Raw genomic sequence first — 72089 nt, forward strand, 5'->3', positions numbered from 1 at the left:
TCCACACTTAAAAGAGCAGAGTGAATGTGCTGAAGATAATGGCAATTTTACAAAATATATTGAAAAAATCAGGTTATTGCAAGAGTCATTTGAAAGATGTTTTCATGACTTAGCTAAAGAAGTAGACTGCATACTTGCATTTATAAACCCATTTTCACTTGAACAAAGATCATGAAGATGCCTAGTAACACAAGTATAGAACTTATTGACTTGAAAACAAATTCATTATTGAACATGAAATTTGATGAGCTTCCCTCAGTCCCAAATGCTTCTGACATGATTAACTTCTGGCGATCATTACCCTGTGAACATTTTCCAGAACTAAGAAAATTTGCCCAGAATTATATCTGTTGTTTCGGAAAGACCTACAGATATGAACAAGCATTTTCAGCCAAGAAATTGATTAAAAGCAAAATGAGGTCACGATTGACTGATTCTAATTTGAAGAATTCTCTGCTGCTCTCAGTAATTAATTTATCTCCAAACATTGAAATCTTGGCAAAATCAAAACAGACTTAAAAGTCTCATTAAGGTAAATAAATTTTATCTCGTTCTTATATTAAATCAATATATCACATAAAAATGCTAAATATGTCTATATTAACATGTTGTTACAAGAAATTAATGGGGGTACAAGAGTTGTATGGCGCATCTGAACTCGTGCGTGAAAAAATTGACGCATGGAATGTAAAAGGTTGGCCACCCCTGATCTACATGGTAATATAGTTAACTGGATCAGCAAATTTGTAATTGACACCAAGATTGGGGGATGGAGCGGACAGCAAGGAAGACTATTGGAGCTTGCAGTGGGATCTAGACCAGATGGTAAAATAGCAGATGGAATTTAATGTAGGCAAGTGTGAAGTGTTACACTTTGGTTGTACCAACCAGGGTAGGTCTCACATTGTGAGCGATAGGACACTGAGGAGTGCAGTAGAACAAAGGGATCTGGGAATACAGGTCCATAATTCATTGAAAATGGAGACACAGGTAGATAGGATCATAAACAAAACTTTGGCACATTGGTCTGCATAAGTCAAAGTACTGAGTACAGGAGATGGGAAGTTATCTTAAAGTTGTATAAGACATTCGTGAGGCCTCATTTGGAGTACAGTGTGCAATCACTAACCTACAGGAAAGATGTAAATAAGCTTGAAAGAGTACAGAGAAAGTTTAAAAGGATTCTACCAGGACTGGAGAAACTGTGTTATAAGGAAAGATTACAAAGTTTAGGACTGTTTTCCCTGAAACGTAAAAGATTGAGGGGAGATTTGATGGTGGTGTACAGATTTATCGGGGGTATAGATAGGGTAAAAGCAAGCAGGCTTTTTCCACTGAGGTTTGGAGGAACGCCAACTAGAGATCATAGGTTAAGGGTGAAAGGTGAAATGTTGAAGGAGAACATGAGGTAAACTTCTTCGCTCAGAGATTTGTGAGAGTGTGGAATGAGCTGCCAGAACAAGTGATGCTTGCAAGCTTGATTTCAATGTTTAAGAGAAGTTTGGATGGTTAGATGGATGGGAAGGGTATGGAGGGCGATGGTCTGGGTGCAAGTCAGTGGGACTTAGCAGTTTAAATGACTTAGCACAGACTAGATGGGCTGAAAGGCCTGTCTCTGGGCTGTACTTTTCTAGAACTCAATGGGCAGAAAAATGGCAGATGGGACTTAAGTGCGATGTGTTGCAATTGGCCTTCACAGATCTAGGGATGGTGTACAGGAGATTGGATGTTATGTTGAAGTTGTATAAGACATTCCTGAGGCTAAATTTGGAGTGTAGGTACATGAATGGGTGGGGTATGAATGGCTATGATCTGGGTGGAAGTCAATGGGTTTGGGCAGTTTAAATACTGGATGGGCCGAAGGGCCTGTTTCTGTAACTGAAGTGACTGTCAGACAGTGACCGAGGCCAGACATTCCTTAGAGTTTAGAAGAATCCAGGATTTCTGGACTCAAACATATGAGATACAAAAGGGGCACAAGAGGGTTGATGTTGAGAGATTGTCACCTGTCAGAGAGGAACGAATAAGGGGACATAGATACGAAATAAGAAGCTGGATATTTGAAACTGAGGTGCAGAGAAGTTTCTTCTCTCAGAGGGAACAAATCCCCAGAAATCTCAGCCCAGAGCATGGAATCTGGTGGTCTACATTTTCTCCTGTTTTCTTTTCTTCTTGTGAGTTCAGTGGAGACTGAGACAGAGAGAATTGCAAGAAGAGACAAAGGATAAATTCAGAACTATGCAAATAAAGAAACTGTGTGAATGTTTGAAGAGGGAAGGCAGAGGACAATCTAAGTGGCTAAAGCAGAGACAGACAGACCCAGAGAGAGACACAGGGAGACCTTCAAAGGGATCATTGGCATCGGTGCCCTTTGAACAGGACCTCACCTTCAGTGTGTCTCAACAAAATCTCCCTTACTCTATGCAGGACACAGAACATGTTATGTGATCCACAATGTGCCTAACTTTCTGCAGAACTCCAAAAGACCATAAGACGTAGGAGCAGAATTAGGCCATCTGGCCCATCGATTCTGCTCCACTGTTCAATCATGGCTGGTCCTTTTTTAACTCCATTTCAACCCCAGTTCTCGGCCTTCTCCCCATAACCTTTGATGCCATGTCCAATCAAGAACTTATCAATTTCTGCCTTAGATATACCCAACCATCTGGCCTCCACAGCTGCATGTTGCAACAAATTCCACAAATTCACCACACTTTGGCTAAAGAAATTTTTCCACATCTCTGTTTTGAAAGGGCGCCTCTCTATCCTGAAGCTGTGCCCTCTTGTCCTAGACTTCCCCACCATGGGGAACACATCTATTCAGACTAGGCCTATCAACATTCGAAACGTTTCAATGAGATCCCCCCTCATCATTCTGAAATGCAGTGAGTACAGACCCAGAGCCAGCAAACGTTCCTCATATGATAACCCTTTCATTCCTGGAATCATCCTTGTGAACCGTCCCTGGACCCTCTCCAATGCTAGCACATATTTTCTAAGATGAGGGGCCCAAAACTGTTCACAGCAATCAAGGTGAGGCCTCACTGGTGCTTTATAAAGCCTCAGCATCACGTCCTTGCTCTTGTATTCTTGTACTCCTTATACACGTTTGTGCTCAAGCGACTGGAACTGTGACACCAGTTCTGATTCAATGTCGAGTGTTTTGTATTTCTCACTTGAGCCAAACACAGCAGCTTTATTGTTGGGTCAGAGATTAGCTGTTATTCCCGGATGGTGATTGAGAACAGATGTTCCTCCCAGGTCGACCCAATGAGAGGATTAGTGTTAGTGTTACCAAGCAAAGATGAATAGAGGAAATACAAAAAGGTATCATTGTGAGTATTCCACAATGCTGGTGTGTTTAGAGAGACAGTAATTCATAAGTACAGACGTGAGGTGTGGTTGGTGATTTTCAGTCCATGGTGACCAACCCCTTCTACCAGGATTAGCTTTAATATTACTGCCATTTGTCATAAAACTTGTTGTTTTGTTGCAGCAGTACATTTCAATACTTAATAATAAAAAGCAATAAATTCCTATATGAAGTAAATATAAAAAATAAATTAAATAAGTAGTGCAAAACAAGAAGAAAAAATAGTGAGATAATGTTCATGGATTCATTGTCTATTTAGGAGAGGAAGAAGCTGTTCCTCAAATGTGGAGTGTGTCTTCAGGCTCCTGTACCTCCTCCTTGAAAGTGGCAATGAGAAGAGGGCAGGTCCTTGGTGGTGGGAGACCTTAATGACGAATGGTGCCTTCTTGAGCCATCGCCTGTTGAAGGTGCCATTGATACTGGGGAAGTTAGTGTCCATGGTGGAGCTGGCTGAGTTTACAACTTTCTGCAGCTTTTTCTGATGGTAATGCAATCAGAATACTCTCCATGGTATATCTGTAGAAATCCGTGATAGTCTTTAGCAACATACCCAGACTACTCAAATTCCAATTAAAATATAGCCACTGTCACGCCTTCCTTGTTATTGCATCAGTATGTTGGAGCCAGGATAGATGTTCGGAAATATTGACACCCAGGAACTTGAAACTGCTCACCCTTTCCACTGCAGATCCCTCAATGAAAACTGATGTGTTGTCCCACAACCTCCCCTTCCTGAAGCCTGCAATCAATTGCTTTGTCTTACTGACATTGAATGCAAGGATGTTATTGAGATACCGTTTACCCAGCTGATCTATCCTGCTCTTGTTTGCCTCCTCAACACCCTGAAATTCTGCCCACAATAGTTCATCAGCAAATTTATAAACGCCACTTGAGCTGTACCTAGCCACACAGTCGTGGGTGCAGAGAGCGTAGAGTAGTGGATTAAGCACACATCCTTGAGGTGCTCCAGTGTTGATTGTCAGTGAGGAGGAGATGCTCTTTCAGATCCACACTGACTGTGGTCTCCCAGTGAGGATGTCAAGGATCCAGTTGTGGAGGGAGGTCCAGAGGCCCAGGTTTTGGAGCTTGTAGATTAGGACGGAGGGTATGATTGTGTTGAATGCTGAGCTGTAACAAGTAAACATCATTCTGACATACAGCAGGTATTGTTATTGTCCAGGTGATCCAAGGCTGAGTGGAGAGCAAGTGAGATTCCATCTGCTATAGACCTATTGTAACAATAGGGTAATTGCAGTGGGTCCAGGTCCTTGCTTAGGCAGGAGTTGAATCTGGCTACGACCAAACTCTCAAAGCATTTTATCACAGTAGATGTAGGTGCAACTGGATAACAGTCATTGAGACAGCTCAGCCTGCTCTTCTTGGGCACTCGTATGATTCTCACTCTTTTGAAACAGGTGGAACCTCTGACTGCAGCAGTGAGATATTGCAGATGTCCCCGAACTCTCCCACCAGTTAGTTGGCACAGGGTTTCAATTCCCTACCAGGTACACCATCAGGGCCTGATGCCTTGTGAGGGTTCACCCTCTTGAAAGCTGTTTGGACGTTGGTGTCCGACACAGAGATGACAGGGTCGTCAGACACTGCTAGGACTTTCACACATGTAGTTTTATTCTCCCCTTCAAAGTGTGCTTAAATGGCATTGAGTTCATCTGGGAATGAAGTATCACTGCCATTCATGTTGTTGGGTTTCATCTTGTAGGAAGTAATGGCCTGAAAAGTCTGCCAGAGCTGAAGGGGATCTGATTCCTTCTCTAAGTTCAATTGGAATTGTTCAAAGGTTCATTTATTATCAAAGCCTGTATCCACGTAAAAATTGAAATTTGTGTCCTCCAGATAGCCATGAAAACAAGAAAGAATATGAAGGTCATTCAGAGGGAAACATCAAACCCACCCCGTCCAACAACAAAAACGGCATCCCGACCATTAACCTCTCCCCCCCAATATCCTCCTTCCCCTTCACAGAATGGAACAGGAACATCAACCCCCAAAAAACAACCCCTCCCCCACACAAAAAACTAACAGAACAACGACCCCCAACACCCTCCCCTCACACAACAAAACGGAAAAAGGAACGGGTGATAAAAAACACAGAATATAAAATGATAAGTCTGAAAATGTCCACAGTCCATAAACACAACAGTCCAGTCCATAAACACAGAGCCACAACACCATCTCTGATATCACCGACATTCATTGAAAGAGCAGAGAGGGACACCACACGAGGCAGAGAGGCTGACCCGCCTGTCACAGCGAGCCACACAGCAACAGGCCGCTCACAGAATCCATCTCTAGCAGCGATCAGAAGACAGACAATTGGTGCTGAAACTCTTGCTCGCTTAATGGACGGTTTAAATGCTGAAATGGAGTCAATCATCATCTTGAAGTTTCATCACGTCGAGGCCGTCTGAGTACATGCTCGGAATCTTCACGAAGACAGCAAAGCGCTGAATCACTGAAACAATCTCCAATCAAAATCACAGTCTCTAACTCTGACAGTCCCAGAAACATATTTAAGGATAAAGACAGACGTAAAAGACCAAAAAAGGATATTTTCATGAGCTACCTGGAAGAGATTGACCGAGGGAGCATTGCACTCTGGCATCATCTTGACCCAGATGAGTTTATTCACTCTTCCGCAGGTCATACTTGGGCTTCTTGTCTAATGTTGGATCACCAGCCCAGACTGCCATAGATCAAGACCTCAGCAGACTACAAATCTCCTGGTCCATCCACAACTTTTGCTTTGGTTATGTCCAGTATGCTCTTGAAGGCACACACTCATCCACACAGGTCTTGATGAAGTTGGTGACAACTGTGGCGTATTCATTTCGATTTGAAGATAAGTCTCTGAATATTGTCTAGTTCACCAACTCAAAGTCCTGTAAGTGCAATTCTGCCTTCCTTGACCAAACCTTCTTGGTCCTCACTACCAGCAGTGTGGACTTTAGTCTCTGCCTGTATGCCGGGAGTTGAAGTACAGCCAGGTGATCAGCCTTACCAAAATTTGGCCATGGGCTGACACGGTAACCATTGTTGATGGTGGTATAACAGTGGTTAAGTGTTGGCTCCTCTGGTTCCACATGAGATATGTTAGTGGTTGTTGTTCAAAAATTTCCTCAAGATGCCCTGGTTCAAATCCTGGTGGGCTATTTCGTGTTTAGTGATCACGGTGCTCAGCTCCCCAGTGACTGCCCGATGTTCGCCTGAGGTGGCTGCCCCCACACCATGCCTGGATCTGCTGTAGACTAATGGACTGAAATTGTTTGCAATTATTCATCGACAACTCCATTATCACTGTGTCATGTGACAGGGTACTGAACCCAGCAGGATTTAATCATGAGCTGTGTCCTGCAATGATCTTTGTTGGTCCTGCAACTATTCGCTGATATTACTAATGATGTGAATGATGGGACACAAAGCCGTGTCTATGAGTGTCCAGCAAATGAAAAGCAGACTCCACGGTAAGTAGAACGGCAGGGAGGTTTGAAGTGTAGAGCTGGAAACAGATGAAGTGAACAGGACAATTGGAACAAAGTGAGATCATTGACTGCGGCAAACAAGTTACAGAGATGAAAGGAGAGATTTTTCATGGGAGATCCGAAAGTCAGCATCAGAATTTTCAATCTGGAGGAATCCAAGGCTCAGTCTGAACAGATATGAGGCAGCTCTTTGATTCAGGTCACTGTCAGAAATGGATCTACAGACTCTCACATGCTCCAAGACAAGAAGATTGCAGAAAGTGTTGTCTTTAATGAGAAACTGCATCTCTCATTGCAATTCGCAGCTCCAATAGCATATTTCATTGGCATTCCAGCAGCAAAATGTCACGTAGCTGGGCAACTGTCCTGCAGTCCCTGCTGTGACCCGACTGGGTCCCAAGGAAATCAGCTCCTTGATGTTTGATTTTGTTTTCTCAGTCAAAGGTTGTAAGCAGAGATGAGCAACCCACTCTGCAAACAAACCTGATTTCATTCCAATGTACAATTCTGTACAAATTGAGCTTCAGGATAAGTCTGAGCTGAAGTTGTCAAGCCAGCTGACAGCAGATATTGTCCAGTTTGTAAATTTTCTATTTCTCATCTACAGAGTTGTCTGTCTTTATCCAAAATCCCTCCATTGAAGAGATGTGGATCAACCAGACCGCTACTCTGGTGTGTATGATTGTGGGTGCTGATCTGAGCCAGGTCCAAATCCACTGGCAGGTGAACGAGGGGAAGAAAATCAAAGCAAATGTGACCAAAAAACCGAGAGAGGAAGGAACCCGAGACACAGTGATCAGCCAACTCCAGACCAGTGTGGAGGAGTGGGCCAGTGGGGTGGAGTACACTTGCTCTGCCCAACAACCTTCTTCAACCTCACCAGTATCAGCACGGACAAAAGATACCAAAGGTGGGCAAGAGGTCAGCGATTAAAATGGACAACGTTGTTACCTCAGTAAAAATGTTTGACATTTCCATTGTTTGCTCATCAGTTCCAGTGGAGACAAAAGCTCCCAAAGTCAGACTGCTGCCACCTCCCAGGGGAGAGACCAAGAGTGGGAACACGGTCACCCTCGAGTGTGTTGCCTCTGGATTCTACCCGAACCAAATAACCATCACCTGGAAGAAAGGAGACTCTCTGATCTCTTCCAACATCAGTGTGAGACCAACTGCTCTGGAACAGGCGGGGACTTTCATTGCCAGCTACGTCCTGACTGTGAGCACAGAGGAGTGGAAGGAAGGCTCAGTTTTCAGATGCACAGTGTCTCATCCCCCCTCCAACACCAGCGTCAGGCAGGATGTGAAAATCATTCAAGGTATGATTCTGAGATTCACTCCACTGTTGACATCCTCTGCCACAGCCACAACCCAGGGCCAAGCAAGGTCAATAGGTAATGGCAAGTGTGGCATTGTTGTGGTTGTGTGAGTGGATTAATAATGTAGAGGCAGAGAGTGGGAAAGAATCAGAGTTCATCCGATGCTTTCAAAACTTGACTCTCTTCCAAACTACCAACACAAGGTCTGTCTGTCCATCAGTAAGTGCCCATCTGGGCCCCTCTGTCACATCTCAGACAGATGTGTGAGAGTGCAGCACTCCCTCAGTACTAGTACCAGGATCACTGACCTACAGTCTGTTCCCAAGCCTCAGGACAATGGCGTGAACACACAACCCGAGGTGACTGTGCCGGATTCTAGTTTGAGATTACAAACTATTTCTCTGAAATTCTTTGGTGAAGGACACTGGCCTTCCTACCCTGTTTACCCATATCCATCAGTCCCACACCAAACTCTTCACTGCTCTGTGATCAGTCCGCTGGAGCAGAGCAAGGAATGCCGGCCTTGTCAGTGAGGGAATGATGAAATAATGACTGCAGGATCAATGTTTGCTCACCAGCGTCTCAGAAACATGAAGCAAGTCTATCTGTCAGCAGAACTGGAGGAACTGAGTTTCACTGGAGCAGGCATTGTGGAATGTAACTGGACACCAGACAGTTGTTGAGTTCCAGTAAACCAGAGAGATGCACAGTACTCAGCCAGGCACAGAACTAGTGCTGAAGCAATAGTAGAGAGTACACTTGTGATGCTATCTCAATGTTATCCCTTTCTCTGTCCATAAATGTTCTCTAACCTGCTGAATACTTTCCACAATTTCCCTTTCATTTCTAAATGTAAAAATCCTTCATATTTTAGATGCAGAGAGATCTCTAGTGGTGTAAGTATTGGCCTGGATGGTGTAAGAGTATAATATTCCCAGTAAACATCATATAAAAAAAAGTCCATTCCCAATAGGAACCTTCTAAAGTTACCCTTCCCCACCAGATGAGATGGAAAGAAGTTGGGTCACTGGCTTCTCTGCAGCAGAGATTCCCATGGACAGAGTGGCCGACAACTCCAATTGTCAACCTTCAATTGATAGTTGATCCTACAACAGTGTGATTCACATCACTAAAACACGCAAGACTACCTGCAAGTCCTTTCTCATTAACTCTAAGTGCAAATATATATTACTTTACTTTATTGTTACCAAACAATTGATACTAGAGCGTACAATCATCACAGTGATATTTGTTTCTGTGCTTCACGCTCCCTGAAGAACAAATCAAAATAAATATAATAAAAATTTAAATTATAAATCATAATTAGAAAATAGAAAAGGGAAAATAAGGTATTGCAAATCAGGTCCAGATATTTGGAAGGTACGGCCCAGATCCGGGTCAGGATCTGTTCAGCAGTCTTATCACAGTTGGAAAGAAGCTGTTCCCAAATCTGGCCGTACAAATCTTCATGCTCCTGTACCTTCTCCCAGAGGGAGGTGGGACAAAAAGTGTGTTGGCTGGGTGGGTCTTGTCCTTGATTATCCTGGCAGCACTGCTTCGACAGCGTCTGGTGTAAAGTGAGTCCCAGGATGGAAGATTTCTTTGTGTGATGTGCTGGCATCACTGTGATAGTGATGTTCACTATCTTCTGCAGCTTCTTCCGGTCTTGGACAGGACAACTTCCATACCAGGTTGTGATGCACCCTAGAAGAATGCTTTCTACCATGCAACTATAAAAATTAGTGAGGATTTTAGGGGACAGGCCAAATTTCTTCAGCTTTCTCAGGAAGTAAAGACACTGGTGGGCCTGCTTGGCAGTGGACTCTGCTTGGTTAGACCAAGTCAGGTCATTTGTGATATTCACCCCGAGGAACTTAAAGCTTTTGACCTGTTCCACCTGCACACCACCGATGTACATGGGGTTGTGCGGTCCGCTACTCCTTCTGAAGTCAACAACCAATTCCTTTGTCTTGCTGACATTGAGGGATAGGTTATTGTCTTCGCACCATGCCACCAGGTTCTTAATTTCCTCTCTGTACTCAGACTAATTTCATGATTAAATACATAAAAATAAATTACTAACACTTCTGAGATCCTGCAGTTCTTGTTAACACTTCCTTGTATCAAGTCTGATCTTGTTGGAAACTTGTGTAGACTACTTGAGAGGCTAAACATTCCGGATTGGTCTACAGTTTAAAATATACAAAGTTAATTGACAGGGAAAGGTACTTTATTTACTTTGTGAAGACATTTGGTGAACTCATTCAGAAAGTGGAGAGTTACAGAAAGAAGGGACAATATGTAGCCAGTGATGCCCTGGAACCTGCAGCAATGTGTTGAGTGCTGACACTATTCACTGGATTTATTCATGGTTTAGATATTGGGCAGAAACACACATGACCAACTTTGCCACTCACTCAAGGCTGGCAGATCCATCAGCATCTGGAAGGTTTTAACTACAGAGATAATAATCGATGAAATGAATAGGCAGCAACCAAGTCCTCAAGTTTACTCAAGTTTGTTGCCATGTTGATCTTCATGAAACATTGACAAGAAACTAACTCTCTCACTTTCTCAATTCTTTCAGAAATCTGCACAGACTTGACAGGAGAGGAGGGGAAGGAAGAACAGGGACACGTGGATGGAGATGACAATGTGCTTACAGTTGCTGCCTTTGCCATTCTGTTCATCATCAGTTTCCTCTACAGCACCTTTGTCACCGTTGTCAAGGTAACTAATTGACTAACGGAGGCATTCCATGAAACCCAAACTTTCACCTTCCTTATCTCACCACATTGCATTCTCTGACACTGCAACCCCAACGACAGCACAATCAACAGACAATGGAGTCTGAGGCCTTTCACAACCGCTCGGACTTTACAACTTTCCTCTTTACTCCGAGCCTCTGGGCCTTGATAAGCAGAAGTTATGAGGTGTACAAAAGGGACAGATTACACCTGAATCCACAGGGGACAAACAGATTTGCAGACAGGTTTGCTAGTGCTGTTCAGAGGGGTTTAACCAAATTTGGCAGGGGAATGGGAAATGAAGTGAAAGGGATGAGGATCAAATCATTGGTTTACAAACAGAGGCAGTGTGTAGTGAGACTGCTAGAGAGAAGCCGATGTTTGTGTAAAATTGCACTCTATAGGATGAGTTGCAATGTAAAAGGGGGACAAAATTTTAAACTGTGATGAATACAGAACTGAAGGTGTTATATTTGAATGCACAAAGTATATGGAGTAGGCTAGATGAACTTGATTGGCATGTATGAACTTGTGGGCATCACTGAATTCTGGATGAAAGAAGATTACAGCCGGGAGCTTGATGTCCAAGGATAGACATTGTATCAAAAGGACAGGAATATAGGCAGAAGGTGTGGTGTGGCTGTGTTGGTAAAACATTAAATCACAAGAAAGTAGGGACATAGGATCAGATGGTGTAGAATTTGCGAGAGTGAAAGACGCTGATGGGAATTATAAACAGACCTGCAAACAGTATAGCAAATATGTGGTCTACAAATTACAACAGGAGACGGAAAAAGCACGTCAAATGTTAAGATAATCATCGGGAATTTCAATATGCAGGTTGATTGAGTCGGATTGCACCAGAACCGCAGGGGAATCATTATCCTGGCTTCAAAATTTGTTGATGCTGCATGGGAGAGTTTAAGGGATTCCAATAGGGCTGAATTTGTTAAGTGTATCCAGGAAGGTTTCTCAAATCAGTATGTGTACGGTCCAATGAAAGTACGGGCCACCCTGCTCCTGGTACTGGAGAATGAGCCTGGACACGTGACTGACCTGTCAGTGGGTGAACGGTAACGAAAGCGTGACAACTCATTAACTTTTAGGATAACTATCCACAAAGATAGGTATTATCCTTGTGGAACAATTTTAAATTGGCATAGGGCAATTTACAAGGGCATTCGGCAGGAACTAAGAAGTGTTAATTGGAAATACCTTTTCTCTGGCAAGTCCACATCAGATATGTGGAGGGTGTTTAAAGAGCAATTGCACAGAGTACAGGAAAAGTATGATTCTGTCAGAAGGAAGGATGGGGATGAAAAGATAAGAGAACCCTGGATGTTCAGAGACGTGATGAATTATTCAAGCAGAAAAAGATAAAGTATGTAAATCTTCAGAGGGTAAAATCAAACAAAGCACATGAGAGGTATAAAGAAGCTAGAAGGGAACCAAAGGGAATTAGGAAAGCCAGGATGGGCCATGAAAAGTCCTTGGCAAGTTGGAGTAAGGTGAATCCCAAGGCATTATATACATGTGTCAAGGGTAAGAGGATAACTCGGGAGAGGGTGGGACCACTCAATGATAAAGGGAGAAATATCTGCTTGGATGCAGAGAATGGGAGTGAGGTACTTAATGAGTACTTTGCTTCAGTCTTTACAAAGGAAAAGGATGTGGAGGATCAAGAGATCAGTGCTGAGTGTATAAATAAATTCAGGCATTTTGAGGTAAAATTGGAGGGAGTATTGGACCTCCAAAAAGCAATTAAGATGCATAAGTCCTCAGTATTAATGTTGTACCTCTATTTATGAAGGGAACAAGGGTACACCTTTAAGGGCAAGGTCCTTAACCGTGTTGCTGAGCAGAGAGATCTTGGGATCCAAGTTCAAATTCCTTGAAAGTGGCTTCACAGGTCAATAAGGGGCTAACAAGGTTTATGGAAGGATTGCTTTTATTAGTTGTGGCATTGAGTTCAAAGGTCAGGAGATTATGTTGCAACTTTACAAAACTCTGGTTCAATCACATCTGGAGTATTGCGTAGAGTTCTGGTTGCCCCACTATAGGAAATATTTTGAGGCTTTGGAGAGGGCGCAGAAGAGGTTTATGAGGACGCTGCCTGGTTTAGAGAGCATGTGCTATCATGAGAGGCTGGATAAAGTTGGTTTGTTTTCTTTGGAGCATCAGAGCTAAAGCAGGATCTATAGAGGTTTTCAAGATTATGAGAGGCATAGATAGAGTGGACAGAGAGTATCTCTTTCCCAGTTGTTTTAAGGAAGTAGGAGGGCTATGGACAAGGTGTAAGTAGGAGGGACTGATGTCTGGATGGTTTTGATTTGCTTTACAGCTTGTTCAGCACATCATTGTGGGCTGAATGGCCTGTGCAGTACTAAATCATTTTGGTGCCGGATCCCAAGGGAATGAATTTGTAGAATGACTACTAGCTTGCTTTTTTAGAGCAGCTGGTGTTAGAGCCCACTAGGCAATTAGCTATCCTGGATTTGGGGTTGTGCAATGAATTGGAGTTAAAATAAAAGGAAATCTTAGGAGCCAGTGGTCATAATATGATAGAATCCACCCTGTAATTATTTTGAGAAGGTGAGCTAAAGTCATACTTATCAGTATTACTGTGGAGTAAAGGGAATTTCAGAGGCATTGAGAGGAGCTGGCCAAAATTGATTGGAAGGGGAAACTAGCAGGGATGATGGCAGAGAAGCAATGGCTGGAGATTCTGGGAGAAAATTGGAATGCACAAAATAGATGCATCCTAAAGAAGAAATATTCTACAGGCCAGATGATGCCAGACAGTATCTATGGAAAAGAGTAAACAAAAGATGTTTCAGGCCAAGTCCCTTCATCAGTCTGAAACATGGACTGTTGACTCTTTTACACAGATGCTGCCAGGCCTGCTAAGCTCAACCAGCACTTTGTGGTGTTGCCTTAGAACCCATGGTACTACAGGAAAGATACTGGGGTGGTTAGAACCCCGGCTGATTGTCAGGAGGCAAAGATTAGGAATAAAGGGAGCCTTTTCTGGTTAGCTGCCGCTAACCGGTGACTATATGCGACAACATCTCTTCATGTAAAATATCAATAATTTGGATAATGGAATTGATGGCTTTTATGGCAGGGTTGCAAATGATACAAAGATAGGTGGAAGGGCAGGCAGAGTTGAGGAAGCTTCTTATGGTGGAAGAGTCTATGACCAGAGAGCACAGCATCAAAACTGAGGGGCCTTTTTTAGAAAGGAGATCAGGACAAACTTTTTTCAGCAGAGAGTGATGAACCTGTGGAATTCACTGTCACATGCAGCTGTGGAAGCCAATTCTTTAGGTATATTCAAGGCAGAGGTTGATAGATTCTTGATTAGTCAGGGCATGAAGGTGTACAGGGAGAAGGCAGGAGATTGGGATTGAGAGGGAAAATGGATCAGCCATGATGAAATGGTGAAGCAGACTTGATGGGCCAAAATGGCCTAATTCTACTGCTATAACTTATGGTCTTAATGGAGAAGTTCTGAGGGTTAAGAGCTATTTCAAAAAAACTGGGGTTGATTAGGATTAGTCAGCAAGGCTCTGTGTGTGGGAGATTATGTCTCATGAATTTCCTCCATTTCATCCCTGCACCACCTTCCATAAGACCATAAGGTTTCTCTCTTTCTGTTCCCATTTGTTCATTCCTCATCTATTATGGCAAAGTAATTTAGTGAGAATGGCTCCAGGGACAGTGTTTTGCTCTCTGTGTGGGATGTGGGAAGTTTGGGAGACTCCAGTCTCTCAGGTGAACAAATCTGTACCAGGTGCACCGAGTTGCAGCAACTGAGAGAATGTATTAAGGAACTGGAGCTGCAACTCGATGAACTTTGACTCATACGGGAGACTGAGGAGGTGATAGACAGGAGCTACAGGGAGGTAGTTACACCAAGGCTGCAGGAGACAGGTAACTGAGTGACTTTCAGGAAAAGGAGGGCAAATGCACAACCAGTGCAGAGAACACCTGTGGCTGTTCCACTCAATAATAAGTATTTAACTTTAGATACAATGGAGAGGAATTGACCTACCGGGGGAATCCAGAATGACTGGGTCTCTGGCACTGAGTCTGATGATGTGGCTCAGAAGAGGAGAGAGGTTAAGGGGAATGCAGTGATGATAGGAGATTCCTTTGTCAGACGAACAGGGACGAGGTTCTGTGGGCTTGATAGAGACACACAGATGGTATGTTTCATCTCAGCTGCCAGGAACAGGGATGTCACAGATCATGTCCATGGCATTCTCAATGGCAAGTGTGAACAGCCAGAAGTTTTTGTTACAAGACACTCCAAACTGCACCAGTTTCTGAGAGAACGGATATCTGTCACGGCCCCTTTAAGGGTTCATGATGGTCCTGCTAATTGATAATCGTGTATGAGCACCAAAAACTGAGTACTTAAGGAATAGCTGAACAGAAGTTTGGTGCTCAATAGTGAGCCAGCTGGTGATATCATCCAGCATTTCTTTTGTGCTCAGATCTAGTTTGATACCGCGTTTAGAACCTTGCTTCATTTACCCCAGCAACTTGGTCCAAATCATCCTCATCAAGGACTCTTGTAACATTACAATTGAACCAACATGGACCCAGTGGGATATCAAAATCTTTTGTCCTCTGTGTGACGAGGATTACCAGACAAGGCTCAGAGATTCATGAACTCCAGGTAGCCATTCAACAACTTTCGCAAGGAGGAAGCCAAGGTCGCTCGGGAGAACCAGCACATCATTCAACCCCAGAGAGATTTGACAGTGACTTGGGTTCTTGCTGTGGCCCTTCACCCGATGCTCATTCATGTTTGAACAACAGCTGTTCCAGTTCCCTTCAGATCAAGGAAAGGTGGCCTTCATTATCTCTCTCCGGACTGGAAGAGCTCTACCTTGGGCCACAGCGCATTGGGAACATAGGTCAGAGATCTGCTCGGATTTTGAGGAATTTATGACTGCGAGGAGGAAGATGTTTAATCACCTCACCAGAGCCAGCGAGCCTCGGATCACTTGATGAAGATTCAACACGAGCTATGGTCCATGGCCAACAACGCAGTTGAATTTTGGATCTTAGCCCAGGAGAGTGGTTGGAATAGGGAGGCTGTGGCCATGTTCTACTGCCACGAATGAACTGAAGGACACCTCACCTTGGGAGAGACAGCTGAGATCTTAGAAGCTTTCAGTGATCTGTGCATCCATCACAATAATCGTGTGGCAGAGTGAAGGTGGGACCACTTCAGGAAATCAAAGTGAGTCAGTCCAATTCTAGTCCCTATGCATCAGTTTCACTCCCCCAACCTTGGACCATAAGCAGCCCATCACTACTCAAGATCCAGTCGAACTCATGCAGCTTGGTTGTACTGGACTCTCTGCCGATGATAGGTCCCGGTGTCAGAGTCAAGATCGCTGCTTTTGCTGTGGGGAAGTATGTCTGGTGGGCCGAATGTCCCAGGTTGTGGACTGGAGGGAGGGGAGAATCATTGCTTGCTCCAGTCATCATAAGAGGGTTTATTTGTGCCATGGTGTTCTGAGACTCAGACTCTCCCGTGACCAACAACCAATAAGAGGGCAGCCTTCAGTGTGAGGTAACCTGAGACCTTCTAGAGACTGTCCTCAAGGATGAACAAGCCATCTTCAGTCAATGCTCTGCAAGTCCCAACACTATCTAGTCAAGTCCCCTAGTTCAGCAGAGGACCAAGGAAATATCTGAACAGTCTGGGGAACTTGCAGCCAAGCTTATGAAATCCAGCCACCAGATCTAAAGGAAGGAAGAAGACTCCTTTACGCTGAATCTCAAAGTCGATTTCCAAGAGGGAAATAACCCTCCGTAAAGCCTCACTGATGATTCAGACGGGGATTTGAGGAGGAAGAAATGTTCAAAAGGCAAGATGATGCAACCATGGTGAACAAGGGAAGTCAAAAGCAACATAACAGCCAAAGAGAGGGCATATAATTGAGCTCGCATTGGTGGGAAGTTAGAGGATTGAGAAGCATTTAAAACCAACAGAAGGCAACTAAAAAGGTCAGTAAGAGGAGTAAGATGGAACGCTAAAGGAAGCTACTCAACAATATTAAAGAGAACACCAAATGTTGCTTCAGATACATAAAGTGTAAAAGAGAGGCAAGAGTGAGTATCGGACCAGTGGAAAACAATGCTGGAGAGGTAATAATGGGGGACAAGAAAATGGTGGACACACTAAATAAGTATCTTGCATCAGTGAGGAAGACACTAGCAGTCTGGTAGAAGTTCCAGGCATCAGGGTCATGAAGTGTGTGAAGCTATCATTACTACAGAGAAGATTCTTGAGAAATTGAAAGGTCTGAAGGTAGATAAGTCACGTGGACTAGATGGTGTACACCACCACATTCAGAAAGATTATATCTTTTTATATGTCAGTGATTTGGATGTTGGACTTTATGGATCTGTTGGAAAGTTTGCAGACGATATGAAGGTAGGTCGAGGGGCAGGTAGTTTTGAGGAAGTAGAGACGATACAGAAACAGTTAAATAGATTAGGAGAATGGGAAAGATGAGGTAGATGGAATACAATGTTGGAAAGTGTATGGTTATGCACTTTGGTAGAAGAAATGAAACGGTTGACTCTTTTCTAAATGGACAAAAAATACAAAATTCTGAGGAGCAAAGGGATTTGCGAATCCTTGTGCAGGATTCCCTCATGGTTAATTTGCAGGATGACTCTGTGCTGAGGAACTGAACCTTTCTGAAAAATTTTCATGTGATTCAACCCCCAACTTTAAAAAAACCATGAACACTGGTAAGGCAAGCCATATGTTGGATCTGCGTGCAAATCAATGGAGATAAAAAGAGAGAGTGGGAACCTGCAGACCTTCAACCAATAGAGGTAGATAGTCTGCATTTCTCTAGCCAGATGTAAGATGGGCCTTTTAACCGATGGCAGCAAGGACAGAAACAGATAGGTGGGAGGTCTGGTTTACTGTGTCTGCCTGACTTTTTCTCTGGTGTTTCCCTTCTCTGTCTTCCCTCTGCAAACAGCCTATTGCGGGAATGGCCTGTGTATACTTACATCCTGACACTCTCACAAACATCCTCTCCACATCAACCCCATCTGGGCTTTTCACTAGTTGATAATGTTCTGAGGTTTTTATGGCAGTTGGCAAAAAGCTTTAAGGTGCATTATCGGCACTACAGAACCAGAGTGTGGGTCATCATATCATGGCACACATTTTTAAATTTGACCCCCTATTTATATTTGTATCAAATTTATAAAAAGACCTGTTCTTAAGGAACTGCACTATTTATTTAATGCAATAATCCTGCAGTCCTTTCTGCAAAATGCTGTTAACTTTAAATTTAATTTTATTCAGTGATAACTCTAAGATCAATCAACCCCTCTCTTGATTATGTCTTGTTGATTACAATATTCACAACTCCCTGTATTGTGTTTCTTCATGAAAAACAGTGTACTTTAACTCTGTGCCCAAAACTCAATCTTGATGTTATCACCTCCTGCTCTTTCCTGCATTCCTCAACTATCCCATTTCTTTCTGGACATTATTATGTGGTCGAAATAAGGTTTATATTACCTTACTTACAATGTCTTGTCTTGCCTCAAAATGTAAATCTTTTTGAGTCCTGATTGTTGTCCTTGAATCAGACAATATTACAAATCTCATTGGTCTTACCTCCTCCACCCACTGCAAAGTGAATAGTCCAGCTGTCATTTCCCCTGTATACACTGAGAAATCATCATTTTTCCTCACCTGCTTTTTCATGTTCAAATCAGGCACTACCAATCCTACCCCTAATCTACCATTGCCATTTTTGAAGCATTTGTTTGCATTTGTAAATATACAATACATAATGATCATTATTTACATGAGCTTCAACTATATCTTGATTTAAAATCACTTCTCTATTTTTCTGTCTCTTTCTGAATAATTTAGGATCCACTTCTGGTGCTTCACACAGTCATGGAGACAGCCCAGGAAAAGGCTCTGTATCACTCACTGCCTTAGTATTAATTATTGTCCTTTCTGCTTTTCCGTCAATAGTCCATGCAAAACTTCTGAATTTCCTTCTTTCCTTTTCCCAGCATGGATCTAAAAGCTGTTTACTTGGATGATGTTCTCCAGGCCCTTGTAGGTTTACCCAATATGTTAACACAAGCTGAATTCTTCTCAGTTCCAGAGGTGTCTCTCCCAACTCCACCTGCATTGCCACCACTGGTGTTGTCCTTATGCCCCACTGATTAACCTTAATGCGTGACTTTGAATTATATCCAGTTTATTGAGCACACAGTGTGATGCTGATCCATACACCATACTTCCATACTCCAGTATTGATCTTATTAATCCTATATATATTGCTTTCAAGGGATTCCTACCAGCTCCCCATTCCTTTCCTGTTGAACACCTCATAACATTTAGCACTTCCTTACTTCTGGTTATTATTTCTTTAATATGTGTTGACCATGTGAGTCTTTCATCAAACCAAATTCCTAAAAATGTAAATGTATCCACACTTTCTAATTCTGTACCATAAAGTTTTAGTTTCAAGTGTTGTTCTGTATTCTTCCAAGTGAAAAACATTATTTTGGATTTCTCTGCTGAAAATCTGAATTCCCATTTTCATGCCCAATCTTCCACCTTAACCTAAGTTTAACCTTAACCTTAACCTTGAAGTTTCCGTGTTATAAATTCTACATTCCCACCCCTTTTGCACATAGCTCCATCATCTAGAAATAATGATATTCCAATACTACTATTTCTATTGGAAAATATATCATTTATTATGATAGTAAATAATATTCTGTTGTTGGTTTACAAACAGAGACAGTGTGCAGTGAGACTGCTCTCCACGGTGACACACCAAATCTCCTCAAGCTCCTAAAGAAATATAGCAGCTGTTGTGCCTTCTCTGAAGCTGCATCAATATGTTGGGTCGTCTGGGTCTTGATAAGGAAAAGGTGGAAGAATATTCACGGGTTGCACGTGAATCCAAGGAAGATAAATATCTTTGTGGGCAGCTTTGCTGGAGCTGTTCAGAAGGGTTTGAACTAATTTGACAGGGGATGGGAAATGGAGTGATAGGGCTGAGCTTCCAGACGTTGGTTTAACAACAGAGGCAGTGTGTAGTGAGTCTGCTAGCAAGCAAAGGCTGATGATAGGGCAAAATTGCAGTCAATGGGATGAGTTGAAATGTAAAAGGGGGACAAAATTGAGAAGGATAATGAACATTGGGGTGATGTCAAGGATACACATTGTATTGAAAGGACAGGGAGATAAGCAGAGGGCTTGGTGCAGCTGTGTTGGGAAAAAATTAAATCAAATCATTAGAAAGAAGTGACAAAGGATTGGAAAGTGTAGAATTGTTGTGGGTAGAGCTAAGAAACAGTAAGGGTAAAGTCCTTGATGGGAGTTATATACAAACCTCCGAACAGTAGCAAAGATGTGGTCTACAAATTACAATGAGAAATAGAAAATGCATGGCAACAGTGCAGTGTTAGAAGAGTCATCGGGAATTTCAATATGCAGATAGATTGGGATGGTTTGCACTTGAACTGGAGAGGAGCCAATATCCTGGCTGTGAGATTTACTGATGCTACCTGGGAGAGTTTAAACTAGTTTTGTAGGGGGCTGAGAACAAGAGTCCCTGGTCAGTAGGGAATGGATCTGATCAGAAATTAGACGTCAGAGAAGGTATTGAAAGGCAAAATTGAAATGACGGGTAGGATGAGTCGGATAGTTTGAGGTGTGTATATTTTAATGCTGGGAGTATTATGGGTAAGGGTGATGGATCAGTACATGAAACTACGGTGTTGTAGCCATTACTGAAACTTAGTTGACAGAGCGGCAGGCAGGAATGGGTGATTAATGTGCCAGGTTTTTGGAGTTCTAGAAAAGATAGAGGAGTAGGTAAGGGGGCGGGGGGGGGGGGGGGGGGGGGGTTGCACTCCTTATCAGGGACAATATCACAGCTGCACTCAGAGGAGACATAATGGAGGGGTCAGAAACTGAGTCCATTTGGGTGAAACTCAGGAATAGGCAGGGGGCAATCCCACTGATGGGATTGTACTACGGAACCCCTAATAGCCACTGGGACATTGAGGAGCAGATATGTAATCAGATGAAGGAGAAGTGTAATAATAATAGGGTTGGTGTCATGGGGGAATTTCAGCTTCCCTGATATAAACTGGGAGCTTCTGAGTGTAAAGGGTCAGATGGGTTTGAATCTGTTAATTAGGTTTCTTAAATCAATGTGTGAGTCTAGTAAAAGGAGGGACCATACTGTACCTGGTTTTGGGGAATGAGCCTGGCCAGGTGACTGACCTTTCAATGGGTGAACAGTTCGGGAATCATGACCACAACTGGTTAACTTTCAGGACAGCTATCGACAAGGATAGGTATGGTCCCTTGTGGAAGAAATTTAAATTGACACAGGACAATTTACAAGAGCATTAGACAGGAACAAGCATTAATTTGGGAACACCTTTTCTCTGGCAAGTCCACATCAGATGTAAGACCGTGAGACAGGAGCAGTATAGGCCATTCAGCCCATCAATGCTGTCCTGCCATTCCGCCATGGCTGAACCCGGACTCCACTCAACCCCATACACCTGCCTTCTCACCATATTCTTTGATGCCCTGACCGATTAGGAAACTATTAACTTCCACCTTAAATATATCCACGATTTAGCCTCCACTGTAGTTTGTGGCAGAGCATTCCATAGATTCAGCATTCTCAGGCTAAAAAAATCGTTCCTTACCTTTGTTCTAAAAGATTGCCCCTCAATTTCGAGGCTGTGCTCTCTTGTTCCAGATACCCCCACCAGAGGAAACATCGACTCCACAACCATCCTATCTATTCTTTTCAACATTCGGTAGGTTTGAATAAGATTGCCCCACATTCTTCTAAACTCCAGTGAGTGCAGGCCCAAAGCTGCCATATGCTTCTCATACATTAACCCCTTCATTCCTGGACTCATCCTCATGAACCTCCTCTGGACTCTCTCCAATGAAAACACATCCTTTCTGAGATATTGGGCTCAAAACTGATGACAGTACTCCAAGTGTGGCCTGATTAGTGTCTTATGAAGCCTCAACATTATCTCCTTGCTTTTATACTCTATTCCCCTTGAAATAAATGCCAACATTCCATTTGCTTTCTTCACCACAGACTTGACCTGTAAATTAACCTTCTGGGAGTCTGACACAAGGACTCCTAAGTCACGTTGCACCTCTGATGTTTGAACCTTCTTCCCATTTCGATAATAGTCTGCACTATTGCTCCTTTTGCTAAAATGAATTATCATACATTTCCCAAGATTGTAATTCATCTGCCACTTTTTGCCCATTCTTCCAATTTGTCTAAGTGGTACAGCAATTGCATTGCCCAAATAGCATAATTCTGCTCCTATATCTTATCTTATGCTTTTACTCAGAAACTGAAACATTAGCCCAACGGTGGATCACCCTAAAGGTCTGAACTGGTATTCATATTTTTGTTTTGGAGTGACCTCAGAGAATAATGATGGACGTCTCTTCATGGGATTCCATATCCTGCAATGAGGACAAACCGTCTGTTATTTTGTTCACCTGTCCTCACAGGTTAAGGTCTGTGCTGCAACTTGTCACACACAATATCATACTCTCCTGTCTATATTTCAGGCTCAGCAGTGACCAGCAGATACACGCCCCACACTCAGACAAGAGATCCCCGTGTGGCTGCGATGTTTGGAAATGGAGTCTCCATCTCACTCACTCGGCAATCTGAGGCTACTGCACTGCAACTGCTCATTTCAGAATATAAACCGCTAAATGCACCGGGGATGCCAGATGGAAAATGGGGGCACAGAGCCGGTTAGGAGGGCGGAGGGACAGCAGTGGATGATACATTGGGAAAATGGCAGGATATGTGACACTGGAGGGGGTATACAAGAGGGGAGAGGAAGGCAGCATTAAGCCTTGGGAATGGGGAACAGGGGTTGGGAGTTTTGTTAGTGAAGGAGAAGAGGGAGGTGAGGAAATGGATATTATTGTTAAGGAGCAAGAATTTGATGTGGGGGGTGATTGTGGTGGAGGGTGGGCTCAGTGTATTGTTCTGTCATATTTTGTAAATCAGACATTACGGAAATCATTGCCTGTAGCATTTCTTTCATTATTCCGCTGGAGTTTATTTCATGATTTGAAATTGTATTAATTAAAAACAAAGACAATGAGAAAATCAAGTGTCTGGAGTTGATAAAACTGAGAGAAGCCATTCATCCCATCTTATTTCCCTCATCACTGCAGTGACTTCACCTGCCTACAAGTACAACAAGTGGGTATTGCATCCCATAAGACCATAAGACAAAGGAGCAAAGTCGGCCATTTGGCCCATCGAGTCTGCTCCGCCATTTCATTATGAGCTGATCTAATCTCCGCTTTAGTCCCATTCCCCCCCACCTTCTCACCATAACCTTTGATGCCCTGACTACTCAGATACCTATCAATCTCTGCCTTAAATACACCCAATGACCCGGCCTCCACTGCCACCCGTGGCAACAAATTCCACAGATTCACCACCCTCTGGCTAAAAAATTTTTTTCGCATCTCCGTTCTGAGTGGACGCCCTGCAATCCTCAAGTCATTTCCTCTCGTACTAGACTCCCCCACCATGGGAAACAACTTTGCCACATCCACTCTGTTTGCCTTTCAACATTCAAAATATTTCTATGAGGTCCCCCCTCATTCTTCTAAACTCCAAGGAGTACAGTCGAAGAGCGGTGAAACCTTCCTCATATGTTAACCCTCTCATTCTCAGAATCATTCTAGTGAATCTTCTCTGAACCCTCTCCAATGTCAGCACATCCTTTCTTAAATAAGGAGCCCAAAACTGCACACAGTATTCCAAGTGAGGTCTTACCAGTGCCTTATAGAGCCTCAACATCACATCCCTGCTCCTGTACTCTATTCCTCTAGAAATGAATGCCAACATTGCATTCGCCTTCTTCACCACTGACTCAACCTGGAGGTTAACCTTAAGGGTATCCTGCATGAGAACTCCTAAGTCCCGTTGCATCTCAAACTTTGAATTCTCTCCCCATTTAAATAATAGTCTGCCCATTTATTTCTTCTACCAATGTGCATGACCGTACACTTTCCGTCATTGTAATTCATTTGCCACTTCTTTGCCCATTCCCTCAATCTATCTAAGGCTCTCTGCAGACTCTCTGTTTCCTCAGCAATATTTGTATCATCAGCAAACTTAACACAAAGCCATCTATTCCATAATCCAAATCGTTGATATACAATGGAAAAAGAAGCGGCCCCAACACGGACCCCTGCGGAACACCGCTGGTAACCGGCAGCCAACCAGAATGGGATCCCTTCATTCCCACTCTCTGTCTCCTGCCAATCAACCAACAGTTTATCCACGTATGTAACTTTCCTGTAATTCCATGGGCCCTTTTTTTTGTTTAGCAGCCTCATGTGCGGCATCTTGTCAAAGGGCTTCTGAAAATCCAAATACACAACATCCACTACATCTCCCTTGTCCAGCCTACTTGTAATTTCCTCAAAAAATTGCACTAGGTTTGTCAGGCAGGATTTTCCTTTAAGGAAACCATGCTGAGTTCTACCTATCTTGTCATTTGCCTCCAGCTACTCCGTAACCTCATCCTTGACAATCGACTCCAACAACTTCCCAACCACCGATGTCAAGCTAACAGGTCTATAATTTCCTTTTTGCTTCTTTGCCCCATTCTTAAATAGCGGAGTTACATTTGCAATCTTCCAGTCCTCTGGAACCAGGCCAGAATCTATCGACTTTTGAAAGATCATTGCTAATGCCTCTGCAATCTCCACTGCTACTTCCTTCAGAACACGAGGGTGCATTCCATCTGGTCCAGGAGATTTATCTACACTTAGACTATTCAGCTTCCTGAGTACTTTCTCTGTTGTAATTGTGACTGCGCATATTTCTCTTCCCTGACACCTTTTTTTAATTTTTTAAAATTTTATATATATTTTTATTAAATTTTTAAGAGAATTACATAAAATGAATAGAATAATAGAGTAATGAAAATTAATATTAGCCCTCCCCCTCCCCTTAACCCTTCCCCCCTTAACATCCTTGTCTAAAAAAAAAAGAAAAAAGAAAAAAAAGAAAGAAGAAAAAAAGGTTTGCCTGGATATCTGAGGATCCCCACATGCTCGATGGAGTTCAAAATAACTTTAGTATATATCTTTTTTTCCTCCAAATAACTAATAATTTTATCTTCAAATGACCTATATATTTAGTCCTATCTTTTGTAGATAGGGGTGCCAAATTTTCAAAAATATATCATATTCATTTCTTAAATTATAAGTAATTTTTTCAAGTGGAATGCAGCTATATATTTCATTATTCAAATGGTCTATAGTTAAGTATGAATCTGATTTCCAAGTAACTGCAATAGCTTTTTTGGCTACTGCCAATGCAATTTTTATAAATTTTTTCTGATATTTATTCAATTTAGGTTTCGGTATTATCCCTTCAATGTCGCCTAATAAAAATAATATTGGGCTATGTGGAAGTTGTATTCCAATAAGTTGTTCCAGTAAAAGTCTTAGCTGACACCCTTGAATGTCTGGTATATTGCTGAAGTCTTCCTCAGTGAAGACTGATGCAAAATACTTGTTCAGTTCCTCCGCCATCTCCTTATCTCCCATTACAATTTCTCCAGCATCATTTTCTATCAGTCCTACATCTACTCTCACCTGTCTTTTACTCTTTATATACCTGAAAAAGCTCTTAGCATCCTCTTTGATATTATTTGCTAGCTTCCTTTCATAGTTCATCTTTTCCCTCTTAATGACCTTCTTAGTTTCCTTTTGTAAGCTTTTAAAAACTTCCCAATCCTCTGTCTTCCCACTAAGTTTTGCTTCCTTGTATGCCCTCTGCTTTGCTTTTACTTTGGCTTTGACTTCTCTTGTCAGCCACAGTTGCATCCTTTTTCCATTCGAAAATTTCTTTTTCTTTGGAATACATCTGTCTTGCACCTTTCTCACTTCTTGCATAAACTCCAGCCACTGCTGCTCTGCCGTCCTTCCCGCTAGTGTCCCTTTCCAGTCAACTTTGGCCAGTTCCTCTCTCATGCCATTGTAATTTCCTTTACTCCACTGAAATACCGACACATCGGATTTCGGCTTCTCTTTCTCAAATTTCACAGTGAACTCAATCATGCTGTGATCACTGCCTCCTAAGGTTTCTTTCACTTCCATCTCTCTAATTACCTCTGGTTCATTACACAATACCCAATCCAGTACAGACAATCCCCTAGTGGGCTCAACAACAAGCTGTTCTGAAAAGCCATCTCGTAGACATTCTACAAATACTCTCTCTTGAGATCCAGTGCTGACCTGATTTTCCCAATCCACTCGCATGTTAAAATCCCCTACAATTATCATAACACTGCCCTTCTGGCAAGTGTTTTCTATTTCCTGTTGTAATTTGTAGTCCACATCACTGCAGCTATTTGGAGGCCTGTAGATAACTGCCATCAGAGTCCTTTTACCCCTGCGATTTCTTAGCTCAACCCATAAAGATTCTGTACCTTCCAATCCTATGTCAACTCTTTCTTTTTTTTTGTAATTTTTTTTATATTGAAGTTCATCATCAAACAAACATTTCCATAAGATGTGTTTCAGACATTGTACATATATATCATATAATCAAATATATCACAATCTCCAGAAAGTATTTATCTGAGGTATACACTTATAGAAAAGAGCAGAAAGAGAAAGCAAGCAAAAGGAAAAAACTATGTACAAGTAGGGAGTGATTTTTTTTTACAACATATTCATTGAATTATGAGAATAAAATCAGGCCTATGAGGCATTATATAGTTAAATCATTTTTCCCAGTATGAATCAAATTGTTCCAGTTTATGATTAACAGATGCTGTTATCTTCTCCATTTTGTAAATGTTCATTGTAATTTCCATCCATGCATTTAAAGTTGGGCTCTCCTGTGATAACCATTTCCTAGTAAGTGTCTTTTTCCCAGCCACCAACAGTATATTCATTAAATATTTATCTCTTTTCAACCATTCTTGAGGTATATATCCAAAATATATGGTCTTACTCTCTAAGGGTATTTCACATTTAAAGATGTATTGTAGGGCATTGTGTGTCCCCCTCCAATAGTTTTTGATAACAGGGCAGTCCCAAAAAATATGATAATTATTTGCATTTTGATTTCCACAATTTCTCCAGCAAACAGAGAGGTTACTATCATAATGGGATTTCTGAGAGGTGTAATAAAATATCTTATCAAGTTTTTCCATCCAAACACCCTCCATTTCTGGGAACTGGTACACTTCCATTGATAACTCCATATTATTGTCCATTCTTCCTCAGATATAATTATCCTTCCTTCCTTCTACCATTTTGTTTTAATGTATGAAGTCGAATGTGTTTTAAAATTTGATAACCCCTTATACATGCTTGAAATGATTCTACTACCATTATCTGAATTATATGCTTTTCAAAATAGCTCTATCAAGCATGTACTTGCCTTGGTTACATTTTTAAGTGTCTTATTAACATATTGTCGCATCTGTAAATATCAATAAAAATCTTGTTTTTCTAATGTGTTTCTCTTTAAGCATTTCAAAACTGAACAGTGTTCCTTCTTTCATTAAGTTGCAAAGAACTGTTATTCCTTTAGCTGTCCAGTCCTTAAATCTAGCATCCAATTTATTTGGTGTAAAATCTGAGTCATATGCACACTATTTAAGAATTACAATATCTCCCTCTAGATTATATTCTTTTATAGTAGTTTTCCCTATTTTAAGAGTATATTTCACCCATGGATATCTATAGTACTTATGTACCTTTGCAGGTTGTTATCAGCCAAAATTGCTTGTATGGGGATGGGAAGTACCCGCTCCTCAATGTTTTTCCATTGAGCGTCATATGATAGGTTGCACCAACATATCACAGCAAAATAATAATCTCTAAGAGAAGGTAGGCCCCATGTCCCTTTTTCCTTGGCTAATTGCAAAGTTTTGAGACAAACTCTAGGCCTTTTACCCTGCCAAATATACCTTGATAACATCTTGTTCCACTCATTGGATTGATTTTGATTAATCTCTATTGGTAGGGTCTGAAAGAGATATAACAGACTGGGCAGTATATTCATTTTAATAGACTCAATCCTTGAACTGAGACTGAAAAAAGCAATCAGGTTCCACCTTGCCATATCTTCCTTAATTTTTTATATAAAGGCTGATAATTACCGGTACATTCTGATAATTTTGTCAAATCTTTTGGCATAATGATGCCCAAATATTTGAAAGACTCTGTCTGCCTTGCCCAGGGTTATCTACTTTCAATTTCTCTTGGTGGGCTATAGTAATATGCAAGGATTGCATCAATTTAGGTAAAGAGTATGTTGATTGCCATAGATAGATCAAAATGTCATCTGCGTAACAAGCCAATTTATGCTCTGTCCCTTTAATAGAAATTCCCCTGATATCTTCATTTTGTCTGATGTATTGAGCTAATGGTTCCAGATATAATGCAAAGAGTAGCAGTGACCATGCACAACCCGGTCTCATGCCCCTTTCTAGGGTAAGACTATTTGATAAATATCCATTGATTTTAATCCTAGCAGTAGGGTTGTCATATAGTTTCTGTATAGTTTTAGTAATTGTGTCTTGGAAACCAAATCTATGTAAAATTCTGTAAAGGAAATTCCAATTAACCAAATCAAATGCCTTTTCATCAGCCACGCTTATCACTATTGCTTCGATTTTATTTTTTTGTATATGATCCATAATGTGAAATATCCTTTGTATATTGTCTTGTGTTTGGCGTTGTCGTATAAAATCTGTCTGATCGTTACATATCAGCATGGGTAGAAACTCCTCTAAGCGTTTGGCCATGATAGAGGTAAATAATCTATAATCTACATTAAGAACAGATATTGGTCTAAATGACCCGCATTCCATTTTATCCTTGACTTCTTTCAGTATAGCTGAGATTATCGCTTCCGTCCAACTGGGTGGCATTTGTGCCTGTTTTAGAGTGCAGTTCAGTGTGGGGAGTAAAACAGGAATTAACTCATTTTTAAACTCTTTGTATCACTCTACCATATACCCATCTGATCATGGTGATTTGCATAATTTAAGCCTACTAATCACAGCTTTTAATTCAACTTCAGTTATGTCAGTTTTGTTCTTCGCTTAAAGTGGATAACTCTAGAGAATTCAATAAGGTGTCAATTTGGGTTATGCTTCCCCCTGGAACTTTGGAATATAGAGTTTTTTAAAACACTTCAAAAGATTCTTGAATTTCACTTACCTTATTTTTTTATCATTTTCGTTCTTATGTCCCTAATTCTATGAATTGTATTTTCTGATATCTTTTTTTCAATTTCCACACCAGTATTTTTATAGACTTTGATCCACTTTTATAATGTCTCTGTTTCAGAAACATTACGTTTTTCCTGATTTCTTGCGTAGCCAAACTAATAATTTCATTCCTAACTTTTTTTTAATTTCCCCTAATGTATCCTGTCCCAAATTCATTTTTTGCTCTATTTTCTTTAGCCTATTTTGTAACTCCTCTAATAGATAGATAGATAGATAGATAGATAGATAGATAGATAGATAGATAGATAGATACTTTATTCATCCCCATGGGGAAATTCAACTTTTTTCCAATGTCCCATACACTTGTTGTAGCAAAACTAATTACATACAATACTTAACTCAGTAAAAAATATGATATGCATCTAAATCACTATCTCAAAAAGCATTAATAATAGCTTTTAAAAAGTTCTTAAGTCCTGGCAGTAGAATTGTAAAGCCTAATGGCATTGGGGAGTATTGACCTCTTCATCCTGTCTGGTTTTATTCCTTATTTTTTTCTTATATGAAGATATCGCTATAATTTTCCCTTCTAAGACAGACTTCAGAGTATCCCATAGAATGGGAAGTGAAACCTCTCCATTATCAATAGATTCTAAGTAGAGACCAATTTCTTTTTTAATTTGTTCTTTAAAGTACGGATCATTGAGTAGACTTGAATTTAGTTTCCAAATAGTATTCTTTGGTTGTAGGTCAAAATCAACAGATAAATATATAGGTGCATGGTCACTTACATCTGTTATCCCAATTCCACAGGTGTTTATTTTGTCTTTTTCTTTTCCAAATGTTATGAAATAGTCTATTCTTGTATATACAGAATGAGGAGCAGAATAATGAGTGTAATCCCTTCTGTCAGGGAAAAGGTCCCTCCATATATCAATGAAACAAACATCCTCAAAATGTGTATTAACTTTCTTATGTAAGGATTTTGTTTCATAGGTTTTTCTTTTGGAAGAGTCTAAGTTTGGTTGTAATTGTAAATTTAAGTCTCCCCCACATATCAGGAGACCTTCTGTTTCCGCTACCATAATATCAGTAATTTTCTGAAAGGAAACAACAATATCACTTCCCGGGGGTGCATATATATTCAATAGAGTAACTGAATTTCCATCTATATTCCCGCTTACCAGAATATATCTGCCTTTTTTATCTCCCATTTCGAATACTTTTTCAAAATTTAGCTTACTTGAGATAAGAATAGCTACTCCTCTCCTATGTCCTGATTTTTATGAGGAGAAAAACAAATAGTGAAGCCCATTCTCTTTACTTTTCTATGCTCATTATCACTTAAATGAGTTTCCTGTAAACGTACTACATGGGCTTGTTCTTTTCTCATTTTGGATAAAATTCTATTTCATTTGATTGGATTTAATAGCCCATTGAAATTAAAAGAAATGAATTTTACTTTGTCCTTAGCCATCTGTATTTATCTGTCAATGTATCCTTGAAATTAGCAGAATAAAACTTAATTGATCTACTCCCTGAACAAATAAGAACCAAGAAAGGCAAATAATAACAAAAATGGCAAACGAACGTGTGATTCCAAGGCTGAGGTATCTAGTAGATGACCCTGCGTTGAGCTAGAGGAAATGTCTAGCTGTGGGGGATAACCCCTCCTACTTGTGAGTTGAGGGCCCCCATTGCAGTATTCATAAAATTCAGTGAACAAATCCATTACACAGAAAATAATTCCCTGTGTACTCCTCCTATATATATGTATATATATACATACACACACACACACACACACACACACACATATATTACAAACATACATATATATGCACACATATATATATTCTCATTTTGGTGGGGAAAAGGAGTAAGTGAGCAAACAAAGAATAACAACTAAGTAATATAAAATCCACATTATAATAAGTATTTCTTGAGATAGGTATATCACCGTCTACTTTTGCTTTCATTTAGTTTCTCAACACTTTTAAAGTTAGCCAAACATTATGGCTCTTCTGGAGGGGATGAGGGCTGTCTTTGGAAAACTCTGGGTCTCTTCCTGATATACTTCTCTCGGCCTCCTCCCGTCTCCTGCCTTCTCGATTCTCGCACTATTTCCCAAGCGGAGCGGGATAATTCCTCTGCCAGGCTTTCCCTCGGTTTGATTCGCTTTACTTCAGAGTATTCCTTACATTTCTGCAGGACTGTGGGGGGGGGGTGGATCTTGGTCGAAATATATTAATTTATCATCTAAAAGCTCCCTCTTCTTACCCCAGGCCCTTCGTAGAATCTCCACCTTGGTATTGTACCGAAGGAATTTAATTATTATTGAGCGTGGCTTATCTGCTCTATCTTGGGTAGGCTTTGGGATAAGCGCACGATGGGCTCTCTCGATTTCCAGCTCCATAGTTGAGGGAAGCTCCAGCAACTTTCCGACGAACTCTGTCATAGACAATCCCTCTGCTCCTTCGGGAACGTTGAATATTATGATGTTTCTCCGCCATGATCTTCCCTTCAGGTCAAGCAGTTTACCTTCTTGGTGATTTAATATTTTTATCATCTTACTCAGTATCCGTTCTACGTTTTGAAAGCGATCTTCCACCTTCTCAATTCGATTCTCTGCCACTGCTATTTTTTGATTGACGTTGGCGAGCTCTCACTTAATATCATTTAGCTGCTGCTTTATATCTTTCTGGAACTCCCTTATCTCCTTCAAAATTTCCATCATATTTGCCGCTTCGCCTGAATGAGGCTCAGCGTCCGCCTCGCTAGCACACGGTTGGGTAGGAGAGCCACTCGCTGCACTCCTCTCGGACGCAGGCTCCACAGGGTCGCTTTTTTTATTTCCATTCTTTTTCCCCATTCTTGCCCCTCTTTTCAGTTCAAATATTTTTCAAAAAGTACTATATTTGATGGGTTAACAGGGCTTAATACGCATTTTTCCGGAGGAGCTAGTGACTTAAGCTGCCATTCTCGACGATGAATTCACCGGAAAACATGTCAACTCTTTCTAATGATTTAATATCATTTCTGACCATTAAAGCCACGCCACCCCTCTACCTAACTGTCTATCCTTCCGATACACCGTGTATCCTTGGACATTCAGCTCCCAGAGACATGCATCTTTTAGCCACGTCTCAGTGATGGCCACAATATCATACCTGCCAATCTGTAACTGTACAACAAGATCATCCACCTTATTCCTTATGCTGCGTGCATTTAAGTATAACACCTTAAGTCCTGTATTTGGTACGTTTTGCATTGATTGCACTGCAACTTTATTGCACTGCAACTCATCCCAATGGCAGCAAATTTGCTCCATCATCTGCCTGTCCTTCCTGACATCCTTACTGCTCACTACCTTAGATCTATTTCTGTTTTCTCTCTCCTCCGCTCCATCATTCTGCTTCCGATCCCCCTGCCAAATTAGTTTAAACCCTCCCTTACAGCTCTATTAAACCTACCCGCAAGGATATTGGTCCCCCTAGGATTCAAGTGTAACCCATCCTTTTTGTACAGTTCACACCTGTCCCAAAAGAGGTCCCAATGATCCAGAAACTTGAATCCTTGCCCCCGCTCCAATCCCTCAGCCATGCATTTATCCTCCACCTCATTTCATTCCTACTCTCACTGTCGCGTGGCATAGGCAGTAATCCCGAGATTGCTACCTTTGCGGTCCTTCTTCTCAACTGCCTTCCAAACTCCCTATACTCTCCTTTCAGGACCTCTTCCCTTTTCCTACCCATGTCATTGGTACCTACATGTACCACGACCTCTGGCTCCTCACCCGCCCACTTCAGGGTATCTTGGATGCGAGCAGAAACATCCCGGACCCTGGTACCAGGGAGGCAAACGACCATCCGGGTCTCCTGATTGCGTCCACAGAAATGCCTATCTGACCCCCTAACTATCGAGTTTCCTATTACTTGGCCAGTTATTCTGATGTTAGTGGTTGGGAAGATTTTGGAGTCGATTGTTAAGGTTATAGTTTCCGGGTACTTGGAGGCACATCGTGAAGTAGGCCACAGTCAGCATGGTTTTCTCAAGGAAAACTTTGCCTGAGAAATTTGTTGGAATTCTTTGAAGACTTACCAAGCAGAATTGAATCAGTGGATATTGTGTACTTGGATTTTCAAAAAGCATTTGACAAGGCGCTGCACACGAGGTTACATCACAAGTTAAGAGCCCATGGTATTACAAGGAAAACACTAGCATGGATACAGTAGCTGATTGCCACGAGGCAAGGAATGGGAAAAATGGGAGCCTTTTCTGGTTGGCTGCTGATGACTAGCGGTGGGACTGCTTCTTTTAACGAAAAATGTCAATGACTTGGATGATGGTAATGTTGACTTTGTTGCAATGTTTGTGTATGAATCAAGATGGATGAAGGGGCAGGTAGCTTTGGGGAAGTACAGAGGCTACAGAAGGACTAAGACAGTTTGGGAGAGTGTGCAATGAAGCAGCAGAAGGAATACAATGTTCAGAATTGTATGGCCATGCACTTTGGTAGAAGAAATAAAAGGGCAGGCTGTTCCCTAAATGGACAGAAAATTCAAAAATCTGAAGTGCAAAGGAACTTGGGAGTCCTTGTGCGAGATTTCCTAAAGGTTAGTTTGCAGGTTGAGTCGGTGGTGAGGGAGGCAAATGTGATGTCAGCATTCATTCCAAGAGGACTACAAGATAAAAGCAAGGTTGTAATGTTGAGGCTTTAGAAAGAATTGGTGAGGCCCAACTTGGAGTACTGTGAGCACTTTTGGGCTCCTTATCTAAGAAAGAATGTGCTGAAATTGGGGAGAGTTCAAAGGAGATTCACAAAAATGGTTCTGGGATTGAAAGGCTTGTCATATAGAGAGCATTTCATGTACTCACTGAAATTCAGAAGAATGAGCAGTGACCCTATTGAAACCAATCAAATGTTGAAAAGCCTTGATAAGAGTGGAAATGGAGAGGACGGTGGGAGAGTCTAAGACTGAAGGACAGAATAGAGGGGACTCCTTTTCGAATGGAGATGAGGATGATTTTTTTCAGCAGAGCGTAGAGAGTCTGTGGAATTTGCTACCACAGGCAGCTGTGGAGGCCAAGTCTGGACATATTCAAGGCAGAGGCTAATTTTTCTTGATTAATCAATGCATGAAGGGATATAGGTAGCGGACAGGAGTTTGGGGCTGAGAGGGAAAATGGATTAGTCATGATGAAATGGCGGAACAGACTTGAGGGGCCAAATGACTTAATTCTGCTCCTATATGTTATGGTCTTAATGGAGGAGTTCTGAGGGTCAAGAGCTATTTCAAAAAACTGGGGTTGATTAGGATTAGTCAACAAGGCTCTGTTTCTGGGAGAACAGGTCTCATGAATTTCCTCTGTTTAGCCCCTGCTCCACCTTCCATAAGACCACAAGGTTTCTCTCTTTCTGTTCCCATTCGTTCATTCCTCATCTATTAGGTCATGGTAGTTCAGTGAGAATGGCTCCTGGGGCAGTGTCTTGCACTCTGTGTGGGATGTGGGAAGTCTGGGAGATCTCCAGTCTCCTAGATGAACATATCTATACCAGGTGCACCGAGTTGCAGCAACTGAGAGAATGTATTAAGGAACTGGAGCTACAGCTCGATGACCTTCAACTCATACAGGAGAATGAGGAGGTGACAAACAGGAGCTACAGGGAAGTAGATACCCCATGGTTGCAGGAGACTGGTAACTGGGTGACTGTCAGGAGAAGGAGGGGAAATGCACAGCCAGTCCAGAGAACACCTGTGGCTGGTCCGCTCAATAATACGTATTTAACTTTAGATACTATTGAGGGGCTGACCTAACAGTGGGGAGAAAGAGTGACTGGGTCTCTTGCACTGAGTCTGGTGATGTTGCTCAGAAGAGGAGAGAGGTGAAATGGAATGCAGTGTTGGTAGGAGATTCCTTAGTCAGAGGAACAGATACAGATAGTCAGAGGGCACGATTGAATGTCCCAGGATGCAACAGTTGGGATGCTAAGTCTGTTCAGTATCAGGAGGACTGTGACTGAAGCAGTCACTACTCCAATCCCATTGATTGATTGGTCTGTTCAAAATCCAGAATCAGAATCAGAATAAGGTTTATTATCACCAGCATGTGTCATGAAATTTGTTAACTTGGCAGCAGCATTTCAATGTAATATATAATATAGAACCATAGAACATTACAGCACAGAAGCAGGCCTTTTAGCCCTTCTTGGCTGTGCTAAACCATTTTTCTGCCTAGTCCCACTGACCTGCACCTGGACCATTTCCCTCCATACACCTCTCGTCCATGTACCTGTCCAAGTTTTTCTTAAATGTTAAAAATGACCATGCATTTACCACTTCATCTGGCAGCTAATTCCACACACTCACCACTCTCTGTGTGAAGAAGCCACACCCCCCCATGTTCCCTTTAAACTTTTCCCCCTTCACCCTTAACCCATGTCCTCTCGTTTTTTTCTCCCCTAACCTCTGTGGAAAAAGCCTGCTTGCATTCACTCTATCTATACCCATCATAATTTTATATACCTGTCAAGTCTCCCCTCATTCTTCTATACTCCAGGGAATAATGTCCTTACCTATTCAAACTTGCTCTGTAACTCAGTTTCTCAGGTCCCGGCAATATCCTTGTAAACCTTCTCTGCACTCTTTCAACCTTATTAGTATCCTTCCTGTAATTTGGTGACAAAAATTGCATACAATGCTCCAAATTCGGCCTCACCAATGCTTTATACAACCTCACCATAACATTCCAACTCTTATACTCAATACTTTGATTTATACAGGCTAATGTACCAAAAGCTCTCTTTACTACCCTATCTACCTGTGATGCCTCTTTTAGGGAATTTTGTATCTGTATTCCCAGATCCCTCTGTTCTACTGCACTCCTCAGTGCCCTACCATTTACCTTGTATGTTCTACCTTGGTTTTTCCTAACAAAGTGCAATACCTCACACTTGTCTGTATTAAACCCCATCTGCCGTTTTTCACCCCATTTTTCCAGCTGGTCCAAATCCCTCTGCAAGCTTTAAAATGCCTTCCTCACTAATTCACTACACCTCCAGTCTTTGTATCATCCGCAAATTTGCTGATCCCATTTACCACATTATCATCCAGATCATTGATACAGATGACAAATAACAATGGACCCAGCACTGATCCCTGTGGCACACCACTAGTCATTGGCCTCCACTCAGAGAAGCAATCCTCCACTAACACTCTCTGACTTCTCCCATTGAGCCAATGTCTAATCCAACTTACTACCTCACCATGTATACCTAGTGACTGGATCTTCCTAACTAAACTCCCATGCGGGACCCTGCCAAATGCCTTACTGAAATCCATGTAGACAACATCCACTGCCTTCCCTTCATCCACTTTCCTGGTAACCTCCTCAAAAAATGCTAATAAAATTGTTAAACATGACCTACCATGCACAAAGCCATGTTGACTCTCCTTAATAAGTCCCTGTCTATCCAAATACTTGTCGATCCTATCTCTTAGTACTCCTTTCAATAATTTACCTACTACTGACATCAAACTTAATGGCTTATCATTTCCCAGATTACTTTTAGAGCAGTTTTTAAACAATGGAAGAACATGAGCTATCCTCCAATCCTCCGGCACCTCACCCGTAGATACCGACATATTAAATATATCTGCCAGGGCCCCTGCAATTTCAACACTTGTCTCCTTCAAGGTCTGAGGGAATACCCTGTCAGGTCCTGTGGATTTATCTACTCTGATTTGCCTCAAAATAGCAAGCACCTCCTCCTCTTCAATCTGTGTAGGTTCCATGACCTCACTACCTGTTTGCCTTATTTCCATTGTCTCCATGCTAGTTTACTTAGTAAATACAGATGCAAAACCTATTTAAGATCTCCCCCATTTCTTTTGGTTCCATACATAGCCGACCACTCTGATCTTCTGAGGACCAAATTTATCCCCTACTATCCTTTTGCTCTTAATATACCTGTAGAAGATCTTTGGTTTATCCTTCACCTTGACTGCCAAAGCAACCCCATGCCTTCTTTTAGCCCTCCTAATTTCTATTTTTTAAGTTTATTTGCACTTGTTGTACTCCTCAAGCATTTTATTTTCACCCTGTTCCCTATACATGTCATACATCTTTCTCTTCTTCTTTATCAGATTTCCAATATCCCTTGAGAACCAAGGTTCCTTATCCTTATTCACTTTGCCTTTAATCCTGACAGGAACATACAAACTGCACTCTCTAAATTTCTCCTTTGAAGGCCTCCCACTTGCCAATCACATCTTTGCCAGAGAACAACCAGTCCCAATCCACACTTTCTATCTGTTTCCATGATCAAATTGAAACTAATGGTGTTATGATCACTGGAACCACAGTGTTCCCCTACACACACCTCCGTCACCTGTCCTAAATCTTTTCCTAATAGGAGATCTAATATTGCATCCTCTCTAGTTGGTACCTCTATATATTGATTTAGAAAACTTTCCTGAACACATTTTACAAACTGTAACTTGTCCAGACCTTTAACAGTGTGGGAGTCCCAATCAATATGTGGAAAATTAAAATCCCCTGCTATCACAACTTTGTTTCCTGCGGTCGTCTGCTATCTCTCTGCAGATTTGCTCCTCCAATTCTCGCTGACTATTGGATGGTCTATAATACAACTCCATTAATGTGGTCATACCTTTCCTGTTTCTCAGCTGCACGCATATGGCCTCTGTAGACAAGCCCTCTAATCTGTCCTGCCTGAGCACTGCTGTAACATTTTCCCTGACTAGCAATGCCACCCCACTCCACCCTTCATTCCTCTGCCTCTATCATGTCTGAAACATCGGAACCCTGGAACATTAAGCTGCCAGTCCTGCCCCTCCTGTAGCCAAGTTTCACTAATGGCTATAATGTTGTAATTCCATCTGTCAATCCACGCCCTCAGCTCGTCAGCCTTCCCCACAATACTCCTCGCATTGAAATAGACACACCTCAGAAGATTATAACCACCACACACAATCCTTCTATTTGTCACTTTGCATGAACTTTTAACATCATTTATTTTCACCCCCACTCCACCATCTACTCTGGCACTCTGGTTCCCATCCCCCTACAAATCTACAAAGTAGTTTAAACCTCCCCAATAGCACTAACAAACCTCCCTGCAAGGATATTAGTCCCCTTGTAGTTCAGGTATAACCTGTCTCTCTTGTACAGGTCCCACCTGTCCCAGAATAGGTCCCAATGATCCTGAAATCTGAAACCCTGCACCCTACACCAGTTCCTCAGCCACGTGTTCATCCACCAGAGCATCCTATACTTACCCTCACTGGCACGTGGCACAGGTAGCAATCCTGAGATTACCACCCTCGAGGTCCTGCTTTTTAACTTCCTACCGAGCTCTCTATACTCACTCTTCAGGACCTCCTCACTCTTTCTTCCTATGTCATTTGTACCAATGTGTACCATGACATCTGGCTGCTCACCACCCAGTTCAGAATGCTGTGCACGCGATCAGAGACATCCCTGACCCTGGCACCCGGGAGGCAACAAACCATCCAGCAGTCTGTCACGACCACAGAACCTCCTGTCTGTACCTCTAACTATCGAGTCCCCTATCACTACCACTCTCCTCTTCTTCCACCCTCCCTTCTGCACTGCAGAACTAGACTCAGTGCCAGAGATCCGGCTGCTGCAGCTTGTCCCAGGTAGGTCATTCCCCCAACAGTTTCCAAATCAGTATACTTGTTGTTGAGGGGAATGGCCACAGGGGATCCCTGCTCTGCCTTCCCTTTCCCCTTCCCTCACCTGACTGTAACCCAATTACCTGTGCATTGCTCCTTTTGCGTAACTACCTCTCTGAAACTACTATCTATAACCTCCTCATTCTCGTGAATGATCCAGAGGTCATCCAGCTCCTGCTCTAGTTCCCTAATCCCTAAAGAAGTCTCCCTGACTTCCCACATCCTGCAAGGGGAGCATTCCAACATCCTGCCTGGCATTCTCTCTACTCTAAATAAACAAAACAAAACTTACCGGAACCTCTGCCTGTTCACACTGAAGCCTGTTGAGTCAAAGCCATCCCACTCTGCTCCCTCTCACTCCGCTATCCACTGTATATGGTGGTCTTTTTTTAAACCTTTGGCACTCTACATCATGCACCTACGCACTCTCGCCTCTTTTCCCCGAGCAGTGTAAAAAAAATGACTTCTCTCCAAGATTCCTTTACTCCTTCACTCTCAGCCTCTTGCTTCCATTTAAATAAAAGAAAAATAAATAAATAAATAAATTACATTATAAGTATATTGAACAAGATTAAAAATTATGCAAAAACGGAAATAATATATATTTAAAAAGTGAGGGGGTATTCATGGGTTCAATGTCCATTTAGGAATCGAATGGCAGAGGGGCAGAAGCTGTTCCTGAATCACTGAGTGTGTGCCTTCAGGTTTCTATACCTCCTATCTGATGGTAATGGGTGCTGGGGGTCCTTAATAATGGACGCTGCCTTTCTGAGATACCTCTCTTTGAAGATGTCCTGGGTACTATGTAGGCTAGTACCCAATAATATGGAGCCGACAAAATTTACGACCCTCTGCAGCTTCTTTCGGTCCTGTGGATTAGCCACCCACCATCGCCCCACCCCCCCCCCCCACGTCAGACAGTGTGGCAGCCTGTCAGAGTGCTCTCCATGGTACAACTATTGAAGTTTTTGAGTGTTTATGTTGATGTTTCAAACTCCTGATGAGTTTGCATCGATATGTTGGGAGCAGGTTAGGTGCTCAGAGATCTTGACACCCAGGAACTTGAAATGGCTCACTGTCTCCAATTCTGATTCCTCTGTGAGGATTGGTATGTTTTCCTTGATCTTACCCTTCCGGAAATCCACAATCAGCTCTTTCATCTTCCTGATATTGAGTGCCAGGTTGTTGCTGTGACACCACTCCACAAGTTAGTATATCTCGCTCCTGTACACCCTCTCATCTCCATCTGAGATTCTACCAACAATGGTTGGATCATCAGCAAATTTAATTAATGGTATTTGAGCTATGCCCAGCCACACAGTCATGGGTATAGCGAGAGAGAAGCAGTGAGCTAAGCACACACCCCTGACGTGCACCAGTGTTGATTGACAGCAAGTAGAGTTATTATCACCAATTGTGGTCTTCTTGACTGGAGCATCCAATTGCAGAGTGAGGTACAAAGGACCAGGTACTGTAACTAATCTGTGAGTTACTGCCCACTGCGAGAGTTGAGCCAACCCATGCTGGCCACTGTCTTGGACGGTCGTCCACTAGGTTCCGGGCAGATCCAGTGGATTTGCAGATGAGGATAGCGGATCATGTGGAAGACATTAGCTTCCACATTATTGATTCTCCATTTGTACCCCTGATCCTCGAGTACCCCTGGCTATCCCAGCATAATCCTCCATGGACTGGAGGGAGGGGAGAATCATTGAAACAGAACGCTGGTTTCACATTCCTCACACTAACATTATCTGTTCCTTTTACTACCCTAATTCGAGTACCAAATCCCCTCCCGGCACGGCCTCTCAATTGCTTGGTCCAGTCTTTGTAAGAGGGTTTGTTTGTGGCATGGTGTTCCAAGACCCAGACCGTCCCATGAAAAATGACCAAAAAGGGGACAGATGTCAGTGAGAAATAACCCAAGACCTTTTGGTGACCCAGTCCTGCCCTCCTGGATGGACAAACTGATTCCAGACAATGGGACTGTATGAGCCCCGACACTATCGAGTCTGGATCCCACAGGAATTAGAGAGAGGGAATCTCTCATTGAAGAGAGGACCGAAGAGATGCCCAAACTTCCTGGGGAACTTGCAGCCAACCTTAAGGAACACAGCTACCAGGTCTCGAGTAACAGAATGACTCCATTATTCCCAGCCTTGAAGCCAAATTCCAGGAGGGAAAGAACCCTCTGTAATGCCTCGCTGCCATTGCCTGAGCATTGAGACGGGGATTTGGACTCTCATTCGGCTCGTTTCCATGAATGAGCTTTGTGAGCCTAGGGAGCCGACTCTGAGGTCGGTTGAATCATCCCGCTGACTAAAAAGCCTCAGGGGTCATCTTCCAAAAAAAGTCCAAGGAGTCAGCGCACCCAAACCTGTTGAAAGCACTTCCATCTGCAAGGACATGGAGCCTCGAGCAAGTGAAAGGCCTTTAATCTTCCGAAACACCGATATATGCAATATCTGCTGCCTGGTACTTGTCCCTTGCAGGGTTGATTAAACACTCTCTTGGGCCCAGAGGGAAGTGTAGTGGAAGAGTATATCAAGGAGACCCTTGCCACAGGCCTCATTCGGCCCTCCACCTCACTCGCTGGCACAGGCTTCTGCTTTGTACAAAATGATGGCCAAAAATCGCTACGCGCTGCCATTCATGGACTTCAAGATGCTCCAAGAGTGAGAGTATTCACAAACCTGGAATGACGAAGTGCGTACCATCTGGTCAATCTAAGAGAATGTGATGAGTGAAAGACTGCATTCAATACACCGATGGGGCTCTACGAGTACCTGGTTATGCCCTCAGCCTTGTGAATGCTCCAGCCATTATGGATATTCTTGGTAAGTATTTCTTCATCTACATTGATGATATCCTAATCTTTTCAAAGTCCATGGGGAAAAATGACGTTATCGTCAGGGACATTTTAAAGAGGATTCTAGAGTATGGAGTTGATGTTCTGTTGGAGAAGTCTAAGTTTCACGTGACGACTGTTTCATTTTTGGTGTTCATCATCTTCAATGGCAATCTCAAGGTGGAGCCTACCAAGACGTACCAAGACCCAGGCAGTCAGAGTTGGCCGCCACCATCTAGCATCAATCAAATCCAATGTATCTTGGGGTTAGCAAATTTCTTCCAGAAGTTCATAAGCAACTCCAGTTGGTGCAAGTCTGCTGATGTTGCTAATTAAGAATTCTACACACCCTTACGTCTGGACGACTGAAGCAGAGTCTGCTTTTGTTGAGCTCAAACACTGGTTCACAACAGCTTCTATCTTGGTTTCTCCTAACCCGGAACTCCCATTCATCATGGATGTGGACACCTCAAACAATGGAGTAGGTGCCGTCTCGTCTCAACGATCACCTTCGGATGGTAAACTACACCCTTGTGCATTCTTCTCCAGGTGGCTATCCCTGGCAGAGAGGAACTATGACAACGGGAATTGGGAGCCCCTTGCAGTTCTTAGCTTTGGAGTAATGGCATCACTGGTTTGAGAGGACCAGGAGCCCTTTTATCGTTTGGACTGACCAGAAGAACCTGGCTTATATTCAGGAGGCCAAGAGGCTGAATTCCAGGCAGGTCAGGTTGTCTTGTTCTTTGAATTTATCCTGATATGTTGACTGGGGTCAAAGAACCAGAAGCCAGATGCCCTGTCCCATGAGTTGAATGAACCAGAATGAGAGGAGCAACCTACCCCCATTTTTGCCACAAGTCACGGTGGTCACAGCAATTTGATGAGCAATCGATGCTCCCGTTCACAAGGCCCAAGCGCAGGTGGGGAGGTTCTAAGAACAGCCCTCTGGGTCAGCTCTTTGTCCCAAGTTCAGTCCGGTCGCAGGTACTCCAATGGGGTCATTCATCGACAATGACCACACTGCCAGGACCCTCAGGTTTATCAAGAGGAGGTATTGGTGGCCTGGAATGACGAAGAGGTTCGGTACTTCCTGGAAGCATGTAAGATGTGTGACTGGAACAAGGAGACTCATGCCTGATCTCAAGGGCTCCGCCACCCCCGTCCTGTTCTGGAAAAACATTGGACACACACCTCCATGGACTTTGTCACGGGTCTCCTGACATCCAAGGGGAAGTCAGTCATCATGTTAATTGTCGACTGGTTTTCGAAAGCCTGCAAGTTCATTGCCCTGAAGAAGCAACCATCTGCAGCTGGGACAGCCAAAATTGTTCTGGTCCTGGTCTTCAGGATCCACAGATTCCTGGTGGACATTGTCTCAGATTGTGGTCCTCTATAAACATTACATTTCTGGAGAGTGTTCTGTAAATTGATAGGGGCAACAGTAAGCTTTTCCTCTGGGTTTCACCCACAATCCAAAGGTCAGATGGAGTGAACTAAACAAGATTTAGAATGTACCCTGAGATGCCTGGCCTTGGAAAGTCCTTATGAGTGGTGTGACCATTTGATGTGGGTTGCCAACAACACCTTACAGTATTCAGTATAGGGATGTCACTGTTCAAGTGACAGTTTGGTTATCCACTGCCTCTCTTTCCATGCCAGGAGACAGAGGTTGGGGTCCCTGAGGCTGAAGCTTTCCTCCAATGCTGAAGGCAGAAATGGATTAGGGCATGAGAAACTTCTCTGGCCTCAATCCAGAGGTCAGAGACTAAGGCGAACTTAAGGAGAAGACAGGGACCCAATTTATACCCTGAGCAACAGGTCTGGCAGTCCACTTATAATTTGCATCTCCATGTGGAATCTAGAAAGTTGGCGAGCAAGTTCATTGGACCCATCGAAATCCCAAGGAAAGTAAACCCCATGGCTTAGACCTTGCAGCTCCCCAAGACTCTAAAGATCAACCCCACCTTCCACATCTCTAAATTAAAACCTGTCTGCATCAGCCCCTTAGCCCCAACACCATCAGCCCTGCTGCTACTCTGGGTTATTGAAGGGGAACAGGTCTTCACGGTGAGAAGACTTTTATACTTGCATACTGCTCCGGGTGTTCGACAATAGCTCGTGAATTGGGAAGAATTTGGACCCCAGCAGAGGTGCTGGGTGCCTGATAGAAACATCTTAGATCCAGCCCTCTTCGATAACTATCATCACCACCTCTACAAACAGACAGTGTTGCCAGCAGTCAGCCATAGGTGATGGGTCCTGTTACAAAATGCTTCTGGAATTTAGACGCTCTAACTCTTCGCAGTGTGGATAGCTGGTGCAGCCCATTTAAGGATTCAGGACGGTCCTGCAAATTGGTAATTATGTTAGATATATCAATATTCCAGTGGAGTAAAGGAAGTTACAGAGGAATGAGAGAGGAGTTGATTGCCAGAATTGATTGGAAAAGAACATTGGCAGGGATGATGGCAGAGCAGCAATAGCTGGAAGCCATTCACAAGGTATATATTCACAGAATATATACATCCCTGAAAAGAAAAAGTATTCTAAAGGCAAGATGACACAGCCATGGTGAACAAGGGAAGTCAAGGCCAACATAAAGCTAAAGAGAGGGCATATACCTGAGCAGAAATTGGGTCGAGGATGAGGAAGCTTTTAAAGAACAATAGAAGGTAACTAAAAAAGTCAGTAAGGAGGTAAAGATGGAATATGAAAGTAAGCTAGCCAATAATATTAATGAGGATACCAGCAGTTTCTTCAGATACATGAAATATTAAAGAGAGGTGAGAGGGCATATCAGACCACTGGAAAAGGATGCTGGAAAGGTAGTAATGAGGGCCAATAAAATGGCAGACAAACTGAATAAATATATTTCATCAGTCTTCACTGTGGAAGACACATGCAGTGTGGTAGAAGTTCCAGGTGTCAAGGGTCATGAAGTGTGTGAAGCTACCATTACTAGAGAGAAGGTTCTTGAGAAACTAAAAGGTCTGAAGGTAGGTAAGTCACCTGGACCAGATGGTGTACACCCCATGCTTCTAAAAGAGGTGGTTGAATTGATATAGAGGCATTAATAATGATCTTTCAAGGATCATTAGATTCTGGAATGGTTCCAGAAGAGTGGTAAATTGCATATGTCACTTCACTCTTCAAGAAGGGAGAGAAGCTAAAGAAATTGTTACCCAGTTTGTCATAGGTGGAGGGGCAGATGGTTCTCAGGAAGTAGAGAGGCAACAAAAAACTTGGACAGATTAGGAAAATGGGCAAATAACTGGTAGATGGAATACAATGTCAGGAAGTCATGCTCAATGGTAGAAGAAGTGATTTAATAGGAACAGAAGGAACAACTTTTTCACCCAGAGGATGGTCTGCACAGCTGCCAGATGAAGTGGGTTAGGCAGATGCAAGAACAATATTTGAACAAACAAAACACTTGGACAGGTATATAGATAGGCAGGACTTAGAGCAGGGACTCCTAACCTGGGGTCCGTGGACCCCTTGCTTAATAGCATTGGTCAATGGCATTAAAGGGTTGGAAACAACTGTTTTCGAGGGATGTTGGGTATGCACTGGCAAATGGGCAGCTTTGATGAGAAATTTGGTCCAATTTGACCATTTGGGCCAAGAGTCCTATTTCCATGCTCTATGACTCTGCATGAAGTGCTCCAATTTGGGAGGACAATCCAAGCAAAGTCTTTCACAGTAAATCGTAGGGTGCTGAGTGTGCTGATATTCTCCAGGGGAGCCTAAACATCGACAGCATTAAAATGAAGTTCTTCAGTATCCAGTAACTGCTCCCCCTCTACCCCTTACCTTCTGCCTCCTGATCTACCTGACCTCCAGCACTGTCTCTTTCTCCTCCTCCACCCTCTGTATCAGCACATCACCAAAAGTACAAAGTTCAAAGTAAATTTATTATCAAAGTACATTGATGTCACTATATACTACACTGAGATTCATTTTCTTGCAGGTATTGACAGTAAACGCAAATAGAATCACAATAGAATCAATGAAAAACTGCACACAACGAAGATGGGCAAAGAACCAATGTGTAAAATAGAAGGAAGTGTGTAAATATGAAAAAGATATCAAAATAATAATAATAATAAATAAATACATAAATAATATTGCGAGCATCAGCTGTAGAGCCCTTGACAGTGAGTCCATAGGTTGTGAAGCAGACTCGATGGACTACATGGCCTAATTCTACTCCTATATCTTATGGTCTTACGGAATCAGTTCAGTGTTGGGGTGAGTGAAGTTATTGACCCTGGTCCTGAGCATAATGGTTGTGTGGTGATAACTGTTCCTGAACCTGGTGGTCTGGGACACAAGGCTTCTGTAACTTCTTCCTGATGGCAGCAGTGAGAAGAGAGCATGTCCTGGATGGTGGATGTGCTCGATGATGGATGTTGCTTTCCTGTAACAAACTCCTTGTAGATGTGCTCAATTGTTTGGAGAGCTGTTAGAACATATTCTGGAGTTATGTTATATAGCAAATACTAATTTCAACAACAGCCAATCTTCATGCCTGAATGTGGATTGTACATTCAGTTTAAAATGCACCCATAATGATAAGTGTTCTTGGAGCTGCAGAATGGAGTTGATTGCAAACAAAGAAACTCACCACTTGACCCCAGATACCTGCATTTGCATGATGCGACCCAGAGTCAGTGGGGATTAACATTCTGTAACATCCTGGGAAAGGTTTCACTGCTAATGTAATGGTCATTATTGTAGCAGTAGTGTTTGGGTTATGACTAGAGATAAAGGTGGCTTTGGAATTTGCGCAGTCCAATGAAGGGAGTGTTATTTTCTTGTTGTGTACCTGAGAGTGAGCAGTTCAAGGTCTTTTGTTCAGTGGAAGATGGAGAGAGAAGATGCCAGAATGAAGAGGTTCTAGACTGCAAGACTGAGAGGACTTGGGATGGGGCCGGGAGTTGATGACGCCTGGGGGGAAATTGATGGAGGACTAAAGGACAGGAAACCGTGAGCTCCAACGTGCACATTAGACTGTTTCATTAAAATGGGCACTTTTCTTTTTGTTTTTCTTACTAACCCTCTAGTCAAATTAAGAATTGTAAAGCTAAATCATTTAATTGCATATGGTGTACTGTCTGTTATTTTGTGGTACTGATTTGTAATGGGGAACACATCAGGCAGTATCCACACAAACAAGAGGTTTTGCACCTCAGATGCTGTGGTAGAGATTGAGGCAAAGTTGAGAACAGCAGAAGCCCTCGGTTGTACAGGTGAACAGGATGGCAGTGATTGTCAGGAACACTACGAAGAGGGAGGTCACCTTCAAGTGGGGGATGCCCTGGTGATTCTTTTCCCGGTGACGGTAATGTCCAGAATCCCTGTGTGACAAGCCGGGAAGAAACTATTGGAAAAAGGGGAAGTTGACAGCTGAGTCATTCAACTTCGGGGTCTCCCTGCTACCTGTGGGTTGGTAGAGAAGATGTTGAAGCTGGAAGCTGTCTTTTCCACTGACGAGTTTGATGTGGGTTGTTCCACGAATACTCATCACAGCATCTGGGTGACCGAGGACACCCCGTTCAGAGAAAGGTCACGGCAACTGGCCCCTGCAGAGGTGGAAGATGTTCAGCAACATCTGTGGAATTTGAAGGAAGCTGGGATCATCACTGAGTCCAGAAGCCCCGATGTGTTCCCAATAGTAGTGGCCAGAAAGCAGGATGGGAAGGTATGGCTGTGTGTGGACTATAGGACCCTGAACAGGTGTACCGTCCCTGACCAGTATACGGTCCCAAGGATCAAAGATGCACTGGCCTGTCTGAGTGGTGCTAAGTGGTTCAGTGTGCTGGACTTGAGGAGTGGATATTACCGGATCCCCATGAGTGAGGCTGACAAAGAGAAGACGGCATTTATATGTCCAATGGGACTCTTCCAGTTCAAAAAGGTGCCAGCAGAAAGGGCTTAGGGGGTATCCTGCACAAAATCAGGGTACCAGTTGAGATTGGTTGCGTTAGTCAGCCGGAGTCTGTCACCCCCAGAGAAAAACTCTCCCACGCACAAGTTGGAGTTTCTGGTGTTGAAATGGGCTGTGGTGGATAAGTTGAGTGACTACCTCTTTGGTGCCAAGTTTGAGGTGAGGACGGACAACAATCCCCTAACTTATTGCTGACCTTGGCAACATTGGATGCCACAGGCCATCGTTGGTAGGTGGCGTTGTCTGCCTTTGATTTCAGTCTGAAGTACCGGCTGGGAAGTAGGAATATTGATGCTGATGCTTTGTCCTGACGTGCACATGAAGGGCTGGACAGGGACGAGGAGTGGGAGAGCGTTCCTGCCCTGGGAGTGAAAGCCGTGTGCCAGTTTGTCATCGCGGTGAAGGCAGATGGAAGGCAAGGGCAGGATCAAGCGGTAGATCAATTGGGAGCTTCTGATGATGCCATTCCACAAGTTTACTGCAACCTGACCACTCTGAAGACAAACCGGTTACTGGAATTGAGTCGCGGGGGAAGAGGCAGCTGCTCAGCGAGATGACCTGGGCATCGGTACCATTTGGTGAGCGGTCGAAAAGGGAGACCCGGCCCAAGTGGAGAAGATGAAACACACTGCGGTACCTCCAGTAGACAATAGACAATAGACAGTAGGTGCAGGAGTAGGCCATTCGGTCCTTCTAGCCAGCACTGCCATTCACTGTGATCATACACAATCAGTACCCCGTTCCTGCCCTCTCCCCATATCCCTTGACCCCGCTATCTATAAGAGCTCTATCTAACTCTCTCTTGAATGCATCCAGAGACTTGTCCTCCACTGCCTTCTGGGGCAGAGCATTCCACATATCCACCACACTCTGGGTGAAAAAGTTTTTCCGCATCTCTGTTCTAAATGGCCTACCCCTTATTCTTAAACTGTGGCCTCTAGTTCTGGACTCACCCATCAGCGGGAACATGCTTCCTGCCTCCAGTGTGTCCAATCCCTTAATAATCTTATATGTTTCAATCAGATCCCCTCTCATCCTTCTAAATTCCAGTGTATACAAGCCCAGTCGCTCCAATCTTTCAACATATGACAGTCCCGCCATTCCAGCAATTAACCTTGTGAACCTACGCTGCACTCCCTCAATAGCAAGAATGTCCTTCCTCAAAACTGCACACAATACTCCAGGTGTGGTCTCACCAGGGCCCTGTACAGCTGCAGAAGGACCTCTTTACTCCTATACTCAATTTCTCTTGTTATAACAGCCAGCATGCCATTAGCTTTCTTCACTGCCTGCTGTACCTGCATGCTTGCTTTCATTGACTGATGTACAAGAACACCTAGATCTCATTGTACTTCCCCTTTTCCTAACTTGACTCCATTTAGATAGTAATCTGCCTTCCTGTTCTTGCCACCAAAGTGGATAACCTCACATTTATCCACATTAAACTGCACCTGCTATACATTTGCCCACTCACCCAACCTGTCCAAGTCACCCTGCATTCTCATAACATCCTCCTGACATTTCACACTGCCACCCAGCTTTGTGTCATCAGCAAATTTGCTAATGTTACTTTTAATCCCTTCATCTAAATCGTTAATGTATTACTGAGAGAATGTCCCAGATTGGAGTTGGGGAACTGGATCCTATACCAGGTCATGTCACCTCCGGAATGACCTCAGCATTCCCAGCTGGTTCTGCCTGAGAAATATCGGAGTCACTTCATGATGATTCTGGACATTTAGGGGTTGAAAAGACCTATGGATTGCTCAGAGATCAGTTTTACTGGCCCCGGATGAAGCCAGAGGTTGAAGAAAACTGCAATTCATGCATTTGACGCATACAGAGGAAGACACTGCCTACGAGGGCAGCTCCTTTGTCCCAATTGCAGATTGCGGGGCCCCTTGACCTGGTGTGTATGGATTTCCTGTCAATACAGCCAGATGCCAGCAACATGGTGAATGTCTTAGTCATCACAGATCACTACATCAGATATGCGCAGGCTTTCCCTACCAAGGATCAGAGGGTGTCCACGGTGGCCAAAGTGTTTTGGAAAGGTTTTTCATTTATTATGGCCTCCCCAGGCAGATACAATGATCAGGGATGGAATTTCAAGAGTAAGCTCATTCATGAGTTACTGAGCATGCTCGGAGTCATAAATTCGAGGACTACTCCTTATCACCCGCATGGTGATCCCCAGCCTGAGAGGTTTAATCCGACCTTGCTAGACATGCTCAGAACCTTGGAGGTCAGCAAGAAGAGCAGGTGGAGTCAACATATTGGACATCTGGCCCACTACTACAACTGTACCCGAAATGAAGCTACTGGGTACTTGCTACACTATCTGATGTTTGGGCGCGAGGCGAGGCGAGGCGACCTTTGTTTTGGGACGAACGAGAACGACCTACCACCGAAGACTTATCTGAAGTATGTGTCTGACATGAGAAGAGCTGAAAAGGGTTTATGAATTAGCTGGGGTCCCGGCTGCCAAGCAGAATCAAGGAAATAGGAGGAGGTATCATCAAGAGGTTAGTATCTCCAAACTCATGCTGGGAGACCAAGTCCTCATAAAGAATTTGGGGCTACCTGGAAAGCATAAGTTGGCTGACCGCTGGGTGGCTATGCCCGATGTACTGGAGAGCCAGATGCCAAATGTACCAGTTTTCCAGGTGAAACCAGAGGATGGGAATGGGCTGGTCAAGATTCTCCATTGGAACCACCTTGTGCCCCTGGGATAAGAGGTGTGGGTTGACCCAGAGCCCAACCTGGAGCCTACACAGAGTAAGAGGACTCTTGTGGTATCGCTGGGTGACTGAAAGGCCAACAACAGGAGAGATTAGACCAGCCCCCACCGCGAAATGGGGTACAGACTTGGAGGATGCGGAAATAGGGATGTGGTATATGCCACCCTTTGCTAACTCCCCACTGATTGAAGAGATTCCCAACCCTTCTCCCATTGAGTTAGGTGATATCCAGGGGTGAAAGACAGTGTCCTTGCCTGTTCTTCATCTTCCTCTGGTTCTCCCTGCCCCCTTTCTTTCTTCCAAGGCCTTCCATCCTATGACACTCCCCCTTCTCCAGCCTTGTATCCCTTTTGCCAATCAACTTCCTAGCTCTTAGCTTTATCCTTCCCCCTCCTGTCTTCTCCTATCCTTTCGGATCTCCCTCTCCCCCTCCCACTCTCAAATCTCAAATCAAATCTCTCACTATCTCTTTTTTCTGTTGGTCCTGATGAAGGGTCTCAACCCAGAACGTCGACTGTACTTCTTCTGATAGATGCTGCCTGGCCTGCTGCGTTCCACCAGCATTTTGTGTGCGTTGCTTTACCTGTGATGGACTAGTCTGTATCCAGGACTTTTTGTAGGCTTTTCCATTCAAAGGGTTTCCATACCAGTCCGTGATTCAACCTACACACTCCGGCCAATGGTTCCCATCTCCCACTGCTCCCCTCCGTCCTCTGCACCTCCCTCCCTTTAGTTCATGCTCCACCATCCATTATCTTCAGCCTTTTGACACTCCCACCCTTCATCTACCACTTTCTAGCTCAGTTCCCACTATTCTATTCCCCATCTGCTTGCAAACACGCTCACCTGGAGGCCCCTATCACCTGACAGCACTTGCTCTCCCCTCCCCTCGCCTCTTTACACCGGTCACCTCCCCTCTGTCTTTCACTCCACGGGAAGCGTCTCAACTTCAAACGTCACTTCTCCATTTCCACTCGAGATAGAGTTTATTCTAAGCGCAGGGGCGTTTGGGTAACTGAAATCTCCATTTCATCATTTCTAAGACAATCGCAACTTCCATTAAACATTGTTTTCTATTTTTAACCATCACAACATGTGACCATCAAATGGCAAATTCGCTCCCAATACTCCCCAAGGCTTCAGAGATACTGTACGGAAATAATAATTTATACGGCAATGACCGGTAAACATCACCATTCAGCGCGGGCATAAACCTGCTGCGCTATTGTTCCCAAAGTTTTCTGTGTTCAATCATAAAACTTACACCTTCACAATTTTACAGCTTTGCTGAAACATCCACTTTAATTTTGTGAACCAAATGGACCTTTCAGAAAACTTTTCAGAAAGGTCTCCGCCATTACTAAAAATAAATTTGACCAATGGTAGAGCACGTAGTGAGAAACGCTCGAACCTCCAAGCAACCAATAGCGGCTGGTGGTCTGCATGATTCTCTAATCCGGTGAATGACGGGTGGGAGGACCGAAGGTCCTTTTAACCAATAGCGGTAAGAATAGAAACAGGAAGTTGGGACGTCTGGTTCACTGTATCTGCCTGACTTTTCACTTCTCTCTCTTTCAGCAAACAGCCAATGGCGGGAATTGTCTGTGTATGTTTACATCCCGACACTCTCGCAAACATCCTCTCCATAGCAACCCTGTCAGGCCTTTCGATAGTTGATTGGTTTCTGAGGCTTTTAATTTTTTTTTAAGCCCTTCCCCCCTCCCCGTAACCCTCCCCCCTAACATCTCCCTATAGAAAGAAAAAAATAAAGAAAGAATGCCTGGATATCGGAAGATCCCCACATGCTCCATGGAGTTCATAATAGCTTTAATATATATATTTGTTTCGTTCCTCAAATAACCAGTAATTTTATCTTCGGAGCACCTATATATTTAGTCCTATATTTTGTAAATAAGGGCGCCAAATTTTCAGAAATGTTTCATATTTATCTCTTAAATTATAAGTGATTTTTTCAAGTGGAATACAGCTAAAGATTTCGTTCTTCCAACGATCTATACTTAAGTATGAATCCGATTTCCAAGTAACTGCAATAGCCTTTTTGGCTACTGCCAATGCAATTTTTATGAATTCTTTCTGATATTTATTCAATTTGGGTTTTGGTTTTATCCCTTCAATATCGCCTAGTAAAAATAGTATTGGGTTATGTGTAAGTTGTGTTCTAATAATTTGTTCCAGTAAAACTCTTAAATTTGTCCAAAAAGGTTGAATTTTAAAACAAGACCAAGTAGAATGTAAAAAAGTACCAATATCTTGATTACATCGGAAGCATTGATCAGATAAATTTGGGTTTATTTAATTTATTTTTTGTGGTGTAATATATAATTGATGTAAAAATTATATTGTACTAATCTTAGCCGGACATTTGTTGTATTTGTCATACTGTCAAGACATAGTCTTGACCAACTTGTTTCTTCAATTTTAATATTCAAGTCAGTTTCCCATTTTTGTCTTGACTTATGAATTCCTTGTTTAATTGCCTGTTTTTGAATCAAACTATACATACAAGAAATAATTTTTTTAATTTTTCCTTTTTGAATTAAAGTTTCTATTCCATTAGGTTTCGGCAATAACATTGTTTGACCCAGTTTATTTCTTAAATAAGCCCTTAATTGAAAATAACAAAAAAGTGTTTTGATATTTTGTGTTTATTCTTTAATTGATCAAATGACATTAATATACCTCCTTCAAAACAGTCTCCTATATATCTAATCCCTTTTTGAAACCAGTTGTATAAAAGTTGGCTATCCATTGTAAAAGGAATAAGTTTATTTTGATTTAAAGGTCTCTTTGCTAATAAAGATTTCCTTATCTCATCGTCAACATTTATCTTATTCCATAAATCAATCAAATGTTTTAATATAGGAGATTCTTTCTCCTATATTATAGGAGATCTTTTAAAGCCCACATCATAAAGACCTATTTCTTTGTTAAACACCGATTATAAAATAATAGCAAAAATTTTATCTAGTAGATTATCTAAATACTTACCAAAATTAATACGTATGGATCAAACAGGATTTCTCAAAAATAGACAATCGGCAGATAACGTAACCCGGTTACTTAGTATAATTTATTTGGCACAAAAGAGGGAGGAAATGAGTGTGGCATTTGCTTTAGATGCAGAAAAAGCATTTGATAGATTGGAATGGGATTTTTTATTTAAGGTATTGGAAAAATATGGATTTGGAGTATCCTTTATAAAATAGATTAAAACCTTAAATACTAATCCCAAAGCTAAAGTAGTGACAAATGGTCAAATTTCAACATCATTTCAGTTAACAAGGTCAACTAGACAAGGTTGTCCATTATCACCTCCTTTATTTGTGTTGGCGATAGAACCATTAGCTGAATTAATTAGAACGGACGCAGATATTAAGGGTTTCAGAGTTAACCAGGAGGAATACAAGATTAACTTATTTCCTGACGATGTTCTGCTTTATTTAACAAACCCATTGTATTCGCTACGTAAATTATATTTTAGATTGGAAGAATATGGGAAAATATAAGGCTACAAAATAAATTGGGATAAAAGTGAAATTTTACCTCTTACTAAAGGAGATTATAGTCAATGTCGATTAATAACTCAATTTAGATGGCCGATAAATGGTATAAAATATTTAGGTATAAGAGTTGATAATGATATAAATAATTTATATAAATTAAATTATTTACCATTATTGAAAAAAATTCAAGAAGATCTTGATAAATGGATGATGTTTCTGAGGCTTTTATGGCGGTCATCAAACAGTGTTAAGGCGTATTACCGCCCCTTCTAAACGTATCTTGACCCACGTAATTATATTTCACCCCATATTTATATTTGTGACAATTTTTATTTGTGAATTAGTGAAGTAACTGCATTATTATTTCAAACAATAATCCTGTGATCCTTTCTCCAAAATGCTGTTAATGTTAAATTGAATTTTATTCTGTGATAACTTTAAAATCAACCATCCCCTCTTTTGATTATATCTTGTTGATTACAATATTCACACCTCCCATTGTTGTGTTTCTTCATGAAAAACACTGTGTGCCCAAACCTCAGTCTCGATATTATCACCTCCTCCCTCCTGCTCTTTCCTGCGTTCCTCAACCATCCCACTTCTCTCTGGATACTATTTTGAGTTGAAATGAGGTTTATATTATCCTACATACAATGTCTGCTATTGCCTCTGAATGTAAATCTTGTAGACTCCCGATTGTTGTGCTTGAATCAGACAATATTACAACTCTCATCGGTCTTACTTCCTCCACCCACTGCAAAGTGAATAGTCCAGCTGTCATTTCCCCTGTATACACTGAGAAATCATCATTTATTCTCACCTGCTCTTTCATGTTAAAATCAGATGCTACCAATCCTCCTAATCTAATATTACTGTTCTTGGAGCATCTGTGTACATTTGTAAATATCCATAATAATTGTTATTTACATACTATTCAACAATACCATGATTTAAAATCACTTCTTTATCTTTCTGTCCCTTTTGGAATAATTTAGGATCCACCTCTGGTGCTTCACACAATCATGGAGACAGCCCAGGAAAAGGCTCTCTATTACTCGCTGATTTATTACTAATTCCTGTCCTTTCTGCTTTTCCGTCAATAGTCCATGCAAGAGTTCAGAATTTCCTTTTCCCAACATGGATCTAAAAGCTGTTTAGTTGGATGATGTTCTCCAGGCCCTGGTAGGTTTACCCAATATGCTAACACAAGCTGAGTTCTTCTCAGTTCCAGAGATGTCTCTCCCAACTCCACCTGCATTGCCACCACTGGTGTTGTCCTTATTGCCCCACAGATTAACCTTAATGCTTGACTTTGAATTATATCCAGTTTATTGAGCACACAGTGTGATGCTGATCCATATACCATTCTTCCATAGTCCAGTATTGATCTTATTAATCCTGTATATATTGCTTTCAAGGATTTCCTATCAGCTCCCCATTCCTTTCCTATTAAACACCTCATAACATTTAGCACTTTCTTACTTTTGGTTATTATTTCTTTAGTATGTGTTGACCATGTGAGTTTTTTATCAAACCAATTTCTTAAAAATTTGAAGGCATTGGCAGTTTCTAATTCTAATCGATAATCAATTAAATGGAGTGATGAGGCTGAGGATCGAGTTGTTGGTTTACAAACAGAGGCAGTGTGTAGTGAGACTGCAAGCAAGCAGAGGCTAATGATGGCAAAACTGCAGTCAATGGGATGAGTTGCAGTGTAAAAGGGGGTCAGAAATCAAAAAGGGTGTTGAATACAGGATTGAAAGTGTTACCTTTGAATTCACTCAGTATACAGAATAAGGTAGATTAACTTGTAACACAGCTACAGATTGGCATGTATGACATTGTGGGCATCACTGAATCGTGGCTGAAAGAAGATTATAACTGGGAGCTTGACATCCAAGGACACACATTGTATCGATAAGACAGGCTGGTAGGCTGAGGGCATGGTGTGGCTGTGTTGGTAAAAATTTAAATCAAATCATTAGAAAGATGTGACAGAGGATTGGAAGATGCAGTATTGTTCTGTGTAGAGCTAAGAAACGGCAACAGTTAAAAACCCTGATGGGAGTTATATACAGACCAGCAAACAGCAGTAAAGACGTTGTCTACAAATTACAACGGGAGATCGAAAATGTATGTCAAAAGTGCAATGTTAAGATAGTCATCAGGAATTTCAATATACAGGTAGATTGAGACGGGTTGCACCTGAACTGGAGGGGAACCAATATCCTGGCTTTGCTGATGCTACTTGGGAGAGTTTAACCTAGTTTTGCACGAGGTGAGAACCAGAGTCCCAGGACAGCAGAGGAAGGATCGGACCTGAAGTTAGATGTCAGTGAAGGTATTGAAAGGCAAAACAGAAACAACAGGCATGATGGGTTGGATAGTTTGAAGTGTGTATATTTTAATGCTGGGAGTATTATGGGTAAGGGTGATGAAATGAGAGCATGGATCAGTACATGGAACTACGATGTTGTAGCCATTACTGAAACTTGGTTGAGAGAGCAGCAGGAATGGGTGATTAATGTACCAGGTTTTTGAAGTTTTAGAAAAGATAGAGGAGGAGATAAAAGGGGGGTGGAGGTTTGTATTACCAATCAGGGACAATGTCACATCTGGACTCAGAGGAGACATAATGCAGAGGTAAGAAACAGTCCATTTGTGTGAAACTCAGGAATAGGCAGAGTGCAATCACTCTGATGGGATTCAGCTAGGGGACATAACCTCAAGATTTGGGGAGGTAGATTTAGGATAGAGGTGAGGAGGAACTGCTTTTCCCAGAGAGTGATGTATCTGTGGAATTCTCTGCCCATTGAAGCAGTGGAGGCTACCTCAAAAGATATATTTATGACAAGTTGGATAGATTTTTGCATAGTAGGGGAATTAAGGGTTATATGGAAAAGGCATGTTGTTAGAGATGAGTCCATCGCCAGATCAGCCGTGATCTTATTGAATGGTGGAGCAGGCTCGATGGGCCAGATGGCCTACTCCTGCTCCTATGTCGTATGTACTAAAGACCCCCTAATAGCCACCAGGACATTGAGGAACAGGTTTGTAATCTGATTAAGGAAATGTGTAAAAATAATGGGGTTGTTGTCATGGGGAATTTAAAATTCCCGAATATAATCTAAGACCTTCTTAGTGTGAGGAGTTCAGATGGGGCTGAATTTGTTTAGTGCATCCAGGAAGGTTTGTTAAATCAACATGTGCACGGTCCAATGAAAACAGGGGCCATTCTGTACCTGGTGCTGGGTCATGAGCCTGACCAGGTGATTGACCTTTCAGTGGATGAACAGTGACCACAACTCCTAATCTTTCAGGATCTTTCAGCCTACTGTGCTATTCCATGCCCTCACTTCAGGAAGTCAGATCACTTGGCTGTGCTTCTACTCCCTGAGTATAGGCAGAGACTGAAGACTGCAGCACCAGTAGTGAAGACCAAGAAGGTATAAACAAGGGAAGCTCTGGAGTGCTTACAGGACTGATTTGAATCAGTGGTCTGGACCGTATTCAGGGATTCATCTCCGAATCTGGATGTGTATTCTGCTATTATTACCAATATAATTAAAACCTGTGTGGATGAGTGTGTGCCTACAAAGACTTGCTGTACATTCCCAAACCAAAAGCCGTGGATGAACCAGGAGGTACGTCTTCTGCTGAAGGCTAGATTTGTGGCGTTCAAGGCTGGCGACCCAGATCTGTACCAGAAAGCCAGGTATGACTTGCGGAGGACTATTTCAAGGGCAAAGAGACAATTTTGAATGAGGTTGGAGGAGACATCAGATGTACAACAACTCTGGCAGGGTTTGTAGGACAGTAATTCCTACAAAGTGAAACCCAATAGCATGAATAGGAGTGATGCTTCACTACCAGAAGAACTCAACATCTTCTATGCCTGCTTTAAAAAGGAGAATATAACTATAGCTACGAAGATCCCTGCTGCACCCGGTGACCCTGTGATCTCTGTCTCGGACGTCGATGTTAGCCTGTCTTTAAAGGGAGTGAACACTCGCAAGACGGAAGGCCCTGTCGGAGTACCTGGCAAAGCTCTGAAAACTTGTACCAACCAACTGGTGGGAGTATTTCAGGACATTTTCAACCTCTCACTGCTATAGGCGGAAGTTCCCACTTGCTTCAAAAAGTCAACAATTACACCCAAGCCTAATAAGAATAATGTGAGCTGCTTTAATGACTATCGCCCAGTAGTGATTACATCTACAGTGATGAAATGCTTTGAGAGGTTGGTCATAACTAGATGGAACTCCTGCTTCAGCAAGGACCTGGGCTCACTGCAGTTTGCCTATCGCCACAATAGGTCAATGGTAGACGCAATCTCAATGGCTCTTCACGTGGCCTTAGACCACCTGGACAATACAAACACCTTTGTCAGGATGCTGTTTATCGATTATAGATCAGAATTTGACACCATCATTCCCACAATCCTGACTGATAAGTTACAGAACCTGGGCCTCTGTACCTCTCTCTGCAATTGGATCCTCGACTTCCTAACTGGAAGACCACAGCTGGTGATAGCATCTCCTCTCACTGACGATCAACACTGGTGCACCTCAGGGGTGTGTGCTTAGTTCACTGCTCTACTCTCTCTATATCCATGATTGTGTGGCTAGGCATAGCTAAAAATACCATGTATAAATTTGCTGATAATACAACCATTGTTGGTAGAATCTCAGGTGGTGACGAGAGGGCATACAGGAGAGAGATATGCCAACTAGTTAAGTGGTGTCACAGCAACAACCTTGCACTCAACATCAGTAAGACAAAAGAGGTGATTGTGGATTTCCGGAAGGGTAAGATCAAGGAACACGTACCAATCCTTGTAGAGGGATCAGAATTGGAGACAGGGAGCCATTTCAAGTTCCTTGGTATCAAGATTTCTGAGCACCTAACCTGCTCCCAACATATTGATGCAGCTATAAAGAAGGCAAGACAGTGACTATGCTTTATTAGGACTTTGAAGAGATCTGGTATGTCAACAAAAACACTCAAAAACTTATGTGGATGTACTGTGGGTGGGCGGTTGCTACTGCACAGGACCGAAAGAAGCAGCAGAAGGTGGTAAATTTATTTGGCTCTCTCTTGGGTACTAGCCTACGTAGTATTCAGGACATTTTCAAGGAGCAGTGTCTTAGAAAGGCAGCGTCCATTATTAAGGACAACCAGCACCCAGGGTATGCCCCTTTCTCACTTTTACCATCAGGCAGGAGATACAGAAGCCTGAAGGCACACACTCAGTGATTCAAGAACAGCTTCTTCCCCTCTAACATCTGATTCCTAAATGGACATTGAACCCGTGAACACTACCTCTTTTCTAAAATGTATACTGCTTCTGGTTTTGCATGATTTTTAATCAATTCAATATACGTATATTGTGATTTTTTTTCTTCTTCTTCTTTTATATTATGTATTGCATTGAACTGCTGCTGCTAAGTTAACAAATTTCACGACACATGGCGGTGAAAATAAACCTGATTCTGATTGTGATTCTATTTATAGACAAGGATAGGTATGGTCCTTGTGGAAGAGTTTTAAATTGAGGTCATGCAATTTAGAAGGGCATTTGGTAGGAACTAATAAGTGTTAATTAGGAACATCTTTTCTCTGGCTGACCACATCAGACATGTGGAGGGTGTTTAAAGAGCAATTGCAGTAAAGAATTATAGAAATGAAATGGACTAATGATGAAGACTGAAACAAGGTTGGACTTGACGGACATCTATTTAAAAAAAATAGTTGAGGAATATTAATTGGGAGTAGAGACATTAATTATTTTCTTTCTTTTCTTCACTAATATATTTTCTTTTTTTTTTGCGGGGGAGCTGGAGGAGCTCCTGATCGATGGCTGCGAGTTTCACGTGTACAATCATGGCAATTGCCATGACCCGTAAAATGGGGGGGGGGGGGGTAATGTTGTGTTTTATTTATTCGCAACATTAGTGGGGGGGTACTTTGTTTTTTTTTCTTATATATTAGTTATCTTTCTTCTATTTTTCTTCTTTTTTGCCTGGATGGTTGGGGAGAAACTCATAGCAACATGGAGAATTTTAAAGAGTTTCCAAGGTATTATGAATGATTAATTTACTTAATTTTTTAAATTTTAATGTTAATGGAATTAATGGACCTGTGAAAAGAAAAAGCGTTTTAACATATATTAAGAAAATGAAAGGAGATATAGCTTTTTTACAAGAAACACATTTAACAGAAACAGAACATAAGAAATTAAAGACGGATTGGGTTGGAAATGTTATTGCAGCTTCATTTAATTCAAAATCGAGAGGAGTTGCAATTTTGGTTAATAAATCTTTACCAATTAAAATACAAAATGTAATAATTGATTCTGTGGGGAGATATGTGATTATACATTGTCAAATTTTTTCAGAATTATGGACTTTTATGAACATTTATGCACCAAATGAAAATGATGCAAAATTCATACAAGAAGTTTTTTTGAACTTGGCTGATGCACATGATAAAATATTAATAGGTGGAGATTTTAATTTTTGTTTAGATCCAGTTTAGGATAGGTCAACTAAAGCTGCTACAAAATCAAAAGTAATAAAACTAACTTTATCATTAATGAAAGACTTAAACCTGATTGATATATGGAGAAAAATTAATCCGAGAAAGAGATTATTCATTTTATTCAAATAGACATAAAACTTACTCAAGGATTGATTTTTTTTATTATCAAAAAATATTCAAGATAGAGTGAAAAGTGTGGAATATAAAGCAAGATTACTGTCAGATCATTCCCCCTTGATAATGACAATGATAATGATGGATAAGGAGGAATTGATTTATAGATGGAGATTTAATTCAATTTTATTAAAACATCAAGATTTTTGTGATTTTATGAAAAAACAGATTCAAATTTTTTTTGGATACAAATTTACACTCAGTTGAGGATAAAATTGTATTATGGGAAGCGATGAAAGCATATCTAAGGGGTCAGATTATAAGTTATACATCTAAAATTAAGAAGGAATACATGGCAGAAATAGATCAATTGGAAAAAGATATCATAAAGTTAGAAAAAGAATCTGAAAGATATATGACAGAAGAAAAACGAAGACAACTTGTTAATAAAAAACTACAATATAATACACTCCAGACATATCGTACAGAAAAAGTAATTATGAGAACTAAACAGAAATATTACGAATTAGGTGAAAGATCATATAAAATTCTTGCTTGGCAGTTGGAAACAGAACAGGCTTCTAAAACAATAAATGCAATTAGAACAAGTGTAAATAAGGTTACTTATAAACCTTTAGAAATTAATGAAACTTTAAAAAAATTTTATACTGAACTATATCAATCAGAATCACAAAATAAGATTGCTGAGACTGATAAATTTTTATCACAAATAACCCTTCCAAAATTAAATTTGGAAGAACAGAAAGGATTAGATATGCCCTTTACATTAAAAGAGGTCGAAGAAGCTTTAGGATCACTTCAGGGTAATAAATCCCCAGCAGAAGATGGTTTTCCTCCTGAATTTTATAAAAAAATTTAAAGATTTATTAATTCCTCCTTTTATGGAATTAATATACCAAGTGGAGAGAATGCATAAACTCCCACAATCTTTTTTAACAGCGATCATAACTGTATTGCCAAAAAAAAGATAGAGATCCTTTAAAACCAACATCATATAGGCCTATTTCTTTGTTGAATACAGATTATAAAATAATAGCAAAAATTTTATCTAATAGAATATCTAAATATTTACCAAAATTAATACATATGGATCAAACAGGTTTTATTAAAAACAGACAATCAATGGATAATATAACCCGGTTACTTAGTATAATTCATTAGGCACAAAAAAGAGAGGAAATGAGTGTGGCAGTTGCTTTGGATGCAGAAAAAGCATTTGATAGATTGGAATGGGATTTTTTATCTAAGGTATTGGAAAAATATGAGTTAGGAAAATCTTTTATACAACGGATTAAAACCTTAAATACTAATCCTCAAGCTAAAGTCGTTACAAATGTTCAGATTTCAACACCATTTTGCTTAACGAGGTCAACTAGACAAGGCTGCCCATTATCAACTGCTTTATTTGTATTGGCAATAGAACCATTAGCTGAATTAATTAGAACAGATTAAGACATTCGGGGCTTTAGAGTTAATCAAGAAGAAAATAAGGTTAATTTATTTGCTGATGATGTTTTGATTTATTTAACAAACCCATTGCAATCTTTGCAAAGATTATCTTTTAGATTGGAAGAATATGGGAAAGTATCAGGGTATTAAGTAAATTGGGATAAAAGTGAAATGTTACCTCTTACCAAAGGAAATTATAATCAATGTCAATTAGTTACTCAATTTTGATGGTCAATAAATGGGATAAAATATTTAGGTATTAGAGTTGATAATGATGTAAAAAATTTATATAAACAAAATTATTTGCCATTATTAAAAAAAATAAAAGAGGCTCTTGATAAATGGATGATGTTACCAATAACATTAATAGGTAGAGTTAATGCTGTAAAAATGAATATATTTCCTAGATTGCAATATCTATTCCAAACTTTACCAATACAATTACCTCAGAAGTTTTTTCAAGAACTGAATAAATATGTAAGGAAATTTCTTTGGAAAGGAAAGATGTCAAGAATATCATTGGAAAAATTGACATGTAAATTTGATTTAGGAGGGTTATAAATCCTCCATAGGATAAATCAACTTAGATTTATTGCGTCTTTTTTTGATGAAGAAAAACCGGCATGGACTAGAATAGAATTAGATACGATAGGAGAAAACATACCAGAAGATTTTATATATAAATGGGAATCCAAATGGATACGGGAAAAAAAAGAATCTCCTATATTAAGACACTTGATTGATTTATGGAATAAAGTAAATATGGACGATGAGATAAAGAAATCTTTATTAGCAAAAAGAACTTTAATTCAAAATAGACATTCCTTTTACAATGGATAATAAACTTTTACAAAATTGGTTCCAAAAGGGGATTAAATATATAGGTGATTGTTTTGAAGGAGGTATATTGATGTCATTCGATCAATTAAAAAATAAATATAAAATATCAAACAACACTCTTTTCTGTTATTTTCAATTAAAGGCTTATTTACGAGAAAAGCTGAGACAAACAATGTTGATGCCAACACCTAGTGAAATAGAAATATTAATTAAAAATGGAAAAATTAAAAAATTTACACCTTGTATGTATAATTTGATTCAAAAACAGACAATTAAATCAGGAATTCATAAATCAAGACAAAAATGGGAATCTGATTTGAATGTTAAAATTGATGGAAAAAACTGGTCAAGATTATGTTCTGATAGTATGAGAAATACAATAAATGTTTGACTTAGTTTAATACAATATAATTTTTTACATCAATTATATATAACACCACAGAAAATAAATAGATTAAATTCAAATATGTCCGACCAATGTTTTCGATGTAATCAAGAAATTGGTACTTTTTTACATTCTACTTGGTCTTGTTTTAAAATTCAACCATTTTGGATAAATCTAAGACTTTTATTGGAACAAATTACTGGAGTACAACTCCCACATAGTCCAGTATTATTTTTAATAGGAGACATTGAAGGGACAATACCGAAACTTAAATTGAATAAGTATCAGAAAAAAATTATAAAAATTGCATTGGCTGTAGCCAAAAAAGTTATCACAGTTACTTGGAAATCTGATTTATATTTAACTATGGATTGTTGGAATAATGAAATACATAGTTGTATTCCACTTGAAAAAATTACATATAATCTAAGAAATGAATATGATATATTTTTGAAAATTTGGCTCCCATACTTACAAAAGATAGGATTAAATACATAGGTCCTTTGAAGATAAAATTATAAAGTAATTGGGGAAAGTAAAAATAAATATTAAAATTATTTTGAACTCCATGGAGCATGTGGGGATCCTCCGATATCCAGGCAATCTTTCTCTTCTATTTTTTCTTTCTTTAGATAAGGGTTAAGGGGAGGGGGGAGGGTTAATATTATTTTTCTCATTATTTCATCATCTTTTATTCTTGTAATTTTCTAAAATTTAATAAATAAATAAATAAATAAAAATTTTAAAAGAGCAATTGCACAGAGTACAGGAAAGGTATGTTCCTGTCAGATGGAAGGATGGGATGGAAAGACAAGATAACATTGGATGTCTCGGGAGGTGATGAATTTAGTCGAGAAGAAAAAGAAAACGTATGTAAAGCTTCAGAAATCAGAATCAAAATGAAGCACATGAGGAGTATAAAGAAACATGAAAGGGACTAAAGAGAATGAAGAAAATCAGGAGGGGCCATGAAATGTCTTTGTCAAGTAGGATTAAGGTGAATCTTAGTGCATTCTATACATACATTAAGAGTAAGAGGATAACTCAGGAGACGATGGGACCACTCAAGCATAAAGAGGGGAACATTTGCTTGGAGCAAAGAATGTGAGTGAGATACTTCATGAGTACTTTGCTTCAGTATTTACCAAGGAAAAGGATGTGGAGGACCAGGAGATCAATGCTGAGTGTATAAATATATTACGGGTTTGGAAGTGAAGGAGGCAGAAATATTGGGCCTCCTAATGCAGATTAAGATGGATATGTCCTCTGGGCCAGATGGGATTTACCACAGGATATTGATGGAGGTGAAAGGAGATATTGATGAGGTCATGACCAGTATCTTTGTGTCCTCTCTCACCACAGGTGAGGTCCCAGAGTACTGGAGAGCGGCTAATGTTGTACCTGTATTTAACGAGGGAAGAAGTGCAAATTCTCGGAACTATAGACCGGTGAGTCACATGTGAGTTGTTGACAAATTGCTGAAGGAAAATCATAGGGATAGAATACCTGAGCACTTGGAAACCCATGGCCTAATTAGGGAGAGCCAGCATGGCTTTGTGCGTGGCAGGTCATGCCTTACCAACTTGATTGTATTTTTTGACAACATGACAAGACAGACTGATGAGGGGAGGGCAGTGGATGTTGTCCACATGGATTTTAGGAAGGCATTTGACAAAGTCCTTCATGGGAGGCTAATCCAGAAGATTAAGATGCATGGGATATGCGGCAAATTGGGTGTTTCGCTTCAGAAGTAGTCTGCGCATAGAAGACAGGAGTAGTGGTTGAAAAGACATTCGAGCTGGAGGTCTGTCGTTAGTGGAGTGCTGCAGGGATCTGTGCTGAGGCCTCTGCTGTTTGTAATGTATATAAATGATTTGGATGAAAATGCATATGGGTGGGTTAGTAAATTTGTGGATGATTCCAAGATTGATGGAGTTGTGGATAATGTAGAAGACTGGCAAAGAATACAGCATGATATAGATCTGTTGCAGATATGGGCTGAGAAATGGCAGATGGAGTTTAACCCAGATAAATGTGAGGTGTGACACCTCCGGAGGGAAAATGCAAGGAGACAGTACAGGGCAAGGTCCTCAACAGTGTATCTGTGCAGAGAGATCTTGGGATCCAAGTTCAGACTCTTGAAACTGGCTACAGAGGTCAATAAGGTGGCTAACAAAGTTTATGGAATTCTTGCTTTTATTAGCCAAGACATTGCATTCAAAAGTGAGGATGCTGCCTGGAAACTCAACGTTAGGTCACACCTGGAGTATTGTGTATGGTTCTTGTTGCCCTACTACAGGAAGGATGTTGAGGCTTTGGAGAGGGTGCAAAACAGGTTTACCAGGCTGCTGCCTGGCTTAGAGGGCATGTGCTATCATCAGAGGCTATTTAAACGGGTTGTATTCTCTGGAGCGTTGGTGGCTGAGGGCAGATCTGATGGAGATTTACAAGATTATGAGAGGCAGAGATAGAGTGCATGGAAAGTATCTGTTTCCCAGGGTTGAAATATCTATTACCAGAGGGCATGCATTGAATGTGTGAGCGGTAGATTTTATACTCAGAGAAACGTGGGTGCCTCGAATGTGCTGCCTAGGATGGTGGTAGAGGCAAATACATCAGAGGCTTTTAAGAGGTGTTTGGATAGGCAAATGGATGTAAGTAAGGAGAGATATAGACATCATGCAAGTGGAGGGAATTGTGTTTGGGTGATATTGATTATCTTTTTAGCTGGTTCAGCAGAACATTGTGGGCTGAACGGCCATTGTATTAAATCATTTTGGTGCTGGATCCCAAGGGAAGGAATTTATAGAATGCCTTTGAGAGTGCTTTTTAGAAAGCTGGTAGTTGAGCCCACAGAGTTATTAGCTGTTCTGGATTAGGTGTTGTGCAATGAACCAGAATAGATTGGAGAGTTTAAGGTGAAGGAACCCTTAGGTGTCAGTAATCATAATATGATATTCACTCTTCATTTTGAGGAGAGGCTAAAGTTTGATGAATCAGTATTACAGTGGAGTAAACATAAAGTACACTGCAGATGCTGTGGTCAAATCAACACATCCAAACAAGCTGGATGAACTCAGCAGATCAGGCAGCATCCACTGAAATGAGCAGTCAACATTTCGGGCCGAGACCCTTCATCAGGACTGAAGAAGGAGGGGGCAGGGGCCCCTTAAAGAAGGTGGGGGGGGGGGGGTGGGTGGAAAACCAATCAGAGGAAAGATCAAGGGGTGGGGGAGGGGAAGAAGGGAGGGGATAGGCAGGAGAGGTGAAGAGGGAATCTAAGGGGAAAGCACTATGGGTAGTAGAAGAAGGCAGAATCATGAGAGAGGTGTAGGCAGCTAGAAGAGGAGACAGAGTGAAAGTGGGATGGAGGAAGGGAGAGGGAGGGAATTACCGGAAGTTGGAGAATTTGATGTTCATACCAAGAGGCTGGAGACTACACTGATGGTATATGAGTTGTTGCTCCTCCAACCTGAGTCTGGCCTCATCATGGCAGTAGAGGAGGCCATGTATGGACATATCTGAATGGGAATGTGAAGCAGAGTTGAAGTGGGTGGCAACCGGGAGATCCTGTCTGTTGTGGCGGACGGAGCGGAGGTGCTCGATGAAGCGGTCCCCCAATCTGCATCGGGTCTCACCGATGTAGAGGAGGCCACACCGGGAGCACCGGATGCAATAGATTACCCCAACAGACTCACAAGTGAACTGTTGCCTCACCTGGAAGGACTGTTTGCGGCCCTGAATGGTGGTAAGAGAGGAGGTGTAGGGACAGGTGTAGCACTTGCGCTTGCAGGGATAAGTACCAGGTGGGAGATCTGTGGGGAGGGACATGTGGACCAGGCAGTCCCAGAGGGAACAATCCCTGCAAAAAGCAGAGAGGGGTAGAGAGGGAAAGATGTCCTTAGTGGTGGGGTCCTGTTGAAGGTGGCGGAAGTTGCGGAGGATAATATGCTGGATCCAGAGGCTGGTGGGGTGGTAGGTGAGGACAAGGGGAACATGGTCCTTCAATGGTCCGCCACCTTCAACAAAGGGCCTTGGGAGCCCTCGTGCAGGATTCCGTTAAGGTTAATTTGCAATTTGAGTCAGTAGAGAGGAAGGCAAATGTTTGAATTCACTTCTAGAGGACTAAAACATAAAAGCAAGGATGTAATGTTGACTATTTGTAAGGCATTGGTGTCATCTCATGGAGTATGGAGAGCAGTTTTGGGCACCTTATCCAAGAAAGGATGTGCTGACATTGGAGAAGATTGAAAGGAGGTTCACACAAATGATTCTGGGATTGAAAGGCTTTTCATATGAGGAATGTTTGATGGTTCTGGGCCTGTATTCACTGGAATTCAGAAGAATGAGGGGGGATCTCATTGAAATTCAGATTAGATTAGATTCAACTTTATTGTCATTGTGCCGAGTACAGATACAAAACCAAATGAAATGCAGTTAGCATCTAACCAGAAATGCAAAGAATAGTGTTATTTACAAAATAACTGTGAATAAAAAGTAAGTGCTACAGCACTCAAATATTGAAGTACTGAGACAGTACAATATGGGTGCAATACTGCTTAGCGCTGTGATGTGAGGTTCAGCAGGGTCACAGCCTCAGGGAAGAAGCTCTTCCTGTGCCTGCTGGTGCGGGAGTGGAGGCTCCTGTAGCGCCTACCAGATGGAAGGAGAGTAACAAGTCCATGGTGAGTATGAGATGCATCCTTGATAATGCTTTTCACACTGCCCAGGCAGTGTTTATGGTAGATGTTCTCAATGGTGGGCAATTAGGTGCCGTTAATCCACTGGGCAGTTTTCACCACACGCTGGAGTGCTTTGCGGTCCGATACGGGATAATTGCCATACCACACTGAGATGCACTTTGTGAGTATGCTCTCAATAGTACAGCGGTAAAAGTACGTCAGTATCATGAGACAGAAGTGACCTTTCTTGATGTTGTTCAGGAAAAAAAGGCGCTGTTGCACCTTTTTGATCAGGATGGAGGATTGCAGGGTGAGATCCTTGGAAATGTGGACACCAAGGAATTTGAAACTTGTTACACGCTCCATTGATGTAGATGGGGACGTGAGTGTGGCTCCTAGCATGCCTGAAGTCTATAATGATCTCCTTGGTCTTCTGGGTGTTAAGGGCCAGTTTGTTGTCGGCACACCACGCAGCCAGGTGCTGGACCTTGTCCCTGTAGGCCGTTTCGTCATCCCCTCTGATCAGGCCAACCACCGTGGTGTCGTCTGCGAACTTGATTATGGAGTTAGAAACATGTGCAGGAGTGCAGTCATAGGTAAAAAGGGAGTACAGAAGAGGGCCTTGAGGCACGCCAGTGTTCAGGGTGAGAGTGGAGGAGGAGAGGTTGCTTAACTTATCAAATTGGGGTCTATCAAATATTGAAATGCCTGGAAAGAGTAGATGTGGAGACGATGTTTCTTATGGTGGGGGAGTCTAAGAACAGAGGTCACAGTCTCAGAATAAAGGATTGTCCATTTAGAACAGAGATGAGCAGGAATTTATTTTGCCAGAGAGTCATGTCTCTGTGGAAATCATTGCCATAGACAACTGTGGAGGCCAAGTTATTGGGTTCATTTAAGGAAGAAATTGATAGATTCTCTATTAGTCGGGTCAGGAAGGGATACTGGGAGAGGGCAGGTGATTGGGGCAGAGAGGTAAATTTGATCAGCCATGATGTAATTCTGGAACAGGCTCAATGGGCCAAATGGTCTGATTCTGCTCCTATATCTTTTCTTATGTTCTTAGTCAGGACATGAAACATTCGCCCAACTATGGATCACCCATAAGGTCTGAACTGGTATTCAGATTCTTGTTTTGAGGTGACCTCGGAGAATACTGACAGACATCTCTTCATGGGCTTCCATCTCCAAGAATGAGGACAGATCATCAGTTATTTAACTTGCCTGTACTCACAAGTTAAGATCAGTGTTTCACCTTAACACACAGAATATCATACTGTCCTGTCTATATTTTAGGTTCAGCAGTGACCAGGAGATACATTGAACAGAGAACATAGAAATCTACAGCACATTACAGGCCCTTTGGCCCACGATGTTGTGCTGACCATTTAACCTACTGTAGAAACTGCCGAGAATTTCCCTATCGCATAGCATTCTAGTTTTCTAAGCTCCATTCACCCATCAAAGGGTCACTAAAAATACCCTATTGTATCCAACTCCACCACCATTGCCGGCAGTGTATTCCATGTACCCACCACTCTCTGTGTGAAAAACTTACCCCTGATATCCCCTCTGCACCTACTTCCAAGCACCTAAAAATTATGCCCCCTCCTTTTAGCCATTTCAGTCCTGGGAATCTCCTCTGCACTCTTTCCATAGTATTCATGTCCTTCAGACTTGTGAGGTGACCAGAACTGAACACAGTACTCCAAGTGGGGTCTGACCAAGCTCTTACATAGTTGTAACATTACCTCATGACTCTTGAACTCAATCCCACAGTTGATGAATGCCAATACATCATACGCCATCTGAACAACACTGTCAACCTACACAGCAGTTTTGAGTGTCCTATGGACACAGAAACCAAGATCTCTCTGATCCCCAACACTGCCAAGTCTTACCATTAATAATATATTCTGCCTTCAAATTTGACTTACCAGAATGTACCACTTCACATTTATCTGAGTTGAACTCCATCTGGCACTTCTCAGCCCAGTTTTGCATCCTATCGATGTTGCACTCTAACTTCTGACAATCCTCCAGACTATCCACAACACCCCCAACCTTTGTGTTATCAGTAAACTTACTAACCCACCTTTCTACTTCTTCATCCAGGTCATTTATAAAATTCACAAAGAGGAGGGGTCCCAGAACACATTCTTGCAGAATATCACTGGTCACCATCCTCCATGCAGAATATGAACCATCTGCAACCACCCTTTGCCTTCTGTGGGCAAGCCAATTCTAGATCCACAAAGCAAGGTCTCCTTGGATCCCATCGCTCCTGACTTTCTGAATGAACCTTATCAAATGCCTTACTGAAATCAGTAAAAAAAAATCCACTGCTCTACCTTCATCTATGTGTTTAGTTACATCCACAAAGAATTCAGCCAGGCTCCGAAGGCCCGACCTGCCCATGACAAGCCATGCTGCCTGACCCGTATCAGATTATGTCTCTCCAAATGCTCATAAATCTTGTCTCTCATGATCTCCTCCAACAACTTGCCCACCACTGAAGTAAGACCCACTGGTCTATCATTTCCTGCGTTATCTCTTCCCACTTTCTTGAACACGGGAACAACGTTTGCAACCCTCCAATCCTTTGGAACTTCTGCAGTCCCTTTTGATGCTGCAAAGATCATCACCAGAGACTCAGCAATCTCCTCCCCTGCTTCCCACAGTAGCCTGGTGTATCTTTCATCTGGACATGGTGACTGATCTAACTTAATGCTTTCCAAAAGTTCCAGAACATTCTCTTTCTTAATGTTTATATGCTCAAGTGTTTCAATCCACTGTAAGTCATCCCCACAATTGCCAAGGTCCTTTTCCCTGGTGACAACAGAAGCAAAGTATTCATTAAGTACCTCTGCTACTTCCTCTGACTCCATGCACACGTTTCCACTATCACACCTGTTTAGTCCTATTCTCACATGGTTCATCCTCTTGTTCCTCACAAATCTGTAGAATGCCTTGCGGTTTTCCTTAATCCTACTTCCCAAGGCCTTCTCATGTCCTCTTCCAGCTCTCCTAATTTCATTCTTAAACTTCTTCCTGGAAACCTTGCATTTTTCTAGAACTCTATTAGTACCTAGTTTTTTGGACCTTTCATAAGCTTTCCTTCTTAACTAGATTTTCCACATCCTTTGGTTATTTTACCCTACCATCCTTTCCCTGCCTCAATGGAACATACCTATGCAGAGCACCGTGCAAATTTTCTCTGATCATTTGCTTGGGAATGGGGAGCAGGGGATGAGAGTGTGATTCGTGATGGAGAAAGGTGAAGTGAGGAAGTGGTTATTGTTATGCAGCAAGAAGGTGATATGGGGAGGGTGGGCTTGGGATCTTGTCCTGTAATATTTTGTAAATCAGATGTTAGGGAAATCATTGCCTGTAGCTTTTCTTTCAATTTTCCCCTGGAGTTTATGTCACAATTTGAAATTATGTGAATTAAAACAAAGAAAAGGAGAAAATTGAGTGACTGGAGTTGATAAAACTGAGAGAATCCATTCAGCCCATCTTAGTTCCCTCATCACTGCAGTGACTTCACCTGCCTCCAAGTACAAGTGGGTAATGTATCCTGGGACAAATATCAGAGAGATTTGCAGCCTATAATATATGTGTAACCCCACAAGTACTGCTCATGTTCATAAGGGATTTCCCACAGTGCGAATACTGGGGTGCTTCACCCCGAGAAAGATATTCAGGACAACACAGAGGCTCATTGGAAGAATTTCTCAGAGTCTCTTCTCGGCAGCCCATGGAGTAAGACGCACGTTGGCACTACTCCTTCCTTTTACAATGTACTTTCCACTGCTAGTTTTGTTTAAACTTTGAAGATTTATTACTTTTAGTGAAGGATTTACTATTTAATTACAATGGCTGGAACCCAAACTGGAATCAAATTAAGAGGTGGCAAAATTGTTTCCGAAGCTGAACAAACTAAGGAGGCAGAGGAAGTCTCTATTTCAGGAAGAATGTTTTCTTTGATGCAAGATATTAAAACCAGGGTCGGA

The 72089-nt window shown here is 41.8% G+C and overlaps 1 long non-coding RNA gene across 1 annotated transcript; it reads left to right on the top strand.

Annotated features, from left to right (window-relative positions):
- The first annotated feature begins 7979 nt into the window (after nucleotides 1-7979).
- LOC140716232 (uncharacterized) lies at nucleotides 7980-24800 on the top strand. Its single transcript, XR_012096272.1, has 3 exons — nucleotides 7980-8189; nucleotides 10777-10919; nucleotides 22590-24800. It is a non-coding gene; the product is annotated as an uncharacterized lncRNA (long non-coding RNA).
- Nucleotides 24801-72089: the final 47289 nt, after the last annotated feature.

This window comes from Hemitrygon akajei, chromosome 25 (assembly GCF_048418815.1).
Source record: "Hemitrygon akajei chromosome 25, sHemAka1.3, whole genome shotgun sequence".
Taxonomy (NCBI): domain Eukaryota; kingdom Metazoa; phylum Chordata; class Chondrichthyes; order Myliobatiformes; family Dasyatidae; genus Hemitrygon; species Hemitrygon akajei.